The sequence below is a fragment of the Saccoglossus kowalevskii genome, chromosome 19, assembly GCF_978046115.1.
Source record: "Saccoglossus kowalevskii chromosome 19, keSacKowa6.1, whole genome shotgun sequence".
NCBI classification, from domain to species: Eukaryota; Metazoa; Hemichordata; class Enteropneusta; family Harrimaniidae; genus Saccoglossus; species Saccoglossus kowalevskii.
Window position 1 is genome coordinate 20,402,351 of NC_140659.1, and position 72,089 is coordinate 20,474,439.

General features: G+C 31.8%; 3 protein-coding genes, 1 long non-coding RNA gene and 1 other non-coding gene across 5 annotated transcripts; 2 read left to right on the forward strand and 3 right to left on the reverse strand.

Moving 5' to 3' along the window:
* Positions 1–1,284: 1,284 nt before the first annotated feature.
* Positions 1,285–12,693, reverse strand: LOC100373297 (E3 ubiquitin-protein ligase RNF181-like). The gene is made up of 6 exons (XM_002741799.4): positions 12,557–12,693; positions 8,641–8,697; positions 8,196–8,287; positions 5,492–5,607; positions 3,040–3,114; positions 1,285–2,382 (listed from the first exon to the last, which is right to left on the reverse strand). Exons 1-6 carry the CDS (start codon positions 12,637–12,639, stop codon positions 2,323–2,325), a joined length of 483 nt encoding a protein of 160 aa, XP_002741845.1. The 5' UTR covers positions 12,640–12,693; the 3' UTR covers positions 1,285–2,322.
* A 106-nt stretch (positions 12,694–12,799) lies between these two features.
* On the forward strand, positions 12,800–17,704 carry LOC102806981 (biogenesis of lysosome-related organelles complex 1 subunit 2-like). The gene is made up of 5 exons (XM_085493586.1): positions 12,800–12,930; positions 15,059–15,163; positions 15,933–16,052; positions 16,519–16,623; positions 16,813–17,704. Exons 1-5 carry the CDS (start codon positions 12,828–12,830, stop codon positions 16,842–16,844), a joined length of 465 nt encoding a protein of 154 aa, XP_085349712.1. The 5' UTR covers positions 12,800–12,827; the 3' UTR covers positions 16,845–17,704.
* Positions 17,705–20,431: 2,727 nt separating this feature from the next.
* On the reverse strand, positions 20,432–20,729 carry LOC146730619 (signal recognition particle RNA). The gene has a single exon (XR_014927722.1).
* Positions 20,730–21,439: 710 nt separating this feature from the next.
* Positions 21,440–33,082, forward strand: LOC100373749 (nuclear receptor coactivator 4-like). Its single transcript, XM_006825313.3, has 7 exons — positions 21,440–21,544; positions 24,677–24,837; positions 25,436–25,689; positions 26,055–26,307; positions 26,781–27,217; positions 28,132–28,258; positions 29,274–33,082. Exons 2-7 carry the CDS (start codon positions 24,712–24,714, stop codon positions 30,192–30,194), a joined length of 2,118 nt encoding a protein of 705 aa, XP_006825376.1. The 5' UTR covers positions 21,440–21,544; positions 24,677–24,711; the 3' UTR covers positions 30,195–33,082.
* On the reverse strand, positions 25,990–35,734 carry LOC146730620 (uncharacterized). The gene is made up of 3 exons (XR_014927499.1): positions 35,648–35,734; positions 26,553–26,728; positions 25,990–26,281 (listed from the first exon to the last, which is right to left on the reverse strand). It is a non-coding gene; the product is annotated as an uncharacterized LOC146730620 (long non-coding RNA).
* Between the last annotated feature and the right edge of the window lie 36,355 nt (positions 35,735–72,089).

Here is a 72,089-nt window from a genome sequence, read left to right on the forward strand (position 1 = left end):
CCATCAAAATTTTCAGTTGCACCTGAGCAAACTTGAAGTGCCAGTTGTTGTGCAACAATGACCAGGGATGGAAGTGGATGAAAGCTTAAATTTAAAGTACTACAATTTGCTATGTACAAAAATTGCAGCAGATAAACTCAAAGGAAGCCTAAAACTTGGGGTATTTGAAGCATGAAATGGATGTGGGAAATGTTCAGAATTAAATAATTAGAATTAGCCTATTGGATAAGACAGCTTTGCTATTTGAAATGCACAGAATAATACTAAATGTTGTATACGAAGAAAAAAAATTATGACAATCTGTATAAAACTCTTAAAGTCTATGTTGTATCCCAGGTTTGATCTAATTGGTTAAGTTTTTGAGAAGTTGACTAATTTTATGCAAATTAGGTAATTGACATGCGTAGATTTCACCCTGGACATGCAAAGTTTAACAAGTGATACTCTAAATGTCATGAAAATTGGCCAAGTATTAACTTGGGTAATTAATATTTATGGATTTAAACCCGATAATGTCTGGAAATTGTTCACAGTATCTATATATACCAATTTGGATTTGAATTTTATAGGTTCTTGACATGTCGGTGAATCAAACTGGATAACTGCCAAACCCCTCATGGGGTTAAAAACTGGTGTGTGTATTCACACTTGTTGCCATGGAAACAATTACCCCATTGTGTGAAGCCCTACTAAGATTGTCATAATACAATCAAGATCTATCCAAAATTTAGTTCAGATAGCGAGTTTTACACTTTGTCAACTGCCAGTTCTAAAAGGAGCATTAGCTGTTCTACAACAGCATTGTACAGGTCGTGTAGAATTGATACAAGGTTGTCCTTGGGAGTTTATGTATGGAAAGTCCATTAAAATTGGTATCCATAAATATGCAGTGAATTGTATAGCAATCTGTGAGAAGTATTAGTGATCAGAAATTGATTGCGTGATAAAACTTTTATTTGATATCACTGTTTAGACTGGCAGAGAAAGGGCAGTTCAGCATATAATGAACAACAGATTCTTTGTCGACTCCTTGATCGTATGGTTTCCTCAGAAATCTTATTCAATGAAAGGCTCATTAAATATATACAGTGTTCATCACAGCTTATTTGTCTGGCAGTAAAGTAGGAAGTTGCATTTATAAGACTTGAGGAACTGATTAACAATAGCTACAGAATGTTAATACATCTGTATATTGTCATGACATAGGACTTGCGCCCTCTATTGGCTGGGTTCTCTGCTGCCTTTGTTTATGGGGTGATACAACTATAACTGGACACAAAGCTGTACATTTACCAACACAGAATGCAAACATCAAATCCAAAGTTTATTTGGTATAAATAGTTTCACATTGTGAGCTGGGAGGGGGTGGTCATGTGTTTGAATGAACAGCATCTTGAACACTATGCAGGTAAGAACAAAATGGAGGGGAGTACTTGGACATGTACAGTTGTGAGGTCTTTTTAATGGTACAAGGATGTAGAAACTAGGCCCTGGAAAAATAAAATACTGTCTTTGGTCTTCATGTATCCAGTGAAAATTGACAAACTTAAAATATGTTGGTCCATGTAAAAATTTACATACACCGAATTTCTGGCTCTCATGACAGGTCCTGAAAAAGCAGCTTTTAATTGGGGGGGGGAGGGGGATCTGTGGTCCTTAAATGAAAGTTGTCTCTAACATTCTGTGAAAATACCACGCCCATAGACACTACATTTTTTTTTTTTTTTACATTATTGACTGTTCAAATTGAAGACTAATTCTCAGTTTTATTTTCTGCAAAATTATGTTTGAATCTTTTGCCATGTCAAGTAATGTGCATGATATACCTGGTAATAAATGTGAAATTGCTGCATATACAAGTTAGCCATGTCTGGAGTGGCCTGCCAATAGCAGAAAAGATTCAGTTGTGAACAAGTTCTCGGCATCTTTGGATGTAGTCAAGTCACTAAATTGCACATGGGTAGCTTTGTTCAAAAATAACAGTATTCACAAAAATCAATATTCGATGTGAAGCATTTTGCAAATTAAGAGTAGTCAATATGCACGCCAAACTCTGAGGTGGTTTCCTGTATCGCCATTATGTTTCTTCCTTTTAAATTGATAAAACTACTGTTTGCAAATGATATTGACTGCATTCAGGCGAATTTACTACCTCCTAGGTTGGTTGCATCATGCCGAGTTACTCTGTATTGAAAGGGCTTTTTACAGAATTTTGCTGACAATACGACTTTAACACATTCAAGATAGTCTTTCCTATAATTTAAAGTTGTCTTTACAGATATACAAAATTACTGTCAATCTGAATATTATGATTATGAAAGTTCACGTATACATAGAATTATGCAAGGATTCCACTCGTGCTTCTTTTTCTTTTGATTTTTCCTGTAAAAAAAAAATGTAACGTGCATGAGCCATAAAAACAACAGTATTTATTTAATTGCATAGAGAGGGCGTAGTTGTAAAAATAACTTCCATGGAGATGAATGTAATAATTAATTTGTATGATGGAAACTATAATTTTAAAAAGAATTTATAAAATATGCAGGTGACAAATTAATCAAATTGGCCTGCATGTCTGGGAAATTAAAATAAAACCAACATGACTGCCAGTTGCCTCTTTTTGAATAAAACATTTTGTGATTTTAAATTGCTAAATTTCAACAAAATAACCAAAGAGAACATGAAATTCTCTTGATTTTAGCAAAATCTGTGAATGTGTATCTGAGAAATGGGTAGAGAACATTTGTAAGAAAAATATGGCCACCAATTGGCCACCATTAGTGATATAATTATCAAGAATGAATGAAATTGGCCCTGGCATGCCTAAGAAACATTTGAAAACATGTTATTGTTCCTGAGACAAAAGTCTCACATTAACGTTCAAAATAAAGAAAAGTAGCCACACGATGTATGAACAAAATTGGGTACGGCATGTCTAAGAAAAGTTGGGTCAAAGGACAGATGCACATGACCCATTTTGGACAACACTTGATGGGTACTATTATCACATTCCCCCTTTGAATAATTAATAATTCATACTTTTTGCTTGCGATATTCTTCATAGTCGGGGTCATCAGTCAATAGTTCATGTCTACAAACTGGACAAGAGTTTGTCTGGAGTAAAAAAAAAATGTGTTTCAGTCAGATATAGTCTACAGCAAATTCTATGGTTTTATCACTAGAGGGCGCTATTCACCCATCAGCCTACCAAAGATCAGAATTGGACTTGAACAAAATCATATATTAAGTCACAGTCCCTCTATTCCCGGTCTAGAAACTGTCATTGTATTATGTGTGAATTGGTCTCCTTCTCTGGCAAAGGCGCATTGCGGGTGTGGGCAAGGCATTGTCACGTGATTTGACATCGTCAGTGTTATGTATTTTTTTACAACTTAGTTGTTTATTCCAGAATTCGTACTTTTTCATATAATTTTTTAATCAGGATATCTGTACAAGGTCATATTTTAGCCGGCGAGTAGTTCTTTAATTCATCTATTTTACCACCAGCGACACATTTTCGCAACAAATTTTCGTACCTTTACCCAGATATTTGTCGTTTTTGATTTTGGGGTGATTGAAATTAAGTCAATTTTATTTACCATACTTCTCGGCGCGAAACCAATGTTTGTCTTTGATTTTGACATTTTATGATCGAAACATATCATTAAAAATTGGTGGGCTGATTTGTTATTTGTCACACCGCATTTTATTAATGTTAAATTGAGATTTGTTTAGCAATGTCAGCATGTTGACACGCGAAGTTTTTTCCCCTATTAAAACGGGGAAAATGAACATAATTCCCGATATTAATCTTTGAATTGCAGGAACTGGATGTTTATGAGTTGGTAGGCTGATTGTGATGCGTATCTGGGTTCAAAAATCCCAAATTTCATAGTGATAATTTTGTTTACATGTTTGTTTACGTTGTGGTTGCCCGAATTTGAAGTCAAAGTGAAGTCATACAATGAGGTATCGCTTTGCATGACGGTAACTTTTGAAGGTATTGTAATCTGTCTGACTTCCTCGGCCCGCGTGTGAACTGTTTGTTTACCCGCACTGCGGTTCAAGACAAAAGAACGCTAGTCGTTTCCAGTTTTGTTGATAATGAAGTACCCCGGTAGACTCGGAGTAAAAGAAACTTAATTGGATGACTGATCAAATGTTATTGCATGCCTTCACTTTCATGGGCTTCTGCAATCTGATTAAAATTTGACAAAAGTAACTCTGTAACCATATGTTTGCATTTTGCATTTAGCAATAATATAATGATTGCAAACTTAAACCTTAAAGTGGGAGAGTCTTCACCTGCACATGCATCAGATAGCTATTGCGTGAGCGTTTTTAGCATGTGATATCATCACTTGGGACTCAATTTCCGTGCGTGCGCAGACGACTACCTTCCCGCTTTAAGCGACCAAGATATGATATGAAAAATAATAATGGCTAGTGAAACAAAACAATAGTCATAAGCAAAATTTTTGAAACTACAATAGCATTCTTTTTTTTCTCTGATTTTTATTTAAAAAAAAACATTTCCTGTGTCATTAGTGTCACTTTGTAATGGCCATTGCAAGCATACCATATTTGCTATATATATCGCTGTTGAACAGTAAATCACTTGCAATCGAAAATCTGTTGTGGAGTTGCCTCCAGAGGGCACCATCTATTGAAATTCTGTCGAGTGAACCTCTTGGTTTATGGTAAAAGATGACAAATTACGGAGAGTCCTGGGTGAGATGACAAATATGTTGCCATATTGAGAGGCTAAGCCTCTAACGGCTTCCCACCAATAATTTATGTGTCCATTCCTATATTAATGTGCATCATAATTTTATATAGTCGTGAACGAGAACAGAATGGCGACTACTCAACACTTATTTTTAACATAGCATTTTTTGTGATATTGGCCAAGCAGTTGTGTCAATAACGATGTTTTGATAAGAGTTGGTCTTTCTTATGTGATTATATACAATACAAATTCCTAGAGCCTGTGCTGGATTGCACTGAGAAGTAAAATCCATAGATCTGATTGGAGGCACCTCTAAAGCATGCGCTCAATTAACATAATGTTGTTATCGAATAAATAATTTCCGATGATGCAATTTTTAGTATTTTCAAAATAATATTTTGTTTGAAATGCTTTTTTGCCACTGTGATAGTGACATAAATTGACATAGCCAAATGTCAAAATAATTTGTCATTTGTGAAAGGTTGCCAGAAACCAAGGCTTACCAAGACAAATACTTTATTTTATCTGGCATTAATTTTCGCTATTAAAACTTTTTGGGTATTTTGTATGGACTTTATTTTCACTGATTTTTGACGAGTTGAGTGTAAAATATAGAAAAATGAGAATATTTGCTGGATTTTATTTTCACTGAATCATTCCTTCAGCAAAGATAAATTCCTTCAGCAAAAATATTAAAAGTATTTCATAATAGTCCTGATGCATTCAAGAGATAAGATGCAACATGTCTGTGTCTTAACATACCTTTTTTAACCATGGCAATATACATCCTGAATGAAACTGGTGTTGACATGGCAACTGTTTGGCTTTTTCATGAATATCAAACTCTAATAAACAAACTGGACACTTTTTACCCATCTCTGAAAGAAAAAAATTAAAGAAATCTTAGAAAGAACTCACCAAAGATTTAAAATTAGGATTCGGGTATCCTTCTGGAAGAACCTCAAATATTGTTTTGACCAAGTTGAATTTTGTTATACTAGTATTGAATATGCAAATTAGATGAATAAATTAAATGTTAACGAACACAAAACATGCAAGTTTAATTAATATACTGTAAAAGGCAGGGGGGGATTGGCACGAGAGGGCGCCATCCGATCTGAATGGAACGTTTCGACGTCAGTCGCCCGTAGCCCATCGTCAAAGCAACAACGTCTCGTTTACGAACAGATGAAATAATTTCAGCAATTTCTTTACAGATTAATCCTCAACAAAACTTAGAAACATTTCATAGACGAATACTGGCTCCAAAATTATGTCTATTGCAAAACAATTCAACCGACAACCAGTTTGACGCCACAATTGTATTGCTGGAGCCCGAGTTCTACGCGTGATTTTATTGCGTTCAAATATGTTCCATTTCAAACTGCGCATGCTCACACACTGTGGTTTCTCGAAATGCATACTAATTAGGTAACTTGTCACTGATAAAAGTCACCGAAAACATTTTGAGCAATTTTGAGCAATAGTAATAGAGTGAAATATAAACGTGCCTCTGCATTCTTCATGAATTTCGTAACTTGCTAAGATCATGGTAATGAGAAAACCTGTGCTTACTTTCAACATTTAGCTGCAGTCTGATCGAAAACGTGTCTCAAAAAATACTTTAACATTATTTTTCCGATTATTTTTTCAGCTCGTATCGATAGTATCAGTCAATTTAGAACTAACATGTATGCTATCGGAAAGCATTTTGGCACAATTTTACTGAAAAGACGAGTTTTTTATTGCTCATGAATATTAATTTATGCAAAAGAGATGATTATTTCAACCAATCGAATCATGCAACTCCCCCCCCCCCCCTGGTAAAAGGGTTAATTATTCACTGGGTTTTAATTTTGCTTATTTCGCTGACAGGAAAATGCGCTAAATTAAAACCCAGTGAATATGTAAAATTTAGCATAGAACACATTATCTATATTACAAAACTTTCAATTTAAAATCCACTAAATATACCTGAAATGGTAAATCAGCGAAATTTAAACCCAGTGAAAAATTGTCATTTTACAGTAAATTTTAAAATGCTTCCAAACATTAATCTGTCAAGTCAATATAAAAGTATATTGGGCTGCCAGAATAAAAGTTAAGTGGCTGCACATTCCTAACAGTGGCAATTAAATGAGAAAAGATCGTAGAGAACCAAATTGGTGGGAAATTATGCAGCAACAGTGTGTAGTAAAACGGCCAAAACATTGATGAGAGAACCTGATTAGTCACCATGATTGTGTCTTAAATACCTGTGAAGGATGAACAAAGACTACTGAAGAATCACTTTGAGCTTGATTGGGAGTAGTTAGAATGATCCCAAAAAAATGCAAAATTCCCTACATACCAACTGTTGTATACTGAGATTTGATAGGTAGATTATGTGGAGGAATTAAAATAGTACTAAGAGTACCAAGCAAAATTATATTGGGACTGACAGAGTGGATACAGAACTATAGTTTTACAAGACAGCATTAAAATCTTATAAAGTTACAGAGCAATGATGTGGGTTATTGAACAAACAGTGTTTGTTGTCACAGTGTATGTGTGTTGCGTAACTCATTTTGTAATGAAGGAGAGTGACCAGTAGAAATTGCAACTGATTCATGTACAAAACTTGGTAAAATAATGCTTTCAATCACCTGCTTTATTGCTCATTCAATAGTGACCATGCATTCACACAACTCATCAATCTGAAAATCGAATCGAGGGTGATTCTGCTGAAATTTAGCATTTTTAAATAGTAAGGGGAATGTTGTGATCTTCACTTGAGTCGTCATGTGAGACAAACAAACTAGTTCAGAAAAACAGTCCTCTCCCAGTATATGGGTATTGTTAAGAATAAAGAAACTAGTAAACAGGTACTGTTTGGAACTAAGAAAGAGTACTTTCCTAGTAAATGCTGAACAAAAAACTTCTATTGAAGGTTAGTAGACTGTTAAAACAATAGTGACGAATCAAAATGTAGTATTTAATAATACATAGTTTGGTATACTTCGTACCCGATAACTTTTTTCAAAAAGACCCCAGCTATTAACCTTTTTCACCACCACAATTTGTCACTCAAAATCTTCGGCACTTTTTTTCTAAATCTTAAATATTTCTGGGAATAAACCCTAATTTTGGAGCTAACAAACAAAATTTGAGTCACTATTCAGTTTTTACCCAAAAACTTTGGCTAATTTTGTCCCAATCTTCTGAAGGAAAATGCAAACTATAAATGGGACTATTTTGTACATTTGTGATGGAAAGAGGGAATTGGTGGTGAAATTCAAAAGGTCACAATTGCCATTTATCATAGGAATATTTGTTAGGTGGAGCCGTGAATAAAGCAATCTTTTGGACTGTACGATAGTCTTGCGTGATATTAACATCCATCGCCCAATAAGCTAATGTCAGATTCAAGGTTGGTAATTATATTCAGACTCATGACAATATTGATTGACTCTTCAGTTATACTTACGGACTTGTTTAGCAGATATTTCTATAGATGGTAGAGCTTGTACAACGGCTATTGACGCTGGCGGTGCTCTCCTCTCACCAGGTAGAGTAAATCTGTGTAAAGGCAATGTTACATTACAAAAGCTATTTTGTTTGATCCAAAAATTACTGCTACTGTATAGACATTATTTATTCACTGCGTTTTAATTGCGCTGTTTTCGCTGATAAGTAAAATTCGCGAAATTAAAATCCATGTAAAATAACAATAAAACTCATTGCCAAATTTGTGAAATTTAAAAACCTAATGAAAAGGCTCAAACATCAAAATCATCAAAAAATAAATGATTTTACAATGCGATATGTTTGAGGGAACGTGATGTAGATCCGTCTTTGAGAATAAGTTACACAAATCATGAATCACAGTTTAGTGATGGACATTACAATTTACCAATATGTATAGTACTCACCCATCAAAATCTAAATCCAAATCAAAGTCCAGCATGTCACTATTTTCAACCAACATTCTGCAAGAGATGCATTAAATCATTTGAGCCAATTGTTTGTACCACAGTTCCTCACGGGACTATGTTTGTATATACCTATGATTTCAGCATGGTATGTCGTATTAATAATAAAGATAATTTATTGCATCCTTAGAAATACAGTGTTTCCATCAGTTTATAGCAACAAAAGTAAGATATTAAAAAAAACAAAATAACTATTATATTATATTATATTTCAGTGGGTAGAAATGCGTTTTAAGCTGATGTTGGTCAAAATTAGTGAAATTCACACTCTGTGTATAGACCTCAGCACATGGATGAATCTGATACTAACTGGTAGCTGGAGGACATTTTTTAAATGTAAAAACGCTTGGAATTAATTTTCACTATTTTCGCTGAAGGAATGAATCAGTGAAAATAAAATCCAGCGAATATACCTTTTTTCCTATATTTTACATTCAACTCGTCAAAAATCAGTGAAAATAAATTCCATACAAAACACCCAAAAAATCTTTTCAGAGAAAAAAAATTCTATCTCAAATAAAGTATTTTACAGTACTACCACGACTTTAAAAACAATCTTTTTTTAGCTCCAAAAAGATTGTTTTTTAGCTCCATGATTATAAAAACAATAACTGGTCCTAACGGTGAAAAATGCAGGTATTCGGGGTCTATTGTCAGACATGGTGCCTACATTGGTGTTATGATTGCCTTCATTTTTGAATCAGAATGTGGTGTTAATGAAGCCCCACTACAAAGCTGACACAGCAGTTGTGTTGTGAAAGAAGAAGGAAATGTTGCTGTTTATGTATGTTTATTTTTGTCTTTATTTTTTTTATTTATTTATTAACACTTACTCACTCCCCGGAGAGAGTGGCAATGGTTACAGATTAATAGTAAAAGAATACAGTATTAATAAGGAAGTAATAAAAAAAATAAACTAATCTACAAAAACAGAATATTAATGGGAAAATAAATAATAAAAACAACTCCTTCAATTAATCCAAAATTTGTTGTCTAATTTCAAAGCACTTGTTGATATACTGTGCTACCTGGATGACAATACTATCATTATTTAACAGTGCAGTGAACTGTTCTACAGGAGGCAGGTTGTGAAAGGAGTCAATCACATCAGTCGCTGTATTAAACAGAACACAGAGTCTATTCCTGTATTTGGGACATTCCACCATAAAATGAAATTCATTTTCAATGGTATCTTGGTTACACATGTAACAAACCCTGTTATTGAGTGGAGTACAATTGTGTCTGCCAGTCTCAATCTTGAGGGCATGGTCACTCAGACGGAACTTAGCCAGACTAGTTTTCAAATCAATGTTTTTGATATTGATGAGATATGATTCCATACTGATATTGAATTAAATGTTCTGTAAGTTCTGAGTTTGTTTTTTCCCCTCAAACTTTTCACGAATATCACTATGGATTTCTTTCCAATGGGATGTAAATTTATGTTTGAGGTTGGACTTGATGATATTTATGTCTGTTGAAGTTAATTTATCACTTTTATTAATTAAACATTCCTGTTTAATATTCTTCAGCAAGTCTGTAATTTCCAAATACCACTTAGTTTTTAGGCTTTTATTAACTGAAAAAGCTTCTTAATGCGGTTGTAATATTTTATTAATTGATTTTTAATAAATATATCCAAAGGGTATCTTCCTAACTCGCTGTAAATTCCTATAATTGGGGTTCTTTGTGAAACTTGAAGGAGATATCGACAGTATTGAACATTAATGTCCTCAACTGGTGATTTGGATGAGAACTCGTCATGCCACACATCACTACCATAAACAAGTATCGGTCGTATTAGTTTGTCAAAAAGCGATAGTGACAAGGTGATGGACAAATTGTGTATTGTGCCTAATTTAGTTTTGAGAGAAAACAGTGCTTTTTGAGCCTTTCTCTTAAGGTGCTTTAGAGCTTCCTTAAATTTTCCATTTGCACTGATTATTAAGCCAAGATAATTGAATGTTTTGACTGTCACAATGTCACTGCCCCTAGAAAGAAAGTGTCACTGTTTAGACATCTGTTTGATTTGTTAAAAACTAATACTTTTGTTTTTTCTGGGTTTACAGTTAATTGTCATTTATTAACATATTCTGACAAGTTATCCAGACCAGATTGTAGTCCATGCTTTGTTCTAGAGAGAAGGACAAAGTCATCTGCATAAAGTAGGCAGTTGACAGGCGAATTTTCAAGCATTGGAGCATCACAATCAGAATTGAAACTGTTGAGAAGGTCATTCAGAAAAAGGTTAAAAAGAATTGGACTGAGATTACAGCCTTGTTTAACACCAATATTGGAGTTAAATGGTTCTGTTAGTCCTTCTTTACATTTAACTTTATACTTAATTTTACTATACATGTTTTTAATAATTTTATACATGTGGTCAGTAATACCATTATTAAGAAGTTTAGGAAAAAGGCCATTATGCCAAACACTATCAAAGGCCTTTCGAAGATCAATAAAGCAGGCATACAATTTATTGCCCTTTTTATTGTTATGGTAAATATATTTGTTGATAAGTGTTTTTAAGATGAAAATGTTGTCTGTCGTCCTACATTCACATCTAAATCCAAATTGGTTATTTGAAAGAATGTTTTTTTGTTCTAAGAAAGAAGTCAACCTATTATTCAGAATACTATTGAATAATTTTCCCAGACAGCTAGAGATAGCTATTCCCCTGTAATTTGACGGGGAGGACTTAGATCCTGATTTGTGTATGGGTACTAGAAGGCTCGTACTCCAAGACTGAGGGTAGGTATTTGTGTTATAGATCATATTGAAAAGCTTATGTAATGCATCTACAAAATAATGTTGGCCATATTTCAACATTTCGTTACAAATTTCATCCTCGGCAGTGGATTTATTATTTTTAAGTAAGTTAATGGCTTTCCTAATTTCATTTTTAACAATTGGCGAGTCTAACACTGTGTTGTACTTGGCCTTCTCTTTTTTCTTTTTTTATGAATATGGAGCTAATCCCTCTGTTAGACACATAACTAGGATGCATCATAGGAGGACCCTGAGACAACTAATTCATTTTTGTCTGCGGAGAACCACACTGTGCAGAATGTTTGTGGCGTTGTTTCAGTGTTAGGATTTACAATTCAATATAAATCCCACAATGCGGCATTGACGTCATTGCAAAAAACTGACTACGGTTGTGGGTAGTATTTTTAAAGATATTGAAATCTGCAATCAAACACAATGTTTCGAAAAATAAATTTAAAATCTCCTAGTAAATTTTGTTGGCGTGAAACTATATAGATTGAAATATTGAAAAAATATCTCCAAATCCGGAGACATTTACTCTATTTTTCGCAAAGTTTGACAGTTGAGCAAGGTTAACCGAGTCGTGACCTCGATGTGGTTCGTAACCAGTCTTGTGATTGGTTGTTGACAAAATGCTGAACAGGCCACGCCTCCAACTGTGCCATGCGTTTGGGCAAACCGTTAGGAATTCCTAAATGGAGTCAATTTGTGTAGTTTTCTTGATTTATTCTGCAGATATCAGTAAAATATAGGTAAGGCTTTGGCGAAATTTGAAAGAGCAACTAATATTCTTCAACCTGGTATTATTTATAGATTTTATTTTTCATTAAGTTCATCTGTTTTTTCCAGTTTAAAAAATATGAGCTGGCTGGAACCTTCATCCCTTGTCTATTTCTTACACTAGATACCAGCCGATACCCCCCCCCCCCCCGCTCATAGGGAGTTCGTACAGTTGATCATAGTTCCTGGGATCCCTGTGGTGGCCCTTAGCCAGTACTCAAACATCACATCCTATAATCGAACGTGTTTTAATGGAGAATTTTATACAGAATAATAGACTGAGACAGGGATCATAGTTGGAAAATACCTGGCGAACTGGAGAAGATCCAGATTCCTGTGAACACCAGAATCGTCTGGTTCACAATCATGTTCATCATAATACGATGCCATTGTACAATATCACCAGAAATAACTACTTCAGTAAGAGACGTCAGTCAAAGTACACGTCTACTATCGCCGACAAGCTGAAAATACTAATTTAGTAACAGCGTTCAGATCAAAACTGCTGTTGAAATCGTGACAAAGCACCGTATCAAAATATAGGCACTTCCGCTTCCGGGTCAAATCTGGTTTTCAACATGGCGGATGCACCGAGTGATGCTTCTCTTCCTGTAGAAGAAGATGTTGAAAAACAGCCGAGTAAAAAAGTTGAAGATGGTCCTAAGGCACCAATGACCAAAGGTAATTATGTCTTTATTTCCTGATTACACGAATATACTTATTTATCGAGTATATCTGTAGTCGTAACAATAACGAATTTGAAATTATTCATAATCATTGATTAAACGATGTTTTGAGATCATAAAGCTGAATTATACGTCACATAGACTAATACTCAGTATTATTTTGTATTCTTAAAAATTAATATAAGTTAATAACATGTGCTAGTGTGTTGATGTATTCATACAATGACCAAGCAGATAACTTGGAGCCTTAAGTTTTGATGTAAGGGGCGTGGTTGCATATCACATTCACAGGCGCTCGGAACGTTTCTTGGCTAATAAAAAATGACCTAAAGTAGGATCGGCATAGTTAGTCAGTCGCCGGTAAATTCCCCTACTACTCATATAATAACACAAGGTAGGAAAGCGTTGACACCATGACATCGAAACTTCCCGAAAATAACACGATCTTCCAAATTATATATCGATCCGCTTCACACAACTCAAGCATGATATTGGTAGAAACTATCGATCGACTTACATTTCCTTTATTCGAACTAAAACGGGTTAAATCCTGTGAAAATCGAAACACCAGAGCAATATGAATCAACCCGTCTACGCGGATATTTTGAAGCAGAGGCCCGAGCATGCGTAAATGTTTGGAACTGCACATGGGTGGAGCTGCGCATGCACGAGCCTCTGCTTCAAAATATCTGCGTAGACGGGTTGATTCATATTGCTCTTGTGTTTCGATTTTCACAGGATTTAACCCGTTTTAGTTCGAATAAAGGAAATGTAAGTCGATCGATAGTTTCTACCGATATCATGCTTGAGTTGTGTGAAGCGGATCGAAATATAATTTGGAAAATCGTGTTATTTTCTGGAAGTTTCGATGTCATGGTGTCAACGCTTTCCTACCTTGTGTTATTACTAGTACCGGTATATGAGTAGTAGGGGAATGTACCGGCGACTGACTATAACTATGCTGATCCCACTTTAGGTCATTTTTTATTATCCAAGAAACGTTCCGAGCGCCTGTGATCACATTCAAAAGATCTACCTCGTTTACACGACAGCATTTACAGGACTAGCCCTGAGTACAGTCCTGTAGGTTGGCCTTCTTCCGCTGATCATTCGGGGACCGAATGATCAGCGGAAGAAGGCCAACCTACAGGACTGTACTCAGGGCTATTACAGGACAGCTCGAGTCAATGTGTAAATTTGTTCGATTCTGATAAGTTTCAAGGTTGAGCTCTGATAGGACTGGGCCCGACATAAAAAAAGCAAATTAATTGGTGGAAGGAGCAAAGGTTTGCCTCAGATAAAATGCTGTCTAGCTGCAGTTCCGTAGCTCAGTCTTTGGTGCGACCTACAATCAAATTTCGCCCTAACAATTTCATTTGGACGTCTTCTTTTTAATTTTGTTGTTGTATGTCGAACAGAGCCGGCCAGAGTAAGTCACAGAAATTATTCGGTCGGCAACATAGGGCTATGATTCCACAGCTAAATGCTGCCATGTAAACCAAGTAATCGTCTAAAGTGGTGGAGCGATGGCAGAATATAATATGGTAGGGTCATATAGTAAAGAGTTGGTAGAGTTTACAAGGCGCAGTGCTCTATATCTGCCAAACTTGGTGGTCAATGAACAGGCGCAGTATTTTCATCAACCGTCTGTATACCAGTGATATTATCAAGTTTGCAGTGGTAATTAAACTAAACAAAAAGCTGTGATATTTTTAAGCAATATAAATATCAACCATCAACACAATATTTTCTGCCCAAGACGTTTTCACAATGGTATTGTACCTGTGAAAAATCTTGTGTGGTTTCTTTATACAAGGAATCGCAGTCAGTGTTTATTCTTTATTTCATAAGATTTTCTCAGGTTCCAGAGACTTTCAGTAAAATTGGGCAGTTTGTGAAACATTTCTTTAATCTTGTGTATTTTGTATTCAAATGATGATCCAAGGTATTTTTTTGAGATGAAATCACAACATTTGGATTCTCTGTGACATATTTGTTTAGAAGGAAGCCTGGTCATAGTGACTTCTCATGACTTTTAGATAAATTAGCCCCAGTGCAATTCCTAGATCTATTCACCAAATCACAAAAAATATAATAGTATTTGTTGCTGTGATTGATTGCAGTGAATGAAATGAAAAATCCTGTGGAGTACAAGAAACCAGATGTCAACGATTTATGCCGTGACATGTTTCTGAAATTAGAAGATTACCTCAAAGGTGATCTTGCAGGTAAGCACCACCTCTCCTGTATTCTTTATCTTCTACTCAGATTCCTTTACAGAAAATATACCTCATACTTTCTCATTACAAATGGTATTTACTCAAATCATCTGCTTCTCAAAATTGTTCTCAGTTTTTTACCTACATGATTGTTTTTTGTTAAATTAAGCAGAAATTATAGTTTTGCAACAAATTAATTGAATATGCCTATTAGTTCTAGTATAATTTGTTGCTTTCAGTATAGCTTTCACATAACATTATTATTGCCCATGTTAATGCTCACTCCTGTATTTTCATCATCTGATATAGATTTCTCACCGGAATTGTAAAGACCAACTGTGTTTGTTTCAGTCACCGATATCCAAATTTACATTTAAAATGATCCACCTGGCTAAACCATAGACCTTAGACAATCTAAGGTCTATGGCTAAACATTGTTGATTTCTGTGTATTAATGTCAACTATCAACACTGCTAATTGGTTTAAAGTACTACGGATGGTGTCCATGTTTTTTTTTTTAACACAGGTCCCATGCTATGTATACACCACATTTAAACTAACTGACGCTAACTGTGGCACTTTAATGCACATGTTGTCCATCATTTTGTTATGTTCTTTTTCTTCATTTTTTTGTCACTCAGTTCTAGGAATAGTTTCAAAATTTCCAATAAAAAATCCACCTCCAAATCCGACAAAAGTCACCAACTTACACAACAGATACCACTGAAACTTTTCTCTCCAATAATGATGGAAATGTTACTCTTTTTTTTTTTCATAGCAACTGCTGAAGATTATAAATTACTTGAGAAGATGAATCAAGTGACTATTCAAAAATACGGTGACATGAGAACGATTACGTCAAATATAGCAACGTCCATGCAGAACTTGAATGATAAATGTAATTAACGGGTTGAGGGATGAATCATAATTGTATTAGGGGGGGGTGCAAGGAATGAATCATAATTGTATTGGGGGTGCAAGGGATGAATCATAATTGTATTGGGGATGCAAGGGATGAATCATAATTGTATTGGGGGGGTGCAAGCGATGAACCATAATTGTATTGAAGAGACAATAAGGATGAAGTGGGTGTTAAATGTAGCAAATCTATGCAGAACCTCAATGATAAATTGCAAGGGATGAATCATTATTTGGGGGGGGGATAATAAGGCGGTGCAAATGTGATGAATCAGGTGACTATTCTGAAAATACAGTCATATGTTATGCGACATGGCATATATTTATACTAACACAATGCAGATACCTGGAGAATGAAATATTTTAGCTGTCTAGGTGTAGCATAAACGTTCACTGCATGTTGTGTCCAGTACGACTTAAAAAAACAAACATGTTTTTTATTGCAGTTAAAAGTTTACAGCCCTACTTGGACCAGATAGATCAAGTGGAAGAGAGTGTTGCAAATTTAGAGCAAGCTGCTTACAGACTGGATGCATATTCAAAAAGATTAGGCAAGTCTCATAGTTTGTACTCCACTGTCATATTTCATATACCATATATAATTTGGTTGGAGTTCATATATCATCGCAGTGTTTATATCACAGTTCATATACAACTTCAGTTATAAGATCATAGTTCTTATACCACTGCAGTCACTTACTATAATATAATGATTTTTCTTCTTGATTTTTCATTCCCAGAATTGAAATTTAAACAACTTGAGAAGAGGTAACTCCAGAAAGAAGAGTCTTGTTATGTATATTTCTTGCAATCTGTTTATTTAGACATTTACAATATTGTAGGTATTGTTCAGCTTACCAGTATGAATTGAAAGCACAGAACGGTCTTATCATTCTTTGCTTATTCATATACAGTGCACATTATTAATATTTTTTAATTTATTCAGAATTAATTAATTATACACTCGCTTTCAAGAAGGTTTGAGCATTTTTTTGGAAATTTATAAAAAAAATACCACAGAAGACCTTTGTTTGTTACATATAAATCCATAGAAGAAATTTTCATTTTGGAAAATCCCATTATCCTTCCTCATTGTCAATTTACAAAGACAACATCAAAGATTTAAAAAAAAAAATAATTAATTGATTGCAGATATTTTGAACACTATAGTTTGGTGAAAATTATTAAATTGTAAAACTTATTTTGATTACCGTAGTTTAAGGTTACTGATCACAGTAGGATTTAATATTTCTGGTGTACATCTACTGAGACATTACGATCAATTAGATTATCATTTCAAATTTATATTAAGTTCATACCTTCATGATCGTACAGTATTTGACTTTTGTATCCTTGCATCGAAGCATAGAAATTGTATTTTTTTCATTTCACTGACTTTTACAAAATTTAGTCCCTACAAATCACTTCACATAATCACATGTTGAATTGTTTTGATTTTAAAAAGGCTCGTGCAGTATTGAGTACGCAATGTATTTTACACATGAAGTACCGGTATATACGTTTGTGAAAAAAAGGCTTTATTTCCTTCTACATGTGTAGAAAGACTTGTCAAATTTTCTTTCATTAAGGTTATAATAAAGGAATATTCTGTTCCATTGAACACAACCTGAATCAACCATGGTCCTTGCCTACATTTTTTTGCACTTTTTTCTTATATTCTTCAATATTTCTGCAAATGAGCCAACAGACAAAAGTTGGGTCAAGTTTCAGTTTCTACTCATTTTTGTCCCAATTTTCTGAAGTAAAGTGCACTATTTTGTGAATTTGTGATGGAAAGATGGAACTGGTGGTGAAAAGATTAATGGTTTGCACTATGTGTTTATTGGTGGTGCCATGATTTTGAATTACATTTTTGTATTTATTATATCCCTCCCTGTAATATCCCTCGAGTGGAATTCCACCAGTGACCAGCTGTAAGCTCCCTCAAGTGAAACCTGCCATAACTTTTGCCTAGTAAAACCAGCAGTAGTTGAACAAGCAACCAGCAATAACATCCCTCTGGTAGAACCAGTAACCAGCGGTAACATCCCACTAGTGAAACTAGCAACCAGCGGTAACATCCCTCTGGTAAAATCAGTGACCAGCGGTAAAATCCCGACAACAAGCCATAACTTCTTACTAGGGTAGGGACCTAATATGTAAATCAGTTGATTAATATGCGCAGATTGTTTTCAACAACTATGTGCTATAAAGCATTATATCGGGTAGTTTTGATATATGCAAGGGAAATGTTGTAGTCTACATAAACTTGATAACACAGCTGAGCAGATAGAACTTTTGGTTCTTCACATCACATCACCTCCAAAAATAGCCGCAATGAATAGGAAAAAATGGCGTCAGCTAGTCAGGCAATGTGTTAAAGATAACATATTTTACATGTATATATAATATTCAAACATTCAATGCATTTTAAGTCATAAGCCCAGCAGAGGTCTCAACATGTAAATGCGGGAAAGTAAGGGGCGAGTGTATACCCAAGGACCATCTCAGAAAGGATTAACTTTTTTGTTACCACTCTCAAAAAATTATCCAAATTACATCTTTCGTTTACCATGCTAGGGGGAACATAACGTTTGTAGAAAAAAAAAAATTGCAAAATGAGTTTGGTTCTCATTGATTTCCACAACACTTTTACAATGAAGAAACAAACATGTTCACAAAAATATCCACATTTTATTTTAAAAACAATTAATAGTCGAGCAATTTAGCAGATTTAAGAGTAAAAATCAGTAAAAAAAAAAGCGAAACTAATAACCAGTGAATAATTAATGCACTTACAGTACTTTCAATGATACATAATTCACCACATGTGATGCATACAAGCCTTTCAAAATTATGTTACAGTAATTTAATGGAGTCTGTGTCAGGAGGTGTTGGTGTTTTAATGGTATTCTGTTTTCAGTCTGTGATTTATGTTTTAAGTCATTGAACAACTTGTATTCTTCTCATTGGATCCATGCCCAACACAGAGCACTTCATATATATTGTATTATATATCTGAATTATTGTCACTCGCCAGTTGTAGATGGTTGACCAGTTGTTTTTTGGGTTGGCAGTGAAATGAAAAGGAGGCGAAGGTCTAGAAGAAAGTAATTACAAACAAGCATATTTAAATAATTTCATGCTCAGTTTGATCAATGATTAGGCCAAAAAAAAAATGTTTTGTTGCCCTCAGCGACCGACTGAAAAGTGTGAAATATCGGGTCACATGTTTTTTTTCCATATACCTCGACTATTTACAATACCCTTAGTTTTCACAAGTTTAAAAAACAAAATCTGACCAAATTTTTCAATTTTCCGACTTGAGGGCAACATAAGTTGTTGTTTTTTTTGGCGTTAGAGAAAGAAATAATCGATACGTTTTTTTTTTTTTTTACCTTCAATATATTGACTAGTCGTATTACCATAGTGGGTTTTAGTCATTCTGGGTTCCAATGCATGTCTTTAATATGTCTTGAATTGATTTTATGTTTTAAAGAAATTTCTTAAATAAAATAATTTTTTTTTTCATTTCGGTCTTGAAAAGGTCTCTGATGTACACGAGTGGCAAATTCAAACAATGTTTACTTTAACATCTGCCAAAAATAACATGGTGTGTGAATTTGGTAACATGTAATTTTTTAACTAAAGAGTGAAATGTGTTTTGTAACAAATTTTCAGATTGGCTATACTGGTGTCAGCAAATGTCTGTAATTATCAAAAAGCCCTAGCCTTCAAGAGGTTTAAAACTTGTATTCAAAATTTACCCTTGTACGTTAAATTGTGTTTACTTGTCTCCATTGTCTTAAGACATGCTGAAGACTGCTTCCATGGAAAGCCAAAATGAATGAAGAAAAACAGGCATCAACAATAGTATGTATGGTTTTTCTCATTCCTTCAGGAAACCCGTCAGTAAAATGATTTTAAACGGAAAGTGTGAAACCTGGAAACAAAAACACGAAAGGCTTCACATTTGTTTTATTTCTCATCAATTTGAAGTAAAGGTACTGTGAAATACTTTATTTTAGCTGGAATTAATTTTTGCTGAAAAAGGCTTTTTGGGTGTTTTGTTTGGATTTTATTTTCACTGATTTTTAACGAGTTAAAATATTGGGAAAAAAGAATATTCACTTGATTTTATTTTCACTGAATTATTTCTTCAGCGAAAATTAATTCCAAGCAAAAATAAAGTATTTTACAGTACCGGTATGTGGTCATTTAACTTGCAAGTTAGGCTGAATTGCTATAGATAAAATACTTTATGGATTGGGGTAAAAAAAAAAAAATTCCCTATGAAAAACCTTGTGAGCATGTGACTGGGAAACTAATACGAATGGATACACCGAGAAAATAAAAAAAAAAGGATTGTGTTCAACTATTTTGGTAGGGCTGCTAGCCGCTGCCTATTCACGGGCGCGATCCCACTACTGCTCCACACGGGAACTTTTGCCTGCTGTGTTTCCACCCTGGGCCGATACGTCCCTCATTATACAACCTGGTCGTCCTAACCTCCGTCGGGCCGACCATATTGATGCCGAGCTTAGCGTGGACGCCTGATCTCCATAGAGCGACGACTAACAGGACTCCCAACCTCAAACCGTCCAACAATCCCGGCCTCCAAGTAACTGGATTACAGGCGCACGCCACAACGCCCAGCCATTTGCAGCTGCCATTTTTACGTTATTTATGGAATAATTACGTATGCCGGAAGACAGCGCCATCTATGTTGCTACCTGCCGAATTTAGATCGGCACTTTTAATTTTTTTATAGCCTACAATTTTGCAACCGAAAAGTATAATCTTTATAATGCAATTTAATTAACCCCAGACCATTAAAATAACTTTTAGTGATCTGAGAGCAAATTGCTTCTTTGGGACGAAAAATGAACATACGTCACACTTCTGTAGCTACAAAGTATTAAAAGGTCATCAAGGAGATTTGACCTTTGATTTACACACCTGATGTCATTGTTTACTAATGATAAAAATAGATATATATATATATTTTTTTTTAAACGCAAGTCTACCTTTTCTACTTTGCACCCCCCCCCCCCCTGACAGTCTAAATATACTCAGTAAGAAATGTAAGCTTATTTATGTTGAATAAATTAAGTTCACACACACTCAACGAAAATATTTTATTTTTGCCCTTACACTATATCTGTATCTACGTTGATAGATATAAACGAAGCATTCTTATTTTAGATATATATATCTAATAGATATACCCGGAAAGTTCGTTGGCCTTGATTAGGTGACCCTGGCCACACTGAAAGGGTAAATAAATTATCCAATCAGCGGGCGTCTTTTATAGCTAGCAGTAGAAATGGTCAATGCGCGATATGTTAGAAAGCATCCTATTGCGCAGTCTAAAGTGACGTCGGTGTAGTTTGTGCTCTTTTTCTTTGGCATCAGTGTCTGCAGTTTTTCCTTTATTTTGGATGATTTTTTGAAAATTTCCAGCTTTCAAATGTGAGTATGAATCCTTACGTATAAGTCAACCATGAATTCAACCGTCATCTGTGCTTTGAGGCACGGAAACCGTGAACTCTTTCGCTCATTGCTGTGTTGTGTATTTATTTATAATTTCAAACACTGATCAAGCCGCTCGCAGTCTGCCAGTCTAGGTTTGACACTTTTTCACGCCCGTTCAATGTATATTTCCGATAAGTAACATAATTGTATCGAGAACAATCGCAATTGAGACAAAATTGGTTGAGTTTAGATAACATCCGTCTTTTTATTAGAGTTCTTCAAGTACGTGACGTGATGTCCGACATCGATGGCTGGACTGCATGATTTAAAAATGGCGATCATTCAATGATTGTGGTGATAAATATTTCGATGAAGTCGTTTTGAATTCTGACATTATTATTGTCTATGAAAAATTCTTGAAAATGCAACTGTGGTGTTGACATCACGGGTTTTAGTGTGTATGATTTTATTTTTATCTAATTCAAGACATTACCACGTTATGTCCCAGGTGTTATGAAAATATTCACCACTAAACAATTAAGAATTGCATGGCAATTTGCTCGATATTTAATTCAGAAACATAAAATAATTCTAATGAATAGTATTTTTTTTCATTATTTTGACTTAATTTGTCTGTTATTTCCATGTTTTGTATGTAAATGTCTCAGAGTTTGTCACAAAAATGATGTGACATTACAATTATGTCAATTTATGCAAAACTAAAACAGTTCCCTATCAAAGCTTACACTATTGAAAGAGTCTGTGTCATTTACAGTACTCATTCTTTCATATGTAAATTGTGTATGTTTGTATATTTATTTAAAATTTTACCAACTAACAACTTTTTCTAAAGTGGCCTTGGATAGTATTTTCAGTGCAGTTGGCCCCACACCTTCACTAATCCTCAGTAAAAAAAAAGTCTGAGTGTAAACAAGATTGAAAATAACTTACTGGATTCTCTAAGACAAGCCTATGTCACAAACTGGTCAAAATCCCCCAAACATTGCCAGCAACCAATCACAGACTAGCTTAAACAATAGCTTTCCCTGACGATAATACTTAGCAACGTTATTTCCCCCACGCTAACTTGAAAAATCTTTTGTTTTTGTCTCGTTTCCGTTTCCAGTCTGTCTTAGAGAATAGGTACATCTCGCCAGATCATCAAAGGGTGCAGACAAAATCTCAGCACAAAATGATCCTGGCAGATGTGTATTAGGTGTTTTGATTTAGTATTTTTTATATGATTGTACGATCAGCATGTTGCAATACAACAGGCAACACAAGGAACATGAATCTAAATTGTCAGCTACAAAGAGTATACTTCATAAATAATATACTGTAAAATACTTAATTTTCGCTTGGAATTAATTATCGCTATTTACGCTGAAGGAATGATTCAGTGAAAATAAAATCCAGTGAATATACCTTTTTTTCCTATATTTTACATTCAACTCGTCAAAAATCAGTGAAAATAAATTCCATACAAAACACCCGAAAAGTCTTTTAAGCGAAAATTAATTCCAGTTGAAATAAAGTATTTCACAGCAGTTGAGCAACTTACGTGATTCAATGATAAAATATATGGAATATGATAGGCTAAATTTTTATCTCCGTTCAGATTAGACAAAATTGTCTCCATGCAATGCGCTGTCTGTTAAAAAAAAAAAAAAAAAAAAAAAAACTACCAGGATTGTGTTCACCATGAATTTGTCTACAGAATTTTGTCCACAGCATGAAGGACTTCAAGCACAACCAAAACTGTTGCGGCGCCTGATTTCATTTGTTTTTTTACACTTTCGTTTATGAAATGTGAATTAAATTACAAATTAGTAATGTGTTTTTCAGATTGTAGGAAAAAAAGTCGGAGAAAAAAAAGACGCAGAAAAAAAGTTGTGGTAAATAAGTCACAGAATAAAAGACAGGAAATATCACACATGTGTCTTTACAGATATCTAGATTTTGATTACATAAGCTTGATAGATACATGGATGTAAATAAATTGACTGTAAAAGGATTTATTATTCACTGGGTTTTAATTTTGCTTATTCCACTGACTGGAAAATGCTCTAAATTAAAACCCAGTGAATATGTAAAATTTCGCATAGAATACATTATCTAAATGATTAACCGTGAATTTAAAATCCACTGAATATGCCTGAAATGGTAAATCAGCGAAATTTAAACCCAATGAAAATTAGTCATTTTACAGTATCCCAAATTTTTCATATATTTTTGTAACAGTACGAATGTACCACACTTCAGTAGTATCTGAAACTATAGATGCGATTCTCATCAATTCCAAAACAAAACATGCAACATAAACGAATCTAACGCACAGGAAATGTCACAACATGGGGTTTGTCCCACCCAGTAATACTTCTTGCAAAATACTAGTGTGTGACTTTTTTCCATGACTTTTTAATGTGTCTTTTTTTTTTTACTTTTTACAGTGCACTGTTTTGCAATTACCATATCAATGTATGATTTTCTATTCGGTCGTAGAATTGACAGAAATCAGGCTAAAAAAAATCTTGACATCAGTGATGCATCATATTACTAGTGTAAGCTTGAAGGTACACTGTATATGTCTCCAGCAACAAATACATTGCCTGTAAAATACATCATTCCTTTACTTTAAGTATGTGAATTTTGAACATGCACATAACTAATGTGACACATTGTCTTCAATAGCAAATGTAGCTTTCATTAGATGGCATCTTTCATTATTCCAGTTGTAAAACTGGTTTCATTATTCCAGTTGTAAAACTGGTTTCATTATTCCAGTTGTAAAACTGGTTTCATTATTCCAGTTGTAAAACTGGTTTCATTATTCCAGTAGTAAAACTGGTTTCATTATTCCAGTTGTAAAACTGGTTTCATTATTCCAGTTGTAAAACTGGTTTCATTATTCCAGTTGTAAAACTGGTTTCATTATTCCAGTTGTAAAACTGGTTTCATTATTCCAGTTGTAAAACTGGTTTCATTATTCCAGTTGTAAAACTGGTTTCATTATTCCAGTTGTAAAACTGGTGATAAGGACAAGAGAAAAAGATAAAGGAGAGACCATCTACAACAATTCTACACATTCACATTTTTTACAACCAAAATTTTTTTTTTTTTTTTTTGTAGTTTTATTTTACCATCGATTGTTGATTGGATTCAACATGAGCGCTATTGCAAGTAGACATCGTCAACTGTTGGATGACGTGAAGCGTAACATCGCTGTCTTGGAAGACTCAATAAGTCATATTGTAGATACTAAAAGAAATCTCAAGACCAGTGCGTTGGAGGTTTGTGCTTCTTTTTTTCCTTTCCTGTAACATGTAATAGTAGTTGAAAGAATTCTATTCATGTTGTAATTATTGTAGTCGCGGTTACCAAACTTGTCTGCTTGTGATTCCATTTACTCTTAAAAAGTGCTGAATCAAAATTTGACGTTATACATGTATTCATCTCTACAACATTTCACCCAATTTTGATTTTCAAAAATATGACACAAATATCGATGTACACTGTAAAGCAATTGTTAGAGCCTGCTGTACTTTGGGTGATACATATGAGTATCTATGCTGTGGTGTAATAGTTTTGCAAATGACCTTGATTTCTTTACAAAAATTGCTCTGCTAAACTTGAGTAAACAACCTTCGTTATTAAAATTAATCTAAATTTGTTAACCTTCAAGCATGTTTCGTTGAATGTTAAAATAATTACCCCTTTCACAAGCTTATGTCAAAAAATTAAACCTTCAACAACATATAAGCCAATTATTTTGTTGGGCATGATCACTGTCTGAATTTACACTTTCTGATTAAAGTTAATTGGTTAATAAACCTATGCAATATCGCACTGGACAAATACTAATGGAGTAAATGACTGTAATTTCTTCAGGTCAAAGGTCAAATCCATAGCTGCATTAGTCGTCAGCTGGAGGCATTAAGAAATCGAGAGGTGTGGTTATTAAACCAGGTTGAGACAATACAGCATGCCAAGGAAGATGCATTGCGCTTACAGCTAGGAAAGTTGAACCAAACTTTGGGATCATTCAAGAATTGTGCAGCGTATACAAAATTATACTTGGATGGCCTAAGTGATGAAGTGGATCCAAAAGTGATTGAAACTCAACTTATGGAAAACCTGAATAGGTAAGAATGCTACTTGTTGGGTGGAGGTGTAAGTTTGGGAAGGTTGAAGGGGGTTTGTAAAATGCAAGTGTTTACATAGGATGAAGGATGGACTAGATTTTTGGTTGAGTCAAAACATATATAGTTTTATAAGTGAAAACAAAAAGTCAACAAGCACAGTGCTCTCTGATTGGTCTAACTATAAGGTCTTAAAGTTAAGCAGCCAGTCAATCTTTTAAGGAGCTTCGCATTGATTTTTTGTGCCACCCTTCCGCCCTCCCACCCACCCTTCCTTCCTCTCTCTTTACCTCTATATTTAAATCTCCAAACAGTTGTCATTTCTTCATTCACCCTAAAACAATATTGTATATTTCTGTACATCACAGCTTAGCGCATCTGAAGCTGACACCGAAAGAGAATGCCAGTATCTGCTTCCGAGCTAATCGAGGCAAGCTAAGGGAGATGATACACGACTTTGGTCGAGTAGATAGTCGCAGTATTAGCGTCAATCAAGAGCGAGCATTCACCGATCCGACCTTTCCCAGTACAAGTCTTCCATCTCCATTTGAAGATTATGAAGATCTGGATCACCATGTCTTGTATAAAACGCTAGCTGAATTGAAAGAGCAGAAACAGAAGGTAAACTCACTCTGTTACTCGAATGATACTAGCTGTAATGATATTGACTGAAAGTTTATTTTTAAAGATATCCATATAAGGGTAATATTACTGCCAATTATAGTCATCAATTATAACTGTTGGTGACTAACTGTAAATGCGAAGTCCATTGATGCCCTTAGACGTTATGCCTTATTTTATGTTGGTCATGTGATATCAGTTATTTAGAGGTCAGATTGATATATATGACTGTACTATTAACTCACCTTTGGTTCATGATTACCCTGGTAATACGAGCCCCTGATGCATGATGTCACTCCTAGCAACTAGGAAAGTGGTTTTGGATGATAACTTCATGAAGTCAGTGGCCCAAAATAGTCTGCATTATCTGTGTTGTGTTTTTAATGTTTTTCATTTTCCTGTTAAACTGTAAACTTCAGGTCTGTTAAAAAACAAACAAAAAAATAATGATTTTCTTTTTTTGATCAATTTAGGTTACTTTTCCAGAAGTATCTGAAGAACACGACGACTGGTTGATCAAAGTGCCGACAAACACCCCTGCTGAGACCATTCCTAGTATTGTATTCCCGACCTTCAAAGATGCTACTCCGACCACATCATCAGTTGGAATGACGGCCAAGAAGAAAACTGATGAGGTTGAGAAGTGGCTGCATCATGTTCCAACTGGTTACCATGGCACCCCTTCAACAATGGAAGACGATTTTAGCATCATGGATCAGAGTAGGAGCGTCAGTGACATTATCTCAGCCAGCGTCATCGAAGACAAAGACGAAACTTTCTTCGATATGTCTCCGTACTTCAAGTACATATCTAATTCGCCAAATGATGAATGGTTATTGAATTCTGATAGAATTAAAGCAACATACAACTATGGCAAGGACTATCCCTATGCAACTATGAAATACTTCAGGTATGTATAAAAACATTAAGACCCAGAATTACAATATTTTTGTTTTTACTCATTGAATGTGCTTTCTTTTTTAGGTTTTTGTCAGGCATTTAGAATATTAAATAAGTCGTGTCTTTCCCACATCGATTTCAAAATGAATTGTCCAGAAACTTTCTTTGGGTGGCGATTACTGTAAATGTATTTATAATATCGCATGAGAAAAGAACAACATTTTGTACTGAACATAGTGAATATCTGTATTTAACTTGGGGTTATTCTTTAGTGACTTTTGTGAAATGTTGTCACCACAAATCTTCAGAAAATATCAAATCACAAGCATTTTGGGGCATAACCAATTTCCAGTTGATAGTAGAGCACTTTATTTTTACTTGGAATTTGTTTTCGCTGGAGGGATATTGATCAGTAAAAATAAAACCCAGTGAAAATACTTTTTTTCTATATTTTACATTCAACTCCTCAAATTAGTGAAAAAACAAAACGGCCACAATGTCTTTTCATTGTGTGGTTTATAGTATTAAATTTTATGATGGCTGTGTTTTCATTTATATATAGATTTATGAAGCATCATATTATATCTATTATTTTTATTTAATGAATATGACGGCAGGTAACAGATCACCAAGTTGTCTGTCCAGTGATGGATCAATTTTTCAATGAGAATATTACAGTAAACTGCTTAAATTCCATGACAGATGTTTTCTTGAGTCAGTGTGAATCGCAGAATTTTGTAGCAGTGAAGATTTCCCTGCTGTCCTGCAACAAAATGTACATGACCTTGCAAAATGTTAATGCTGTAAAACCATCAAATCATTAAAATTTTACAGAATATTGGTTTGTGCATTGCCTGATGCATCTTGAAATAGAAATATTGTTTGTTTTTTATTTATTAAAACAGTTGTATTCGTTTTTTGCAGAGAGATCTCAAAGGACACCAAAGACTGGTTGATGGAGTATGAAGCCCAGAAGGACGACTCAATAAGATGTGAGAAAATGAACTGTGAAAGTGGCGAACATTGTGCAGCTCTGAATCAAACTAAACAGGTACAAAAAATAATTACATTGTTTACATGATCTCATTAAATATGCAAGCAAGACTAAAAATAGGCCGAGATATGCTATCCTATCTATGCTCACAAAGTGCAACTCTCTGGATACTTTACTTCGCTGACAAAAGACAGACATTTTGCTCCCTACTGTATCTATTTTCCCAGACATTTAATTTCAGTATTTCAATATTTTATGGATATTCACTCGGTTTTAAGTTTGAGAATTTGGCAGGGACGCATTGAGTTGTATTGTTTACTAATTTAGCAGAATTTACTTGTCAGAGAGAAAAAATGAAATTAGAACCCAGTGAATAATTAATGCATTTACAATATACCTTTCTCTACAATGAAGTCGTATATTATGGATGATTTGCTCATTTGCCATTGTTTTAAGTACATGTATAATAATTAATCAATTTGATTAAATTTGATTTGATACCATTGATATGGATACGTATCAATGATCCAATTATGTAATTGTGTCAATTACAGAATAAACTTGTCCCTCTCGAGAAAACAACAGTTTGAAATTATAGTTGCAAGTCATGACAAAAATAGACACCAACGGTCATACATTTCAAAACTGATGAAAACGTAATAAGTGCCCTGATTTTACAACATCATGGAAGAAAACTCCATACCGTTCAATATCATGGTCATTTGAAACATTGCAAAATTAAGATGGATGTACCATGAATTTGTAATTCAGTACTTTTGTAAAAGGTGGTATCCAATAATTGTGTTTGATTATTGGTTCAACAGATGCAGTGTGTACATTGTTTGTTCACCCTTTAAATTGTAAATTGTCAAGAATTTGTTTAACTTTCGATTATTATGTGCATCATTCCTGCTTAAAGGGGAAGTCCAGACAAACAACATAATGCTCCAAGATGAAAAAGCTCCACAAATGCGGAGAATGCAATTTACAGTTTTTTCTTATACAAGTTTTCATCCAATAGATATTCCACATATTTTATTCAGAATTATATTATTTAATTTATTTGTTTTAGGACATTGAGAGTCTAGGGAATATTTCCTGTATCAGCCAAGTAATGGGAAGATACTTCAAAGAAATACCCTCCGATCCCAAGATGTGGCTGGCCGACCAGCTAGAAAACAGTTGTGTAGCTAACGAGAAATGTGACCACCCCTCCCAGTGTGTCAGTGACACTCATTGTTTAGGTACTGAGTTCAACCAATCAGACACTAGCTACAATCCTATTTTAGACTGGTATAAAACTGCATCTAATGAGGTTTCTGATTGGTTGTTGCCAAATAGTAATGCAGCTATGCATGACACTGCAAATTCTCCAATTTTGGAGTATTTTCGGATGATATCAGCTAGCGACATTTCTGATTGGTTGCATGTGCCTAGTGTCTCCTCGACTAATCAGCTTAACCTGATCAAGTCACCTTTTGAAGAGTATTTACAATCTGTTCCGCAGAATATTAGTTTTTGGTTGTCTGAGTGCCACAGAAAAAATTCTAAAAGTGGACCAGCATCTTTTAAATTTGATTGGGACAGCTTTCATTCAGATTGCAATCAGTGGGTGAAGCCTTCCTTAATTCAAGGTGTGACCACCCAAGCTGCTTCAAATAAAAAAGAAAATGATGTATTATGGGAAAAGCTGGGAGCGTTCCATCGTGAAATGAACCAATCTGATTGGTTGCTAGAGCAGGATGATGAGAAAATGGACAAGTGTGTTGAGTTTGTAGATTCTGATTTTTCAGAAACATTTCCCCCAGGTGATTGTGATCTAAACAAATGGCTTTTAATCGACCCCACAATGGAGATAGCAGAGGAATGCGAAACATTGAGCATTTGTGGTAGAACTGTGGAAATTGATATGCCACCACAGTCGCAGAATACGTTTCCTTGTTTTAATCAAGAAATCAAGTCTCACATGTGGCTTTTAAACTATACAAAGTAAAAATATAGTTTTACTAACATTTGCCAAACATTTTGTATTCGTTCTTTCACACAGGCATTCACCCGAGTGTAGAAAAAAAATACCATATGCTTTGCAAAGTTTAAGTTTTGAGACTATCGTAATGTTGCATTGGCTTAATTTCTTCTTTGCTGCAACTTTGCTAATTTTCAATTGTAATTGTAATTTTCAACTAGATCTTTGCAGTACTGCGTAACATACTGCTATTGGGTATATTTTTTACTGCAGTTACTGTCCCTTTAAAGTTTATCAAACGGAGTATTGTACGCTATACTAAATACTAAGCTAATCCATGAGAGCTGTCAATAGTTATATCCAAATTATTTACAGGGACATCACGTTTTTGAAATCTGAACATTACTTGGATTTGTTGTTCTCATATAACATGTATTATGCAGACTTGTCACTGCTGTAAACTGTACAACTCTTTGAGCACCAAAGTGAACTTTTTTTTGAAAATTGTTATCAATATCTGTAGCCATAGAAAATTATTTCTATCTGGTCAAACATTATCCAAAAAAATGTATAGATAAATGCATGAAAAAAACGAGCAAAATTTTGCAACAAAAATTTGGTTGGAAAATTATGGTGCTCAATAAGTTAATTTTTGTCAAATCAATAAAGATGATTTGATAGTTTGAGGGCATTTGTCAGGATGGGATTTCATGAAAGTCACTGTGACTCCCTAGGACCCTAGTGAAAGCCACCGACTCCCTAGGACCCCAGTGAAAGTCACCGACTCCCCTAGAACCATTGTGACTCTATATTATCTAAGTGAAAGTCACTGCCTTAAAAATCCCAAATTAAATGTTCACTACAAGATATGGCTCCTGACTTTCTGCTCATGTGCAAAGAAACAGTTTACAGTAGACATCAATTGAAGTTTGCTGAGTAAACAGAAGTAAAGTCTTTTATTTTATTGAGATACTTGAGAAATCCATGAGGTGCCGTCCCCTGACCCAATATAAACACCATCAAATGTTGAGATTGTGGATGAGTAATGAGAAATAAGCAACAGAATATGAATTAAGTCTAAAGATACTTTGTTTTTTCTTCTTGAAGATCAATTACATTGCAAAGTTTTTTTTAAAGAATAAGAGCATCCAGTGCTCTTAAAAATGAATTGTGTGGCAAGGTCGGGGAAGATTGTCTAACTTTAATGTTTGCAAAAACATCATTTTTTAATCATTTTATGTTTTTAAGCTTGTTCTAGAACTGTTCACATATTTGCGAAGTGTGAAGGCAACTTTAAGTATAGCTTTCCCTCGCTTACCGTATACAAAATAACATCGTTTTTAAGGAATGTTATCTGAATTATGCTATTGTATTTGAAGGATAATTTGTAATTACATGCACACATTCATTCAAATTATGATGTATTTTCTATAGGATTTACTGGTGGGAATAACATTAGGAATCACTAGATCAGCTTGGATATTTGGTACATAGATCAGGGGAACAGTGGATTGTGATGTTAAGGGAGATTGGAGCACTATTTGATTGACAAAAGCAAATATTGTTGCTCTTGGCAGCCATTTGCTGCATGAAAGGTTATTTATTTACAAGTTATGGTTTGGGAATCTTTTTGTGACTGGCATGAACTTTGATGAGAGACACACCTTCCTTCTGCATAGTATGGTTCATGGTAAAACTCTTCATTTTGGCCCACATACAGAAAATGATGTTCAATTTTGACAGGTTTTGTACTGTGCCTTATCAGCATTTTCCACACACTTTGCGTATTGTGGTTAACTGTTTGTTGGTGAAATTACAAAACCCTAATCTCTGTATTCATTTCAGTTGGGCTCAATTGTTCTGAGAGTCAGTCATTACTAGTAATGTATTTCAATTGTTCTGAGAGTCAGTCATTACTAGTAATGTATTTCAATTGTTCTGAGTCAGTCATTACTAGTAATGAATTTCAATTGTTCTGAGAGTCAGTCATTACTAGTAATGTATTTCAATTGTTCTGAGTCAGTCATTACTAGTAATGTATTTCAATTGTTCTGAGAGTCAGTCATTACTAGTAATGTATTTCAATTGTTCTGAGTCAGTCATTACTAGTAATGTATTTCAATTGTTCTGAGTCAGTCATTACTAGTAATGTATTTCAATTGTTCTGAGTCAGTCATTACTAGTAATGTATTTCAATTGTTCTGAGTCAGTCATTACTAGTAATGTATTTCAATTGTTCTGAGTCAGTCATTACTAGTAATGTATTTCAATTGTTCTGAGTCAGTCATTACTAGTAATGTATTTCAATTGTTCTGAGTCGGTCATTACTAGTAATGTATTTCAATTGTTCTGAGAGTCAGTCATTACTAGTAATGTATTTCAATTGTTCTGAGTCAGTCATTACTAGTAATGTATTTCAATTGTTCTGAGAGTCAGTCATTACTAGTAATGTATTTCAATTGTTCTGAGAGTCAGTCATTACTAGTAATGTATTTCAATTGTTCTGAGAGTCAGTCATTACTAGTAATGTATTTCAATTGTTCTGAGAGTCAGTCATCACTAGTAATGTATTTCAATTGTTCTGAGAGTCAGTCATTACTAGTAATGTATTTCAAAACTTAGTGCACTATGAAGCAAAACATTATTTGGACTGTATGACAGTAACACCAGGGAAGTAAATGTGTCGTAATGTTTTGCCATGCTTAATATTAGAACTCATGTAAAAAATTCAGGGTATTAGAAGCTGTTATAGTTATGTTGTTAATCCAAACTCATAGTATTGAAGACTAAGTAGATACATGTTAAAGCTTACATTATAGTTATCATTACAGATATATATATATATATGCAGATATTTGAGTTGAATTCTTTGATGAAATGAAATGAAAATAAATGAACTATTAAATACTAGAAAACTTGTCGTCTTTGAATATATGTTTTAATGCATCAAAAAAAAATATGTACGATATATATTTCAAAAGGGTTTTGCCTCTCAGTGGTTGACACAAGTGAACTGTGTGTCTGAGGTTGCATTGCAGACTTTGTCAATGTTAGACTAGGCAGATGTTGGTAATTAATAGCTGCTGTTAATATACTCAGACAAATGCACTAATATATCAATATATCAAATTACTAAGTACGATACAATGATACAATGTCGCTCACAATCGGGATTTTTAAGTTAGAGACTCTGCACTGTTGAAATATGTAGTCAATATCAACATTAAAAGAAAAGAACTAATAATCCGTTCAACACGAGCGTGGTTACCTTTTGTGGACAATAATACAAAGGTAACCAGGTATTATTATACAAAATCGAATTTACACTAGCGCCCCCTGTGGTGAAAGTTACGATGCTTTCGTTTAAATTGTATTGTATGCAGTTTTGGGTTGATTCAGGATGGTCAGTGATTTAAAAAATATGCAACAGAAGATTTAGGGTTGTTTTTATTGAAATGAATTAATGACAAATTGCTTAATAACATTGTGTGTATATGTATATCATAATTCACAAACCAAAATGTTGAGATATATTTTTGCAAAGGAAAAAAACATGCAATTTTCACTATTTTGTAAACCAATATTCACATCAACTTCAATGTTTAGTGAATTAATGATCGACAGATTTAAGGTAGATGCCTACTCATGATTTCAAAAAACCAAGAATTTCTTAATTTTTTAATATATTGTACTTCCAGGCAATATAAGAATATTGACTTGGTGGTCACTAGGTTAATTTTCGAGAAAATCATGGTTGTATTTTAGTGGATAGCGGCCATTTTGGCAGTATTATAGTGCTTTTACCATAGGTTCTTATGGCAGAGATATTATGCAATATCTCAAAATCTAGCCTGGTGGTGTTAATGATGGAGTAGTTTTTGTTGTTCTGAATTGTTTAAAAAATCTGGGTTTTAAAAAGTTGTTCTAAAAATAGCAATTTTCAAGAAATATTAGGAAGCGTTTCTCAAAAAGCATAACTGTAACACACAAAATAATGCTATTTCATTGTACCATGAGACATTAGCTTCATGATTGTACATAATAAACTAATGAAAATTGTCATGCGATTTATGACCAATTTTGTCAAAAATTATGACTAACACCGATACTAGCACATGTATAAATGTATAATAAAACGAAACACTTTTGTTAAACCGCGGTGGTCGTCGCGCAGCGCGTGTTCGAATTTCATGTAAATAAACAATGTATTTTACACGCGTTGTATACGTCACTATGAGTCCCATATCGAACAGGACGTGGCGTGACTACTGCCGCCCTTTAAAGGAATGGTTACACAATTCGTCTGAACATTTATGACAGGAATGCCGCCCGGGCCGGAAGGTTTCACTAGATCAATAGATTTCAAAACTTTGAAAACGTCGTGCAGATTAAACTATTCCGAGAGAACGAATTTCTCCACCCCTCATTTTTCAGGTTTAATTTGCCATCACATCGCGTATGTGTTGACAATAGCCCCCGCAAAGTCATAATGATTAGATGTTTTTGTTTTTATATAGCACAGTGTGATTTTGGTTCACACACCATCCGCCACCCCCTCCCAGATGAACACATGCAAACAAGGCAATTCTTTGATTGATGTTCATTACGCTTGAGATAATGCCGCACGTGCATTTCTTATAAGCCTCTGTCTGTATGTAACTTGGCCAGCGTACATTGTATTGTTTAGGGCCTTCTTGGAACTCGACTATTCCACATATTTCCGAGTAAGGGAGGGACGGATTTCCAAGTAATACTACGCAGTGTTGTACTAATTTGGGCACAGATAGTCGACAACACTGCTGTCGTAAACACTTCTCGAGAAATCATTAATTCCCTCCTCACAAAAGACAGTACAACCCCTCTAAAAAATCTTCAAAACGCCCGATCAAATTCCTTGCTTCGCCTCCACAACGTGGCAACCCACCCAAACCCAACACTGTCGTTGGCATGAAACGAACTGTGTTGTTACCGTCAACGTATCTTTGATCACAGGCGCAGACCGGTTGCGGTGTCCTTGATATTTTCAGTGACCGAATACCTTATCCCTACTAACTGCACATTGTTTTTAACGTATTTTATCCCCAAAGTTTCATGCGAATTATACTTCGATTCGAGTTGACGAGATAGGCGGTAAATACAGTTTACCTGCAGTGACGATGTCGTACAGTATAATACAAATTAGTATAATACAGCCGTATCCACGCCGAATAATGTAAAATACTTTATTTTTGCTATTTTCGCTGAAGAGTTGATTCAGTGAAAATAAAATCCATCGAATATATATTTTTTCTATATATACACTCAACTAGTCAAAAATCGGTGAAAATGAACTCCATGCAAAACACCAAAAAATTATTTCTAGCTAAAATAAAGTATTTTACAGTAAGCAACAGGTGGCTGGTAATTACAACAATATTAATGAGTATGTGCGGACCATCGAGTCGTGCATTTTAGAAAATATAATTAGATAAACAAAATACCTGTGAGACAATTTTGTTGAAACATAATCTGCGGCAATATGGGAGGAGGAACTGGGGGTGCGAGTCAAAAAAACGTCATGATTGTGGCAATATACAAATGTTACCTGAAAGGACCACAACGGAACTACGAGTTTTATATCGTTGAGAGGATAATTATTTCATTAGGTGGTAAAACTGTCAATGTTGAATAGATGTTTGTTGAAGATTGATTGTGTTTTTGTTTTACTCTTCTACTCAGTGAACAGTTGTGTTTGACCTCCGACCAGTTTATCACCGCCCGTACGTACCATAGCAAAGTTGCACTCGTAAACAGCGTCCTTGTAGTTGCGGTGAACTCTGGTGCTCGGAAGTGGGTCAGTGTTCCTAAAAAGACGGCGGAACCAACTTTTTTTTTTTTTTAATTTTATCGGAGTTTGCACTGACATCTTGCATCATCTTAACAACATTTTACATAAATGGTTTGTACAAATTGCATATTCTGAAGCGGACTCCGCATATTTCCACATTTCTTACTATGACTATGACTATTACGATTGGTGGCCGATCTTGTATATTTCTTTATTAATTAATTAACAGAGGAACACATAATAGAACAAAACAATACTGTTTCCGTCACCTCGAGCGTAGCGCACAAACGAGATGAAAAGATCGCATGGGTCCCATATTGAACACGACGCAGCGTCGCTGTGCGACAAAAACCAGAATATCATTTTTATTTCATAATATATTGACGACCGTAAATTATGTAGGACTATATTACATAAGTCACAGACAACACAGTGTCTATGTATAAACACACGATAACTGGTACGTGTCTATGTTGGTCATTTTAAAGGGGGGTTCGTCACCTGCGCACGCGCAGGAATTTAGTCCCAAGCGACGATAACAATACATTGTACATGCTAAGGAACGACGTCAAAAGATCGATGTCGGATACAAAACTTAATTCCTTTAGTTTGGGGGTGGGGGTGGGGTTTGACCTCAAAAAGTGTCCATCCTTCAAAAAGATTTTATTTTTTAATGAAGTCAAAAGAAATAACAGAAAATGAAAAACAAAACATCCAAGACGAGAAAATGGTAAAGTCTTTTTACATCCACCCGACAACCAACTGCTATGCCATACTACTGTCCGATTATCAATTTGTATTTAATGGTGAATGTAGTCTGACGCCATGATCAATATTTAACAATTAAGTTTCAGTGGGGGGTGGGGGGTGGGAAAAAACTAAAGGAATTAAGTATTTTATCCTACATAGACGCTTGTTTGTAAACAATGACAAGCTATGTCTATCTGACGCATGCGCAGGTGACGACCCCGCTTTAAATTAGTGGATACGTCTAACTAATAAAGATGAACAAATAAAATAAAAGCGCAATAAATTGTTGTTGAGCGAAATGACGCATTAAATAAATATAAATAAAATAAAAGTAAATAAAAATAACTAAATAAAAATAAATAAATAAAAATAAATAAAAATAAGTAAATAAATAGATAGAGCAGATAAATAACTGGGTGACGTACGCGAGCGCCGGTTCGAGTCACGCACGCAGTACGTGTTTACTATTATTAGACGTATTATTTACCTTGCCGTTTATTCGGTGTTATTTGCTTACTTTACTTCCTATGTCGACAGCAACTATGAGTTTAAAATTGTTTCTCAGTACTTATTCACTGTTCTAATGCTGTACCATTACTTTCACCATCCTACTACAGCCAGATCTGAAGGCCTTTGCCGCATTCTGGCCACGCTGTGTGGCGCGGATCGCGTGGACGGGTTTCATGTTCTCTGCACATAATACGTTCGGTTATTAAGCATCCTTTTTGGGGGGATGCCCGGTGGCCGAGGGGAAGACGTGTAGTGGCGTGTTATTTGCTTATTTTATTTGAGAATGTTGTTAAAATGTGTGTGTGAACAGAGTCGACACCGTCGTAAAAGGGGTGGACCAGATTCTAAACGCCGTTGTCACACACAACGCAATGTGCTCTGTGAACACGGTACGACGGCCAAACGCCCTCTATCGCCGACTTATTTATGCTTGTCATTGCACGAGATTACTGATATTTCTATGGAGATAGTCGAATATTCAAAGAATGGTAGATGGAACGTCTAGGGATTCTAAAGTACTAGTATATGCTGTGATTGCAGAAAAAAGCGGCTGAAAAGGGGTTGGACATTACAATGTCAACGGAAGATCAAAACCTCACGTATAAAGTACAGAGAAGTGACAGCACACAGCAACAGAAGCGGTAGAGATCCGAAAACAATGCCATTTTGGGATGAACTGCACGAAGGTGGTGGAAGGCCACCATTCAATTCTCAAACACCGGTGTTTTTACTAAGTGAGAACATGAGCAGACAATTCAGCAGATTATCTAATATTGTTAACACCAGCGTTTTTTAGACGTGTGAGAACGCAGCTATAGAGTACTTTCAGCACAGCAAAGGCATTCTCTTCATCTAATTCTTTATAAATATTTATATATTCATTAATTTAAATTGAAACGAGAGGTTCTATTGGTCGATTGAAAAATATTTGTTAAAAACACAATTCTCGCAGAACAGCATCGTATGGCAGTTCCAATAACAGTTTACTGCCAAATTCTTATCTTTCATCGATGGTAAACTATTATCGCCACCAGAGCTCATTTCCGTTTCGAGACTCAGCTAAACTGAGGCCGTGGTGTACGATGATGTGGTAAATAAGTGCGTACAACGAAGGGCCCAATCACTGTCAAACAGGTGTGGAATACAGTACCATGGATACAGTACCCACGTTACTGTATTCCACACATGTTATACATGGTTTGGTCAGCTCATTATTCGAATCAAACCAATACTTACTACCGTGCACTGTGGTGTTAGTTCAACATCAAATACTGATTTCATCGATGGTAAACTATTATCGCCACCAGAGCTCATTTCCGTTTCGAGACTCAGCTAAACCGAGGCCGTGGTGTACGATGATGTGGTAAATAAGTGCGTACAACGAAGGGCTCAATCACTGTATAACAGGTGTGGAATACAGTACCATGGATACAGTACCCACGTTACTGTATTCCACACCTGTTATACATGGTTTGGTCAGCTCATTATTCGAATCAAACCAATACTTACTACCGTGCACTGTGGTGATAGTACAACATCAAATACTGATTTCATCGATGGTAAACTATTATCGCCACCAGGGCTAATTTCCGTTTCGAGACTCGGCTAAACCAAGGCCGTGGTGATATAGTTGTTTCGTTTCTACATGTATTCGTTTTTCTGAAGAAAAAAAACAGCACCTTTTACATACAGAAAAACCCTCTCTGCCTTTAGACATAAGTGACGCTGTATTCGCACCACCACCCTCACTGGTGGAGAAGGTGTGTGTGTTGAGTAGAGGAGGGGTACTGTCAGCTGGCGCACACGTGATAATAAAATAAATGCGACATTTACGATATGGGCCGCCATCTTGAATGCGGCATAAAACTACATAAGAGATTTTTTTTAGTTTAAGTTGGCGGCCCCCATATAATAAATATCGCATTTATGTTATTATCACGCGTGCGCCAGCTGACTGGGGGGGGGGGTACTTAGATTATACCACCTCTGTGCGCTCTGGGACAACAATGTTGCCTAGATAGGATGAATTAAATAGCCACTTTCAAGTGCGAAAATATAATTTTGGAAGTGCGAAATACGTTTCTGTAAAACATTATACCGTAGAAAGTATGTCTATAAAATTAAAACTACATTTCTTATTTTTAGTATATTTTAAACACACCCACGGATTATTGTGATTACAATGAAAAAAAACACACGATATAATTAATTTGTTTTGGCAACAAATCCCGAAATATTGGAGCACTGAAGCTAGCCTGCTCATACCTAATTTTAATTGTTGTAATTGCCCAAGGTCACTTTATTTCAAGAGTACTCCTAAATGCGATTCCAGGATGAGTCTGTTGGAAAAGAAATCTCATGAACTGTGTAGAACCGAAAGTGCTATTGAGTCATGAGTCAGTGAGGGCGTTTTGCAGATCATAAAAAGTGGGAGATTTGAAAAAAAAGTGGGTAGAATAATCGTCCCGAAAAAAAGAGGGAACAATAATTCAATAATTTTGGCTGGTCACGATGTAAATGTTCCACTATTGAGCAAACATAATGCGAGCAAAGGCTCCGGGTAAAGATAAATTGAAGAACAAATTGTGTGGTCGACGACATTTGTTCGGTTTTGTTTCAATCTGTGTATTGGACAGTAATTGGGATGAAGTATACGATTTGCTAGTTTTGTTATCACGTGGTATTTTCGTCCGAATACGTCTTACAACTTGCTCTCGTTCGTATCGCGTCGTGCAATAATGGTTAAAATCGTCCTCCTCAAAATGTCTATCTATACCACGAACTTTGAACGAGCCACATTCCCTCTATCCCTCTATGATATATAAAAATCGAAAATTTGAATTTGAATTTGAATTTCCTCATGATTTTTGTAGTAGAATGTTGAAATACCAAGCTTCACAAAGTAAACTATGGCGTTGAGATACCCTAACTTCATCAAAATTGACAATTAGTAAACTATGACGTTGAGATACCCTAACTTCATTAAAAATTGGTCTATTAGTTACTGGGTGAGGCGGAAAAAAACATTTGTGGTGTCCGCTGGACGAATGTTGGCGAATTCAAATAAACATACTCAATGAAACACAGACAATCAACACATACATACTTTCACAGCTGCGTACTGTAGAATACTTTATTTTCGCTTGGAATTTATTTTCGCTATTTTCGCTGTAGAGATGATTCCGTGAAAATAAAATCCAGCAAATATATTTGTTTTCTTATATTTCACATTAAACTCATCAAAAATCAGTAAAATAAATTCCATACAAAACTCCCAAAAAGCCTTTCAGCGAAAATTAGTTCTAGCGAAATACAGTATTTCACAGTATATTTATGAGGTTCCTCCCCACAGTGCAATATGTTATTCTTACCATAGAAAATCCCTTTCTAGCTCCATGTTCTTACCAATTAAATCTGTGCACATAGCGAAAGCACCACAGCGTGCTACGTCATAAAACACGTGGCGCGTCACGAGACGCGTTGGCGTAATTGCCACGTTAGACACTCCTTTCGGGGTAGAAACAAAGTCAGTAGTATGCACTGTCCATTGTGCATAAACCCCAGACCCCATAAGTTAGTGGTCTGAGCATAAACGATGTTGGTACAGTGGTATATACACTCTCTATCGATATATACTCTGTTCAATGGTGTATTTATTTTACTCGAATACACACTGTTAGTCGGCGTATATACTGTTTTACCCCTTTATTGTAGTATACAAACTTAATTAATGGATACAACTTTATTTTGAGTGTAAACTATTCATAAATTCCTCAATAATACACTGATCATTGGGTATAAATCCCCTGGGGTATACACTATTATAATCCGAGTATAATCCATATAAACTATTTAGTGGGATATACTCTTTTCATTGTTTAATTTATTTCAATAATGTAAGGTATTAACGCGCTATAAGTATGAATTGTCTTTGGAAACTTAAATATAAACTATTTGTTATTATATAAATCTTTTTTCTTTTTTTAAAAGGCAGAGACGAAAAATTCACTTAATCGGGTTATTAATAAAAGAGAATAACCAACACGTTTTCTAAGAAAAAAAAAGATAAATCAAAAGAAATGAAAAGCAGACAAAATGATAGCTTTTAATATCACGTGATATTGTTCGTGTACGTCATACAATATGATGTCTCGTTCGTAGCTAATAAAATCGTCCCAGAACGCATGTCTATTACACGCCTGTCTATCACACCACTCCACGTCAAATAAATGTTTGATTTGAAACACCACGAAATTCTTAAAAAATGAATTTGCCTCATTTACATGAAAGCACGAGACTACGACAATGTGTGCCCTGAAGGAGATTATTCTCGGGGGACGGAGAAAGCTACGTCACATGACGTTCTATGTTGCTAAGAGGTGCACCACTGTAGAATAAAGGACATAAGGCTGCGGCCGTTATAACGTTTTGTAAATATACATCTTTATAAATCAAAATTGATGTTAGAATTAATATTGACCAATACGGAAATGGTATAGTGACACCAAGGTTAGTTCTAGTTAATAATTATGAGACATTATTCAATAAGCAAGCGTCTGTTGAAACACACCCGATGAAACATGGGAATGATATATTCTATATAATTCTGAATTTTGTTTTATATTTTTCAAACACAAAACTAGACATCTCTTCGGAATTATATTCTTGCTATGACAGCATTATATTTCAACCAATTAGGATCGTACACTAGCTGTTGTGTGCCACATCATCGATCACGTGACAAGTCACGAGACACGTTGACATGATTGTTACAGAAACTCTCTTCAAAGATAAAACACCGAGTCGTTAGCAAGAAAAATACTAACTGACGAAAATGATTTCAGGCCACCTTTTCCTTTATGTAAGGTTTTCCACCTTTTCACCGAATTAATAAATCTTCCGAGGTCTTACATATTCACTATTTCTCCTGAAATTCATGGCGCACAGATTATTTTTAATACTTTTCTTGGGTTTTGATATATGGTCCATGGCTTTGAGCTACAGCTTAAGTTTCTGGACGGCGCTGATGTAAATTTGGCTTTCCTTCTATCAAATTTGTGCGAGATTGAAAATAGGATTATTTAATATTGTCTCCACTGTACAGATAAAGAAGCAGTTAATAAATCGATGCCAAATGAATAGCTTATACCCAATGAGTCTGTTTCATACAAGTCAACATTTTTACCAATGAATGGTTCGCACTCAATGAATAGTTTATCCTAATGAATAATGTACACCAATGAATGGTATACGAATGAATAGTGTACACCAATGAATAATTTATAGGGGGGCAAGGGTTATTTTCGTTCAACGTAATTGCAATATTATTTTGTTCGTACAACGTAAATTGAAAAAATAAATTCCGTGATTCTGTAATCACAGGCTAGACGTACAACGTAATCAATCAAATATTTTTTTCGAACACTGTAAACATTTGTCATTTTTCTCGGTACTTACAAGAATTTACATCCAAATAAAAAAGTCGTAAAGAATAATCCAGGGAAATTACTTTTTCGAAACTGTAAAACGACTAGATGACACAATTCACTGCAAAATTCAATTTTCACTGTAAATTGTAAAATGCCCCTTTTATTTCCCGTAAAACAGTACCAGCTACCCCTTGCCCCTTTATACCAATTGATTGTTCATACCAATGAATAGTGTACACCAATGAATAGTTTAAATCAATGAATATTTTAAACAATGAATAGTGTACACCAATGAATAGTTTATACAATGAGTAGTTTACACCAATGAATGGGTTATACCAAAAAATGTTTATACCAATGAATAGTTCACAATCAATGAATAATTTACAACAATGAGTAGTTCACCTTCAATGAATATTTTATACCAATGAATAGTTTACATCAATGAGTAGTTCACCTTCATTAAATACTTTACACCAATGAGTTGTTTACACCAATGAATAGTTTATACCAATGAATAGTATACATTAATGAGTGGTTTATACCAATGAGTAGTTTACACCAATGAGTAGTTCACCTTCAATGAATAGTATACACCAATGTATAGTTTGTACCAATAAATAGTTTATACCAATGAATAGTATACATTAATGAGTAGTTTATACCAATGAGTTGTTTACACCAATGAGTAGTTCACCTTCAATGAATAGTATACACCAATGTATAGTTTGTACCAATAAATAGTTTATACCAATGAATAGTATACATTAATGAGTAGTTTATACCAATGCGTTGTTTACACCAATGAGTAGTTCGCATTCAATGAATAGTATACACCAATGTGTAGTTTGTACCAATAAATAGTTTATACCAATGAATAGTGTACACCAATGAATAGTTCATACCAATGAATAGTTTAAACCGATGAATAGTTTATACCAATGAATAGTTTATATCAATGAATAGTTTACACCAATGTATAGTTTGTACCAATAACGATTTTATACCAATGAATAGTTTATACCAATGAATAGTTTATACCGATGAATAGTTTATATCAATGAATTGTTTACACCAATGAATAGTTCATACCAATGAATAGTTTTTTACCGATGAATAGTTTAAACCAATGAATAGTTTATACCAAAGAGTAGTTTATACCAATGAATAGTTTATACCGATGAATAGTTTATATCACTGAATAGTTTACACCAATGAATAGTTCATACCAATGAATAGTTTTTACCGATGAATAGTTTAAAACAATGAATAGTTTATACCAATGAGTAGTTTATACTAATGAATAATTTGTACCAATAAATAGTTTAAACCAATGAATAGTTTACACCAATGAGTAGTTTACACCAATGAATAGTTTACACCAATGAATAGTTTATATCAATGACTAGTTCACAGTCAATGACTAGTTTACACCTTTGGGTGGTTTGCACCAATGAGTAGTTCACCTTCAATGAATATTTTATACAAATGAATAGTTTACACCAATGAGTAGTTCACCTTCATTGAATACTTTACACCAATGAGTAGTTTACACCAATGAATAGTTTATACCAATGAATAGTATACATTAATGAGTAGTTTATACCAATGAGTTGTTTACACCAATGAGTAGTTCCCCTTCAATGAATAGTTTACACCAATGTATAGTTTGTACCAATAAATAGTTTATACCAATGAATAGTGTACATTAATGAGTAGTTTATACCAATGAGTTGTTTACACCAATGAGTAGTTCACCTTCAATGAATAGTATACACCAATGTATAGTTTGTACCAATAAATAGTTTATACCAATGAATAGTATACATTAATGAGTAGTTTATACCAATGAGTTGTTTACACCAATGAGTAGTTCACCTTCAATGAATAGTTTACACCAATGTATAGTTTGTACCAATAAATAGTTTATACCAATGAATAGTATACATTAATGAGTAGTTTATACCAATGAGTTGTTTACACCAATGAGTAGTTCGCATTCAATGAATAGTATACACCAATGTATAGTTTGTACAAATAAATAGTTTATACCAATGAATAGTGTACACCAATGAATAGTTCATACCAATGAATAGTTTTTACCGATGAATAGTTTATACCCTTGGGTTGTTTACACTAATGAATAGTTTATACCAATGAATAGTATACATTAATGAGTAGTTTATACCAGTGAGTTGCTTACACCAATGAGTAGTTCACCTTCAATGAATAGTATACACCAATGTATAGTTTGTACCAATAAATAGTTTATACCAATGAATAGTATACATTAATGAGTAGTTTATACCAATGAGTTGTTTACACCAATGAGTAGTTCACCTTCAATGAATAGTATACACCAATGTATAGTTTGTACCAATAAATAGTTTATACCAATGAATAGTATACATTAATGAGTAGTTTATACCAATGCGTTGTTTACACCAATGAGTAGTTCACCTTCAACGAATAGTATACACCAATGTATAGTTTGTACCAATTAATAGTTTATACCAATGAATAGTATACATTAATGAGTAGTTTATACCAATGAGTTGTTTACACCAATGAGTAGTTCACCTTCAATGAATAGTATACACCAATGTATAGTTTATACCAATAAATAGTTTATACCAATGAATAGTATACATTAAGGAGTAGTTTATACCAATGAGTTGTTTACACCAATGAGTAGTTCACCTTCAATGAATAGTTTACACCAATGTGTAGTTTGTACCAATAAATAGTTTATTCCAATGAATAGTATACATTAATGAGTAGTTTATACCAGTGAGTTGTTTACACCAATGAGTAGTTCACCTTCAATGAATAGTTTACACCAATGTATAGTTTGTACCAATAAATAGTTTATACCAATGAATAGTATACATTAATGAGTAGTTTATACCAATGAGTTGTTTACACCAATGAGTAGTTTGCATTCAATGAATAGTATACACCAATGTGTAGTTTGTACCAATAAATAGTTTATACCAATGAATAGTGTACACCAATGAATAGTTCATACCAATGAATAGTTTAAACCGGTGAATAGTTTATACCAATGAATAGTTTATATCAATGAATAGTTTACACCAATGTATAGTTTGTACCAATAACGATTTTATACCAATGAATAGTTTATACTAATGAATAGTTTATACCGATGAATAGTTTATATCAATGAATAGTTTACACCAATAAATAGTTCATACTAATGAATAGTTTTTTTACCGATGAATAGTTTAAACCAATGAATAGTTTATACCAAAGAGTAGTTTATACCAATGAATAGTTTATACCGATGAATAGTTTATATCAATGAATAGTTTACACCAATGAATAGTTCATACCAATGAATAGTTTTTACCGATGAATAGTTTAAACCAATGAATAGTTTATACCAATGAGTAGTTTATACTAATGAATAATTTGTACCAATAAATAGTTTAAACCAATGAATAGTTTATACCAATGAGTAGTTTACACCAATGAATAGTTTACACCAATGAATAGATTATATCAATGAATAGTTCACAGTCAATGACTAGTTTACACCTTTGGGTGGTTTGCACCAATGAGTAGTTCACCTTCAATGAGTATTTTATACAAATGAATAGTTTACACCAATGAGTAGTTCACCTTCGTTGAATAGTTTACACCAATGAATAGTTATGACAATGCGTAGTTCGCATTCATTGAATAGTTTACACCAATGTATAGTTTATACCAATAAATAGTTTATGCCAATGAATAGTTTATTCCAATGAATAGTTTATATCAATGAATAGTTTGCGCCAATGAGTAGTGTACACCAATGAGTAGTTCATACAAATGAATAGTCTGTACCAAAGAATAGTTTATACCAATGAATAATTTATACCAATGAGTAGTTCACCTTCAATGAATAGTAACGTAATTGCAATATTTTTTTTGTTCGTACAACGTAAATTGGAAAAATAAATTCCGTGATTCTGTAATCACAGGCTAGACGTACAACGTAATCAATCAAATATTTTTTTCGAACACTGTAAACATTTGTCATTTTTCTCGGTACTTACAAGAATTTACATCCAAATAAAAAAGTCGTAAAGAATAATCCAGGGAAATTACATTTTCGAAACTGTAAAACGACTAGATGACACAATTCACTGCAAAATTAAATTTTCACTGTAAACTGTAAAAACGTTTTTACCGATGAATAGTTTATACCAATGAATAGTTTGTACCAATGAATAGTTTATACCAATGAATAATATATACCAATGAGAAGTTCACCTTCTATGAATAGTTTGCACCAATGAATAGTTTACACCAATGAATAGTTTATACCCAATAAATAGTTTATACCCAATAAATAGTTTGTATTCAACGATTAGTTTATACCCAATAAATAGTTTATACCTAATGAATAGTTTATACCCAATGAATAGTTTATACCCAATGAATAGTTTATACCCAATGGATAGTCTATACCAATGAATAGTTTATACCCAAGAAATATTTTATACCTAATAGTTTATACCCAATAAATAGTTTATACCCAATATATAGTTTATGCCCAATGAATAGTTTCTACTCAATGAATAGTTTACTGGTATATCCAGTGTATAGTTTATACCCAATGAATAGTTTATACCCAATGAATAGTTTATACCCAAGAAATAGTTTATACCCAATGAATAGTTTATAGCCAAGAAATAGTTTATACCCAATGAATAGTTTATACCAAGAAATAGTTTATACCCAATGAATAGTTTATACCAAGAAATAGTTTATATCCAATGAATAGTTTATACTCAATGAATAGTTTATACACAATAGTTTATACCCAATTAATAGTTTATACCCAATAAATAGTTTATACCCAATGAATAGTTTACTAGTATATCCAGTGAAAAGTTTATACCCCATGAATAGTTTATACCCAATGAATAGTTTATACCAATGAATAGTTTAAACCCAAGAAATACTTTATACCTAATAGTTTATACCCAATGAATAGTTTATACCCAATAAATATTTTATACCCAATAAATAGTTTATACCCAATATATAGTTTATGCCCAATGAATAGTTTCTACTCAATGAATAGTTTACTAGTATATCCAATGAATAGTTTATACCCAAGAAATAGTTTACTAGTATATCCAGTGAAAAGTTTATACCCCATGAATAGTTTATACCCAATGAATAGTTTATACCAATGAATAGTTTATACCCAATAAATATTTTATACCCAATAAATAGTTTATACCCAAAATATAGTTTATGCCCAATGAATAGTTTATACCCAATGAATAGTTTATAGCCAAGAAATAGTTTATACCCAATGAATAGTTTATACCAAGAAATAGTTTATACCCAATGAATAGTTTATACCAAGAAATAGTTTATATCCAATGAATAGTTTATACTCAATGAATAGTTTATACACAATAGTTTATACCCAATTAATAGTTTATACCCAATAAATAGTTTATACCCAATGAATAGTTTATACCCAAGAAATAGTAGTTTATACCCAATGAATAGTTTATACCAATGAACAGTTTACCAGTTTATCCAGTAAATAGTTTATACCCAATGAATAGTTTACCAGTATATCCAGTGAATAGTTTATACCCAATAAATAGTTTACTAGTATGTACAATGAATAGTTTATACCCAAGAAATAGTTCACTAGTATATCCAGTGAATATTTTATACCTAATGTATAGTTTACTAGTATATCCAATGAATAGTTTATACCCAAGAAATAGTTTACTAGTATATCCAGTGAATAGTTTATACCCCATGAATAGTTTATACCCAATGAATAGTTTATACCCAAGAAATAGTTTATACCCAATGAATAGTTTATACCAAGAAATAGTTTATACACAATGAATAGTTTATACCCAATGAATAGTTTATACCCAATAAATAGTTTATACCCAATGAATAGTTTATACCAAGAAATAGTTTATACCCAAATGAATAGTTTATACCCAATGAATAGTTTATACCCAATGAATAGTTTATACCCAATGAATAGTTTATACCAAGAAATAGTTTATACCCAAATGAATAGCTTATACCCAATGAATAGTTTATACCCAAGAAATAGTTTATACCCAATGAATAGTTTATACCAAGAAATAGTTTATATCCAATGAATAGTTTATACCCAATAAATAGTTTATACCCAATGAATAGTTTATACCCAATGAATAGTTTATACCCAATGAATAGTTTATACCCAAGAAATAGTTTATACCCAATGAATAGTTTATACCAAGAAATAGTTTATATCCAATGAATAGTTTATACTCAATGAATAGTTTATACACAATAGTTTATACACAATTAATAGTTTATACCCAATAAATAGTTTATACCCAATGAATAGTTTACTAGTATATCCAGTGAAAAGTTTATACCCCATGAATAGTTTATACCCAATGAATAGTTTATACCAATGAATAGTTTATACCCAAGATATACTTTATACCTAATAGTTTATACCCAATGAATAGTTTATACCCAATAAATATTTTATACCCAATAAATAGTTTATACCCAATATATAGTTTATGCCCAATGAATAGTTTCTACTCAATGAATAGTTTACTAGTATATCCAATGAATAGTTTATACCCAAGAAATAGTTTACTAGTATATCCAGTGAAAAGTTTATACCCCATGAATAGTTTATACCCAATGAATAGTTTATACCAATGAATAGTTTATACCCAATAAATAGTTTATACCCAATAAATATTTTATACCCAATAAATAGTTTATACCCAAAATATAGTTTATGCCCAATGAATAGTTTATACCCAATGAATAGTTTATAGCCAAGAAATAGTTTATACCCAATGAATAGTTTATACCAAGAAATAGTTTATACCCAATGAATAGTTTATACCAAGAAATAGTTTATATCCAATGAATAGTTTATACTCAATGAATAGTTTATACACAATAGTTTATACCCAATTAATAGTTTATACCCAATAAATAGTTTATACCCAATGAATAGTTTATACCCAAGAAATAGTTTATACCCAATGAATAGTTTATACCAATGAACAGTTTACCAGTTTATCCAGTAAATAGTTTATACCCAATGAATAGTTTACCAGTATATCCAGTGAATAGTTTATACCCAATAAATAGTTTACTAGTATGTACAATGAATAGTTTATACCCAAGAAATAGTTCACTAGTATATCCAGTGAATATTTTATACCTAATGTATAGTTTACTAGTATATCCAATGAATAGTTTATACCCAAGAAATAGTTTACTAGTATATCCAGTGAATAGTTTATACCCCATGAATAGTTTATACCCAATGAATAGTTTATACCCAAGAAATAGTTTATACCCAATGAATAGTTTATACCAAGAAATAGTTTATACACAATGAATAGTTTATACCCAATGAATAGTTTATACCCAATAAATAGTTTATACCCAATGAATAGTTTATACCAAGAAATAGTTTATACCCAAATGAATAGTTTATACCCAATGAATAGTTTATACCCAATGAATAGTTTATACCCAATGAATAGTTTATACCAAGAAATAGTTTATACCCAAATGAATAGCTTATACCCAATGAATAGTTTATACCCAAGAAATAGTTTATACCCAATGAATAGTTTATACCAAGAAATAGTTTATATCCAATGAATAGTTTATACCCAATAAATAGTTTATACCCAATGAATAGTTTATACCCAATGAATAGTTTATACCAATGAATAGTTTATACCCAATAAATAGTTTATACCCAATAAATATTTTATACCCAATAAATAGTTTATACCCAAAATATAGTTTATGCCCAATGAATAGTTTATACCCAATGAATAGTTTATAGCCAAGAAATAGTTTATACCCAATGAATAGTTTATACCAAGAAATAGTTTATACCCAATGAATAGTTTATACCAAGAAATAGTTTATATCCAATGAATAGTTTATACTCAATGAATAGTTTATACACAATAGTTTATACCCAATTAATAGTTTATACCCAATAAATAGTTTATACCCAATGAATAGTTTATACCCAAGAAATAGTTTATACCCAATGAATAGTTTATACCAATGAACAGTTTACCAGTTTATCCAGTAAATAGTTTATACCCAATGAATAGTTTACCAGTATATCCAGTGAATAGTTTATACCCAATAAATAGTTTACTAGTATGTACAATGAATAGTTTATACCCAAGAAATAGTTCACTAGTATATCCAGTGAATATTTTATACCTAATGTATAGTTTACTAGTATATCCAATGAATAGTTTATACCCAAGAAATAGTTTACTAGTATATCCAGTGAATAGTTTATACCCCATGAATAGTTTATACCCAATGAATAGTTTATACCCAAGAAATAGTTTATACCCAATGAATAGTTTATACCAAGAAATAGTTTATACACAATGAATAGTTTATACCCAATGAATAGTTTATACCCAATAAATAGTTTATACCCAATGAATAGTTTATACCAAGAAATAGTTTATACCCAAATGAATAGTTTATACCCAATGAATAGTTTATACCCAATGAATAGTTTATACCCAATGAATAGTTTATACCAAGAAATAGTTTATACCCAAATGAATAGCTTATACCCAATGAATAGTTTATACCCAAGAAATAGTTTATACCCAATGAATAGTTTATACCAAGAAATAGTTTATATCCAATGAATAGTTTATACCCAATAAATAGTTTATACCCAATGAATAGTTTATACCCAATGAATAGTTTATACCCAATGAATAGTTTATACCCAATAAATAGTTTATACCAATGAGTAGTTTACACTAATGAATAGTTTACACCAATGAATAGTTTATATCAATGAATAGTTCACAGTCAATGACTAGTTTACACCTTTGGATAGTTTACACCAATGAGCGGTTCACATTCAATGAATATTTTATGCAAATGAATAGTTTACACCAATGAGTGGTTCACCTTCATTGAATAGTTTACACCAATGAATAGTTTATACCAGTAAATAGTTTATGCCAATGAATAGTTTACACCAATGAATAGTTTATATCAATGAATAGTTTGTGCCAATGAGTGGTATACACCAATGAATAGTTCATACAAATGAATAGTTTTTACCGATGAATAGTTTATATCAAAGAATAGTCTGTACCAAAGAATAGTTTATACCAATGAATAATTTATACCAATGAGTAGTTCACCTTCATTGAATAGTAACGTAATTGCTATATTTTTTTGTTCGTACAACGTACATTGAAAAAATAAATTCCGTAATTCTGTAATCACAGGCTAGACGTACAACGTAATCAATCAAATATTTTTTTCGAACACTGTAAACATTTGTCATTTATCTCGGTACTTACAAGAATTTACATCCAAATAAAAAAGTCGTAAAGAATAATCCAGGGAAATTACATTTTCGAAACTGTAAAACGACTAGATGACACAATTCACTGCAAAATTATATTTTCACTGTAAACTGTAAAAACGTTTTTACCGATGAATAGTTTATACCAATGAATAGTTTATACACAATAGTTTGTACCCAATGAATAGTTTATACCCAATAAATAGTTTATACCAATGAATAATATATACCAATGAGAAGTTCACCTTCTATGAATAGTTTGCACCAATGAATAGTTTACACCAATGAATAGTTTATATCGAATAAATAGTTTATACCCAATAAATAGTTTGTATTCAACGATTAGTTTATACCCAATAAATAGTTTATATCTAATGAATAGTTTATACCCAATGAATAGTTTATACCCAATGAATAGTTTATACCCAATGGATAGTTTATACCAATGAATAGTTTATACCCAAGAAATACTTTATAAGTATTAGTTTATACCTAATAAATAGTTTATACCCAATATATAGTTTATGCCCAATGAATAGTATGAATAGTTTGTACTCAATGAATAGTTTACTGGTATATCCAGTGTATAGTTTATACCCAATGAATAGTTTATACCCAAGAAATAGTTTATACCCAATGAATAGTTTATACCAAGAAATAGTTTATACCCAATGAATAGTTTATACCAAGAAATAGTTTATACCCAATAAATAGTTTATACCCAATGAATAGTTTATACCAAGAAATAGTTTATACCCAATGAATAGTTTATACCCAAGAAATAGTTTATACCCAATGAATAGTTTATACCAAGAAATAGTTTATACCCAATAAATAGTTTATACCCAATGAATAGTTTATACCAAGAAATAGTTTATACCCAATGAATAGTTTATACCAAGAAATAGTTTACATCCAATGAATAGTTTATTCCAATGAATAGTTTATATCAATGAATAGTTTGCGCCAATGAGTAGTGTACACCAATGAGTAGTTCATACAAATGAATAGTCTGTACCAAAGAATAGTTTATACCAATGAATAATTTATACCAATGAGTAGTTCACCTTCATTGAATAGTAACGTAATTGCAATATTTTTTTTGTTCGTACAACGTAAATTGGAAAAATAAATTCCGTGATTCTGTAATCACAGGCTAGACGTACAACGTAATCAATCAAATATTTTTTCGAACACTGTAAACATTTGTCATTTTTCTCGGTACTTACAAGAATTTACATCCAAATAAAAAAGTCGTAAAGAATAATCCAGGGAAATTACATTTTCGAAACTGTAAAACGACTAGATGACACAATTCACTGCAAAATTAAATTTTTACTGTAAACTGTAAAAACGTTTTTACCGATGAATAGTTTATACCAATGAATAGTTTGTACCAATGAATAGTTTATACCAATGAATAATATATACCAATGAGAAGTTCACCTTCTATGAATAGTTTGCACCAATGAATAGTTTACACCAATGAATAGTTTATACCCAATAAATAGTTTATACCCAATAAATAGTTTGTATTCAACGATTAGTTTATACCCAAATAAATAGTTTATACCTAATGAATAGTTTATACCCAATGAATAGTTTATACCCAATGAATAGTTTATACCCAATGGATAGTCTATACCAATGAATAGTTTATACCCAAGAAATATTTTATACCTAATAGTTTATACCCAATAAATAGTTTATACCCAATATATAGTTTATGCCCAATGAATAGTTTCTACTCAATGAATAGTTTACTGGTATATCCAGTGTATAGTTTATACCCAATGAATAGTTTATACCCAATGAATAGTTTATACCCAAGAAATAGTTTATACCCAATGAATAGTTTATAGCCAAGAAATAGTTTATACCCAATGAATAGTTTATACCAAGAAATAGTTTATACCCAATGAATAGTTTATACCAAGAAATAGTTTATATCCAATGAATAGTTTATACTCAATGAATAGTTTATACACAATAGTTTATACCCAATTAATAGTTTATACCCAATAAATAGTTTATACCCAATGAATAGTTTATACCAATGAATAGTTTATACCCAAGAAATACTTTATACCTAATAGTTTATACCCAATGAATAGTTTATACCCAATAAATATTTTATACCCAATAAATAGTTTATACCCAATATATAGTTTATGCCCAATGAATAGTTTCTACTCAATGAATAGTTTACTAGTATATCCAATGAATAGTTTATACCCAAGAAATAGTTTACTAGTATATCCAGTGAAAAGTTTATACCCCATGAATAGTTTATACCCAATGAATAGTTTATACCAATGAATAGTTTATACCCAATAAATATTTTATACCCAATAAATAGTTTATACCCAAAATATAGTTTATGCCCAAGGAATAGTTTATACCCAATGAATAGTTTATAGCCAAGAAATAGTTTATACCCAATGAATAGTTTATACCAAGAAATAGTTTATACCCAATGAATAGTTTATACCAAGAAATAGTTTATATCCAATGAATAGTTTATACTCAATGAATAGTTTATACACAATAGTTTATACCCAATTAATAGTTTATACCCAATAAATAGTTTATACCCAATGAATAGTTTATATCCAAGAAATAGTTTATACCCAATGAATAGTTTATACCAATGAACAGTTTACCAGTTTATCCAGTAAATAGTTTATACCCAATGAATAGTTTACCAGTATATCCAGTGAATAGTTTATACCCAATAAATAGTTTACTAGTATGTACAATGAATAGTTTATACCCAAGAAATAGTTCACTAGTATATCCAGTGAATATTTTATACCTAATGTATAGTTTACTAGTATATCCAATGAATAGTTTATACCCAAGAAATAGTTTACTAGTATATCCAGTGAATAGTTTATACCCCATGAATAGTTTATACCCAATGAATAGTTTATACCCAAGAAATAGTTTATACCCAATGAATAGTTTATACCAAGAAATAGTTTATACACAATGAATAGTTTATACCCAATGAATAGTTTATACCCAATAAATAGTTTATACCCAATGAATAGTTTATACCAAGAAATAGTTTATACCCAAATGAATAGTTTATACCTAATGAATAGTTTATACCCAATGAATAGTTTATACCCAATGAATAGTTTATACCAAGAAATAGTTTATACCCAAATGAATAGTTTATACCCAATGAATAGTTTATACCCAAGAAATAGTTTATACCCAATGAATAGTTTATACCAAGAAATAGTTTATATCCAATGAATAGTTTATACCCAATAAATAGTTTATACCCAATGAATAGTTTATACCCAATGAATAGTTTATACCCAATGAATAGTTTATACCCAATAAATAGTTTATACCAATGAGTAGTTTACACCAATGAATAGTTTACACCAATAAATAGTTTATATCAATGAATAGTTCACAGTCAATGACTAGTTTACACCTTTGGATAGTTTACACCAATGAGCGGTTCACATTCAATGAATATTTTATGCAAATGGATAGTTTACACCAATGAGTGGTTCACCTTCATTGAATAGTTTACACCAATGAATAGTTATGACAATGCGTAGTTCGCATTCATTGAATAGTTTACACCAATGTATAGTTTATACCAGTAAATAGTTTATGCCAATGAATAGTTTATACCAATGAATAGTTTATATCAATGAATAGTTTGTGCCAATGAGTAGTATACACCAATGAATAGTTCATACAAATGAATAGTTTTCACCGATGAATAGTTTATATCAAAGAATAGTCTGTACCAAAGAATAGTTTATACCAATGAATAATTTATACCAATGAGTAGTTCACCTTCATTGAATAGTAACGTAATTGCTATATTTTTTTGTTCGTACAACGTACATTGAAAAAATAAATTCCGTAATTCTGTAATCACAGGCTAGACGTACAACGTAATCAATAAAATATTTTTTTCGAACACTGTAAACATTTGTCATTTTTCTCGGTACTTACAAGAATTTACATCCAAATAAAAAAGTCGTAAAGAATAATCCAGGGAAATTACATTTTCGAAACTGTAAAACGACTAGATGACACAATTCACTGCAAAATTATATTTTCACTGTAAACTGTAAAAACGTTTTTACCGATGAATAGTTTATACCAATGAATAGTTTATACACAATAGTTTGTACCCAATGAATAGTTTATACCCAATAAATAGTTTATACCAATGAATAATATATACCAATGAGAAGTTCACCTTCTATGAATAGTTTGCACCAATGAATAGTTTACACCAATGAATAGTTTATATCCAATAAATAGTTTATACCCAATAAATAGTTTGTATTCAACGATTAGTTTATACCCAATAAATAGTTTATATCTAATGAATAGTTTATACCCAATGAATAGTTTATACCCAATGAATAGTTTATACCCAATGGATAGTTTATACCAATGAATAGTTTATACCCAACAAATACTTTATAAATATTAGTTTATACCTAATAAATAGTTTATACCAATATATAGTTTATGCCCAATGAATAGTATGAATAGTTTGTACTCAATGAATAGTTTACTGGTATATCCAGTGTATAGTTTATACCCAATGAATAGTTTATACCCAATGAATAGTTTATACCCAAGAAATAGTTTATACCCAATGAATAGTTTATACCAAGAAATAGTTTATACCCAATGAATAGTTTATACCAAGAAATAGTTTATACCCAATGAATAGTTTATACCAAGAAATAGTTTACATCCAATGAATAGTTTATACCAAGAAATAGTTTATACCCAATGAATAGTTTATACCCAATGAATAGTTTATACCCAATGAATAGTTTATACCAAGAAATAGTTTATATCCAATGAATAGTTTATACCCAATGAATAGTTTATACACAATAGTTTATACCCAATGAATAGTTTATACCCAATAAATAGTTTATACCCAATGAATAGTTTATACCCAAGAAATAGTTTATACCCAATGAATAGTTTATACCAATGAATAGTTTACCAGTTATCCAGTGAATAGTTTATACCCAATAAATAGTTTACTAGTATATACAATGAATAGTTTATACCCAAGAAATAGTTCACTAGTATATCCAGTGAATATTTTATACCTAATGTATAGTTTACTAGTATATCCAATGAATAGTTTATACCCAAGAAATAGTTTACTAGTATATCCAGTGAATAGTTTATACCCCATGAATAGTTTATACCCAATGAATAGTTTATACCCGATGAATAGTTTATACCAATGAATAGTTTATACCCAAGAAATTCTTTATACCTAATAGTTTATACCCAATGAATAGTTTATACCCAATAAATATTTTATACCCAATAAATAGTTTATGCCCAATGAATAGTTTCTACTCAATGAATAGTTTACTGGTATATCCAGTGTATAGTTTATACCCAATGAATAGTTTATACCCAATGAATAGTTTATACCCAAGAAATATTTTATACCCAATGAATAGTTTATACCATGAAATAGTTTATACCCAATGAATAGTTTATACCAAGAAATAGTTTATACCCAATGAATAGTTTATACCAAGAAATAGTTTACATCCAATGAATAGTTTATACTCAATGAATAGTTTATACACAATAGTTTATACCCAATGAATAGTTTATACCCAATAAATAGTTTATACCCAATGAATAGTTTATACCAAGAAATAGTTTATACCCAAATGAATAGTTTATACCCAATGAATAGTTTATACCCAATGAATAGTTTATACCCAATGAATAATTTTTTCCAAGAAATAGTTTATACCCAAATGAATAGTATATACCCAATGAATAGTTTATACCAAGAAATAGTTTATACCCAATGAATAGTTTATACCCAAGAAATAGTTTATACCCAAATGAATAGTTTATACCCAATGAATAGTTTATACCAAGAAATAGTTTATACCCAATGAATAGTTTATACCCAAGAAATAGTTTATACCCAATGAATAGTTTATACCCAAGAAATAGTTTATACCCAATGAATAGTTTATACCAAGAAATAGTTTATACCCAATGAATAGTTTATACCCAAGAAATAGTTTATACCCAATGAATAGTTTATACCAAGAAATTGTTTATATCCAATGAATAGTTTATACCCAATAAATAGTTTATACCCAAAGAATAGTTTATACACAATGAATAGCTTACACCCAATGAATAGTTTATACCCAACAAATAGTTTATACCAATGAGTAGTTTACACCAATGAATAGTTTACACCAATGAATAGTTTATATCAATGAATAGTTCACAGTCAATGACTAGTTTACACCTTTGGATAGTTCACACCAATGAGTAGTTCACATTCAATGAATATTTTATGCAAATGAATAGTTTACACCAATGAGTAGTTCACCTTCATTGAATAGTTTACACCAATGAATAGTTATGACAATGCGTAGTTCGCATTCATTGAATAGTTTACACCAATGTATAGTTTATACCAATAAATAGTTTATGCCAATGAATAGTTTATACCAATGAATAGTTTATATCAATGAATGGTTTGCGCCAATGAGTAGTATACACCAATGAATAGTTCATACAAATGAATAGTTTTTACCGATGAATAGTTTATATCAAAGAATAGTCTGTACCAAAGAATAGTTTATACCAATGAATAATTTATACCAATGAGTAGTTCACCTTCATTGAATAGTAATGTAATTGCAATATTTTTTTTTGTTCGTACAACGTAAATTGGAAAAATAAATTCCGTGATTCTGTAATCACAGGCTAGACGTACAACGTAATCAATCAAATATTTTTTTTCGAACACTGTAAACATTTGTCATTTTTCTCGGTACTTACAAGAATTTACATCCAAATAAAAAAGTCGTAAAGAATAATCCAGGGAAATTACATTTTCGAAACTGTAAAACGACTAGATGACACAATTCACTGCAAAATTAAATTTTCACTGTAAAATGTAAAAACGTTTTTACCGATGAATAGTTTATACCAATGAATAGTTTGTACCAATGAATAGTTTATACCAATGAATAATATATACCAATGAGAAGTTCACCTTCTATGAATAGTTTGCACCAATGAATAGTTTACACCAATGAATAGTTTATACCCAAGAAATAGTTTATACCCAATGAATAGTTTATACCAAGAAATAGTTTATACTCAATGAATAGTTTATACCAAGAAATAGTTTATACCCAATGAATAGTTTATACCAAGAAATAGTTTATATCCAATGAATAGTTTATACCAAGAAATAGTTCATACCCAATGAATAGTTTATACCAAGAAATAGATTATACCCAATGAATAGTTTATACCCAATGAATAGTTTATACCCAATGAATAGTTTATACCCAATAAATAGTTTATATCCAATGAATAGTTTATACCCAAGAAATAGTTTATACCCAATGAATAATTTATACCAATGAATAGTTTACCAGTTTATCCAGTAAATAGTTTATACCCAATGAATAGTTTACCAGTATATCCAGTGAATAGTTTATACCCAATAAATAGTTTACTAGTATATACAATGAATAGTTTATACCCAAGAAATAGTTCACTAGTATATCCAGTGAATATTTTATACCTAATGTATAGTTTACTAGTATATCCAATGAATAGTTTATACCCAAGAAATAGTTTACTAGTATATCCAGTGAATAGTTTATACCCCATGAATAGTTTATACCCAATGAATAGTTTATACCCGATGAATAGTTTATACCAATGAATAGTTTATACCCAAGAAATACTTTATACCTAATAGTTTATACCCAATGAATAGTTTATACCCAATAAATATTTTATACCCAATAAATAGTTTATACCCTAGATATAGTTTATGCCCAATGAATAGTTTCTACTCAATGAATAGTTTACTGGTACATCCAGTGTATAGTTTATACCCAATGAATAGTTTATAGCCAATGAATAGTTTATACCCAATGAATAGTTTATATCCAATGAATAGTTTATACCCAATAAATATTTTATACCCAATAAATAGTTTATACCCAATATATAGTTTATGCCCAATGAATAGTTTCTACTCAATGAATAGTTTACTGGTATATCCCGTGTATAGTTTATACCCAATGAATAGTTTATACCCAATGAATAGTTTATACCCAAGAAATAGTTTCTACTCAATGAAGAGTTTACTGGTACATCCAGTGTATAGTTTATACCCAATATATAGTTTATACCCAATGAATAGTTTATATCCAATGAATAGTTTATACCCAATAAATATTTTATACCCAATAAATAGTTTATACCCAATATATAGTTTATGCCCAATGAATAGTTTCTACTCAATGAATAGTTTACTGGTATATCCAGTGTATAGTTTATACCCAATGAATAGTTTATACCCAAGAAATAGTTTATACCCAATGAATAGTTTATACCAAGAAATAGTTTATACCCAATGAATAGTTTATACCAAGAAATAGTTTATACCCAATGAATAGTTTATACCCAATGAATAGTTTATACCCAATGAATAGTTTATACCAAGAAATAGTTTATATCCAATGAATAGTTTATACCCAATGAATAGTTTATACACAATGAATAGTTTATACCCAATAAATAGTTTATACCCAATGAATAGTTTATACCAATGAATAGTTTACCAGTTTATCCAGTAAATAGTTTATACCCAATGAATAGTTTACCAGTATATCCAGTGAATAGTTTATACCCAATAAATAGTTTACTAGTATGTACAATGAATAGTTTATACCCAAGAAATAGTTCCCTAGTATATCCAGTGAAGTTGTTATACCTAATGTATAGTTTACTAGTATATCCAATGAATAGTTTATACCCAAGAAATAGTTTACTAGTATATCCAGTGAATAGTTTATACCCCATGAATAGTTTATACCCAATGAATAGTTCATACCCAAGAAATAGTTTATACCCAATGAATAGTTTATACCAAGAAATAGTTTATACCCAATGAATAGTTTATACCCAATGAATAGATTATACCCAATAAATATTTTATACCCAATGAATAGTTTATACCAAGAAATAGTTTATATCCAATGAATAGTTTATACCCAATGAATAGTTTATACCCAAGAAATAGTTTATACCCAAATGAATAGTTTATACCCAATGAATAGTTTATACCCAAGAAATAGTTTATACCCAATGAATAGTTTATACCAAGAAATAGTTTATATCCAATGAATAGTTTATACCCAATAAATAGTTTATACCCAATGAATAGTTTATACCCAATGAATAGTTTATACCCAAGACATAGTTTATACCCAAGACATAGTTTACCAGTTTATCCAGTAAATAGTTTATACCCAATAAATAGTTTATACACAATAGTTTATACCCAATGAATAGTTTATACCCAAGAAATAGTTTATACCCAATGAATAGTTTATACCCAAGAAATAGTTTACCAGTTTATCCAGTAAATAGTTTATACCCAATAAATAGTTTATACCCAATGAATAGTTTATACCCAATAAATATTTTATACCCAATAAATAGTTTATACCCAAGAAATAGTTTACACCCAATGAATAGTTTATACCAAAAAATAGTTTATACCCAATGAATAGTTTATACCAAGAAATAGTTTATATCCAATGAATAGTTTATACCCAATGAATAGTTTATACACAATAGTTTATACCCAATGAATAGTTTATACCCAAGAAATAGTTTATACCCAATGAATAGTTTATACCAAGAAATAGTTTATATCCAATGAATAGTTTATACCCAATAAATAGTTTATACCCAATGAATAGTTTATACCAAGAAATAGTTTATACCCAAATGAATAGTTTATACCCAATGAATAGTTTATACCCAATGAATAGTTTATACCCAATGAATAGTTTATACCCAAATGAATAGTTTATTCCCAATGAATAGTTTATACCGAAGAAATAGTTTATACCCAATGAATAGTTTATACCAAGAAATAGTTTATATCCAATGAATAGTTTATACCCAATAAATAGTTTATACCCAATGAATAGTTTATACCCAATGAATAGTTTATACTCAATGAATAGTTTACCAGTTTATCCAGTAAATAGTTTATACCCAATAAATAGTTTATACACAATAGTTTATACCCAATGAATAGTTTATACCCTATAAATAGTTTATACCCAATGAATAGTTTATACCCCAGAAATAGTTCACCAGTTTATCCAGTAAATAGTTTATACCCAATAAATAGTTTATACACAATAAATAGTTTATACCCAATAAATAGTTTATACCCAATGAATAGTTTATACCCAAGAAATAGTTTATACCCAATGAATGGTTTATACCAAGAAATAGTTTATACCCAATGAATAGTTTATACCAAGAAATAGTTTATATCCAATGAATAGTTTATACACAATAGTTTATACCCAATGAATAGTTTATACCCAATGAATAGTTCATACCCAAATGAATAGTTTATACCCAATGAATAGTTTATACCCAAGAAATAGTTTATAACCAATGAATAGTTTATACCAAGAAATAGTTTATATCCAATGAATAGTTTATACCCAATGAATAGTTTATACCCAATGAATAGTTTATACCCAAGAAATAGTTTACCAGTTTATCCAGTAAATAGTTTATACCCAATAAATAGTTTATACCCAATGAATAGTTTATACCCAATACATAGTTTATACCCAATGAATAGTTTATACCCAAGAAATAGTTTACCAGTTTATCCAGTAAATAGTTTATACCCAATGAATAGTTTACCAGTATATCCAGTGAATAGTTTATACCCAATAAATAGTTTACTAGTATGTACAATGAATAGTTTATACCCAAGAAATAGTTCACTAGTATATCCAGTGAATATTTTATACCTAATGTATAGTTTACTAGTATATCCAATGAATAGTTTATACCCAAGAAATAGTTTACTAGTATATCCAGTGAATAGTTTATACCCCATGAATAGTTTATACCCAATGAATAGTTTATACCCAAGAAATAGTTTATACCCAATGAATAGTTTATACCAAGAAATAGTTTATACACAATGAATAGTTTATACCCAATGAATAGTTTATACCCAATAAATAGTTTATACCCAATGAATAGTTTATACCAAGAAATAGTTTATACCCAAATGAATAGTTTATACCTAATGAATAGTTTATACCCAATGAATAGTTTATACCCAATGAATAGTTTATACCAAGAAATAGTTTATACCCAAATGAATAGTTTATACCCAATGAATAGTTTATACCCAAGAAATAGTTTATACCCAATGAATAGTTTATACCAAGAAATAGTTTATATCCAATGAATAGTTTATACCCAATAAATAGTTTATACCCAATGAATAGTTTATACCCAATGAATAGTTTATACCCAATGAATAGTTTATACCCAATAAATAGTTTATACCAATGAGTAGTTTACACCAATGAATAGTTTACACCAATAAATAGTTTATATCAATGAATAGTTCACAGTCAATGACTAGTTTACACCTTTGGATAGTTTACACCAATGAGCGGTTCACATTCAATGAATATTTTATGCAAATGGATAGTTTACACCAATGAGTGGTTCACCTTCATTGAATAGTTTACACCAATGAATAGTTATGACAATGCGTAGTTCGCATTCATTGAATAGTTTACACCAATGTATAGTTTATACCAGTAAATAGTTTATGCCAATGAATAGTTTATACCAATGAATAGTTTATATCAATGAATAGTTTGTGCCAATGAGTAGTATACACCAATGAATAGTTCATACAAATGAATAGTTTTCACCGATGAATAGTTTATATCAAAGAATAGTCTGTACCAAAGAATAGTTTATACCAATGAATAATTTATACCAATGAGTAGTTCACCTTCATTGAATAGTAACGTAATTGCTATATTTTTTTGTTCGTACAACGTACATTGAAAAAATAAATTCCGTAATTCTGTAATCACAGGCTAGACGTACAACGTAATCAATAAAATATTTTTTTCGAACACTGTAAACATTTGTCATTTTTCTCGGTACTTACAAGAATTTACATCCAAATAAAAAAGTCGTAAAGAATAATCCAGGGAAATTACATTTTCGAAACTGTAAAACGACTAGATGACACAATTCACTGCAAAATTATATTTTCACTGTAAACTGTAAAAACGTTTTTACCGATGAATAGTTTATACCAATGAATAGTTTATACACAATAGTTTGTACCCAATGAATAGTTTATACCCAATAAATAGTTTATACCAATGAATAATATATACCAATGAGAAGTTCACCTTCTATGAATAGTTTGCACCAATGAATAGTTTACACCAATGAATAGTTTATATCCAATAAATAGTTTATACCCAATAAATAGTTTGTATTCAACGATTAGTTTATACCCAATAAATAGTTTATATCTAATGAATAGTTTATACCCAATGAATAGTTTATACCCAATGAATAGTTTATACCCAATGGATAGTTTATACCAATGAATAGTTTATACCCAACAAATACTTTATAAATATTAGTTTATACCTAATAAATAGTTTATACCCAATATATAGTTTATGCCCAATGAATAGTATGAATAGTTTGTACTCAATGAATAGTTTACTGGTATATCCAGTGTATAGTTTATACCCAATGAATAGTTTATACCCAATGAATAGTTTATACCCAAGAAATAGTTTATACCCAATGAATAGTTTATACCAAGAAATAGTTTATACCCAATGAATAGTTTATACCAAGAAATAGTTTATACCCAATGAATAGTTTATACCAAGAAATAGTTTACATCCAATGAATAGTTTATACCAAGAAATAGTTTATACCCAATGAATAGTTTATACCCAATGAATAGTTTATACCCAATGAATAGTTTATACCAAGAAATAGTTTATATCCAATGAATAGTTTATACCCAATGAATAGTTTATACACAATAGTTTATACCCAATGAATAGTTTATACCCAATAAATAGTTTATACCCAATGAATAGTTTATACCCAAGAAATAGTTTATACCCAATGAATAGTTTATACCAATGAATAGTTTACCAGTTATCCAGTGAATAGTTTATACCCAATAAATAGTTTACTAGTATATACAATGAATAGTTTATACCCAAGAAATAGTTCACTAGTATATCCAGTGAATATTTTATACCTAATGTATAGTTTACTAGTATATCCAATGAATAGTTTATACCCAAGAAATAGTTTACTAGTATATCCAGTGAATAGTTTATACCCCATGAATAGTTTATACCCAATGAATAGTTTATACCCGATGAATAGTTTATACCAATGAATAGTTTATACCCAAGAAATACTTTATACCTAATAGTTTATACCCAATGAATAGTTTATACCCAATAAATATTTTATACCCAATAAATAGTTTATGCCCAATGAATAGTTTCTACTCAATGAATAGTTTACTGGTATATCCAGTGTATAGTTTATACCCAATGAATAGTTTATACCCAATGAATAGTTTATACCCAAGAAATATTTTATACCCAATGAATAGTTTATACCATGAAATAGTTTATACCCAATGAATAGTTTATACCAAGAAATAGTTTATACCCAATGAATAGTTTATACCAAGAAATAGTTTACATCCAATGAATAGTTTATACTCAATGAATAGTTTATACACAATAGTTTATACCCAATGAATAGTTTATACCCAATAAATAGTTTATACCCAATGAATAGTTTATACCAAGAAATAGTTTATACCCAAATGAATAGTTTATACCCAATGAATAGTTTATACCCAATGAATAGTTTATACCCAATGAATAATTTTTTCCAAGAAATAGTTTATACCCAAATGAATAGTATATACCCAATGAATAGTTTATACCAAGAAATAGTTTATACCCAATGAATAGTTTATACCCAAGAAATAGTTTATACCCAAATGAATAGTTTATACCCAATGAATAGTTTATACCAAGAAATAGTTTATACCCAATGAATAGTTTATACCCAAGAAATAGTTTATACCCAATGAATAGTTTATACCCAAGAAATAGTTTATACCCAATGAATAGTTTATACCAAGAAATAGTTTATACCCAATGAATAGTTTATACCCAAGAAATAGTTTATACCCAATGAATAGTTTATACCAAGAAATTGTTTATATCCAATGAATAGTTTATACCCAATAAATAGTTTATACCCAAAGAATAGTTTATACACAATGAATAGCTTACACCCAATGAATAGTTTATACCCAACAAATAGTTTATACCAATGAGTAGTTTACACCAATGAATAGTTTACACCAATGAATAGTTTATATCAATGAATAGTTCACAGTCAATGACTAGTTTACACCTTTGGATAGTTCACACCAATGAGTAGTTCACATTCAATGAATATTTTATGCAAATGAATAGTTTACACCAATGAGTAGTTCACCTTCATTGAATAGTTTACACCAATGAATAGTTATGACAATGCGTAGTTCGCATTCATTGAATAGTTTACACCAATGTATAGTTTATACCAATAAATAGTTTATGCCAATGAATAGTTTATACCAATGAATAGTTTATATCAATGAATGGTTTGCGCCAATGAGTAGTATACACCAATGAATAGTTCATACAAATGAATAGTTTTTACCGATGAATAGTTTATATCAAAGAATAGTCTGTACCAAAGAATAGTTTATACCAATGAATAATTTATACCAATGAGTAGTTCACCTTCATTGAATAGTAATGTAATTGCAATATTTTTTTTTGTTCGTACAACGTAAATTGGAAAAATAAATTCCGTGATTCTGTAATCACAGGCTAGACGTACAACGTAATCAATCAAATATTTTTTTTCGAACACTGTAAACATTTGTCATTTTTCTCGGTACTTACAAGAATTTACATCCAAATAAAAAAGTCGTAAAGAATAATCCAGGGAAATTACATTTTCGAAACTGTAAAACGACTAGATGACACAATTCACTGCAAAATTAAATTTTCACTGTAAAATGTAAAAACGTTTTTACCGATGAATAGTTTATACCAATGAATAGTTTGTACCAATGAATAGTTTATACCAATGAATAATATATACCAATGAGAAGTTCACCTTCTATGAATAGTTTGCACCAATGAATAGTTTACACCAATGAATAGTTTATACCCAAGAAATAGTTTATACCCAATGAATAGTTTATACCAAGAAATAGTTTATACTCAATGAATAGTTTATACCAAGAAATAGTTTATACCCAATGAATAGTTTATACCAAGAAATAGTTTATATCCAATGAATAGTTTATACCAAGAAATAGTTCATACCCAATGAATAGTTTATTCCAAGAAATAGATTATACCCAATGAATAGTTTATACCCAATGAATAGTTTATACCCAATGAATAGTTTATACCCAATAAATAGTTTATATCCAATGAATAGTTTATACCCAAGAAATAGTTTATACCCAATGAATAATTTATACCAATGAATAGTTTACCAGTTTATCCAGTAAATAGTTTATACCCAATGAATAGTTTACCAGTATATCCAGTGAATAGTTTATACCCAATAAATAGTTTACTAGTATATACAATGAATAGTTTATACCCAAGAAATAGTTCACTAGTATATCCAGTGAATATTTTATACCTAATGTATAGTTTACTAGTATATCCAATGAATAGTTTATACCCAAGAAATAGTTTACTAGTATATCCAGTGAATAGTTTATACCCCATGAATAGTTTATACCCAATGAATAGTTTATACCCGATGAATAGTTTATACCAATGAATAGTTTATACCCAAGAAATACTTTATACCTAATAGTTTATACCCAATGAATAGTTTATACCCAATAAATATTTTATACCCAATAAATAGTTTATACCCTAGATATAGTTTATGCCCAATGAATAGTTTCTACTCAATGAATAGTTTACTGGTACATCCAGTGTATAGTTTATACCCAATGAATAGTTTATAGCCAATGAATAGTTTATACCCAATGAATAGTTTATATCCAATGAATAGTTTATACCCAATAAATATTTTATACCCAATAAATAGTTTATACCCAATATATAGTTTATGCCCAATGAATAGTTTCTACTCAATGAATAGTTTACTGGTATATCCCGTGTATAGTTTATACCCAATGAATAGTTTATACACAATGAATAGTTTATACCCAAGAAATAGTTTCTACTCAATGAATAGTTTACTGGTACATCCAGTGTATAGTTTATACCCAATATATAGTTTATACCCAATGAATAGTTTATATCCAATGAATAGTTTATACCCAATAAATATTTTATACCCAATAAATAGTTTATACCCAATATATAGTTTATGCCCAATGAATAGTTTCTACTCAATGAATAGTTTACTGGTATATCCAGTGTATAGTTTATACCCAATGAATAGTTTATACCCAAGAAATAGTTTATACCCAATGAATAGTTTATACCAAGAAATAGTTTATACCCAATGAATAGTTTATACCAAGAAATAGTTTATACCCAATGAATAGTTTATACCCAATGAATAGTTTATACCCAATGAATAGTTTATACCAAGAAATAGTTTATATCCAATGAATAGTTTATACCCAATGAATAGTTTATACACAATGAATAGTTTATACACAATAAATAGTTTATACCCAATGAATAGTTTATACCAATGAATAGTTTACCAGTTTATCCAGTAAATAGTTTATACCCAATGAATAGTTTACCAGTATATCCAGTGAATAGTTTATACCCAATAAATAGTTTACTAGTATGTACAATGAATAGTTTATACCCAAGAAATAGTTCCCTAGTATATCCAGTGAAGTTGTTATACCTAATGTATAGTTTACTAGTATATCCAATGAATAGTTTATACCCAAGAAATAGTTTACTAGTATATCCAGTGAATAGTTTATACCCCATGAATAGTTTATACCCAATGAATAGTTCATACCCAAGAAATAGTTTATACCCAATGAATAGTTTATACCAAGAAATAGTTTATACCCAATGAATAGTTTATACCCAATGAATAGATTATACCCAATAAATATTTTATACCCAATGAATAGTTTATACCAAGAAATAGTTTATATCCAATGAATAGTTTATACCCAATGAATAGTTTATACCCAAGAAATAGTTTATACCCAAATGAATAGTTTATACCCAATGAATAGTTTATACCCAAGAAATAGTTTATACCCAATGAATAGTTTATACCAAGAAATAGTTTATATCCAATGAATAGTTTATACCCAATAAATAGTTTATACCCAATGAATAGTTTATACCCAATGAATAGTTTATACCCAAGACATAGTTTATACCCAAGACATAGTTTACCAGTTTATCCAGTAAATAGTTTATACCCAATAAATAGTTTATACACAATAGTTTATACCCAATGAATAGTTTATACCCAAGAAATAGTTTATACCCAATGAATAGTTTATACCCAAGAAATAGTTTACCAGTTTATCCAGTAAATAGTTTATACCCAATAAATAGTTTATACCCAATGAATAGTTTATACCCAATAAATATTTTATACCCAATAAATAGTTTATACCCAAGAAATAGTTTACACCCAATGAATAGTTTATACCAAAAAATAGTTTATACCCAATGAATAGTTTATACCAAGAAATAGTTTATATCCAATGAATAGTTTATACCCAATGAATAGTTTATACACAATAGTTTATACCCAATGAATAGTTTATACCCAAGAAATAGTTTATACCCAATGAATAGTTTATACCAAGAAATAGTTTATATCCAATGAATAGTTTATACCCAATAAATAGTTTATACCCAATGAATAGTTTATACCAAGAAATAGTTTATACCCAAATGAATAGTTTATACCCAATGAATAGTTTATACCCAATGAATAGTTTATACCCAATGAATAGTTTATACCCAAATGAATAGTTTATTCCCAATGAATAGTTTATACCGAAGAAATAGTTTATACCCAATGAATAGTTTATACCAAGAAATAGTTTATATCCAATGAATAGTTTATACCCAATAAATAGTTTATACCCAATGAATAGTTTATACCCAATGAATAGTTTATACTCAATGAATAGTTTACCAGTTTATCCAGTAAATAGTTTATACCCAATAAATAGTTTATACACAATAGTTTATACCCAATGAATAGTTTATACCCAATAAATAGTTTATACCCAATGAATAGTTTATACCCCAGAAATAGTTCACCAGTTTATCCAGTAAATAGTTTATACCCAATAAATAGTTTATACACAATAAATAGTTTATACCCAATAAATAGTTTATACCCAATGAATAGTTTATACCCAAGAAATAGTTTATACCCAATGAATGGTTTATACCAAGAAATAGTTTATACCCAATGAATAGTTTATACCAAGAAATAGTTTATATCCAATGAATAGTTTATACACAATAGTTTATACCCAATGAATAGTTTATACCCAATGAATAGTTCATACCCAAATGAATAGTTTATACCCAATGAATAGTTTATACCCAAGAAATAGTTTATAACCAATGAATAGTTTATACCAAGAAATAGTTTATATCCAATGAATAGTTTATACCCAATGAATAGTTTATACCCAATGAATAGTTTATACCCAATGAATAGTTTATACCCAAGAAATAGTTTACCAGTTTATCCAGTAAATAGTTTATACCCAATAAATAGTTTATACCCAATGAATAGTTTATACCCAATACATAGTTTATACCCAATGAATAGTTTATACCCAAGAAATAGTTTACCAGTTTATCCAGTAAATAGTTTATACCCAATGAATAGTTTACCAGTATATCCAGTGAATAGTTTATACCCAATAAATAGTTTACTAGTATATATAATGAATAGTTTATACCCAAGAAATAGTTCACTAGTATATCCAGTGAATATTTTATACCCAATGTATAGTTTACTAGTATATCCAGTGAATAGTTTCTACCCAATGAATAGTTTACTAGTATATCAAGTGAATAGTTTATACCCAATGTATAGTTTACTAGTATATCAAGTGAAAAGTTTACTAGTATATCCAGTGAATAGTTTATACCAATGTATAGTTTACTAGTATATCCAGTGAATAGTTTATACCAATGTATAGTTTACTAGTATATCAAGTGAATAGTTTATACCCAATGAATAGTTTACTAGTATATCCAGTGAATAGTTTATACCCAAGAAATAGTTTACTAGAACATCAAGTGAATAGTTTATACCAATGTATAGTTTACTAGTATATCAAGTGAATAGTTTGTACCAAAGTATAGTTTACTAGTATATCCAGTGTATAGTTTACTAGTATATCCAGTGAATAGTTTATACCCAATGTGTAGTTTACTAGTATATCAAGTGAATAGTTTATACCAATGTATAGTTTACTAGTATATCAAGTGAATTGTTTATACCAATGTATAGTTTACTAGTACATCAAGTGAATAGTTTACTAGTATATCAAGTGAATAGTTTGTACCAAAGTATAGTTTACTAGTATATCCAGTGTATAATTTACTAGTATATCCAGTGAATATTTTATACCCAATGTGTAGTTTACTAGTATATCAAGTGAATAGTTTATACCAATGTATAGTTTATACCCAAGAAATAGTTTATACCCAATGAATAATTTATACCAATGAATAGTTTACCAGTTTATCCAGTAAATAGTTTATACCCAATGAATAGTTTACCAGTATATCCAGTGAATAGTTTATACCCAATAAATAGTTTACTAGTATATACAATGAATAGTTTATACCCAAGAAATAGTTCACTAGTATATCCAGTGAATATTTTATACCTAATGTATAGTTTACTAGTATATCCAATGAATAGTTTATACCCAAGAAATAGTTTACTAGTATATCCAGTGAATAGTTTATACCCCATGAATAGTTTATACCCAATGAATAGTTTATACCCAATGAATAGTTTATACCAATGAATAG

Excerpts from the sequence above, each read along its gene's own strand:
- LOC100373297 (XM_002741799.4), bottom strand. The coding sequence starts at position 12,639 with ATGGCATCGTATTATGATGAACATGATTGTGAACCAGACGATTCTGGT. Across the intron at positions 5,608-8,195 it reads AATATCTGCTAAACAAGTCC|AGATGGGTAAAAAGTGTCCA; the intron begins GTAAGTATAACT and ends TTTTTCTTTCAG. Across the intron at positions 2,383-3,039 it reads AAGAATATCGCAAGCAAAAA|GAAAAATCAAAAGAAAAAGA; the intron begins GTATGAATTATT and ends TTTTTTTTACAG.
- LOC102806981 (XM_085493586.1), top strand. The coding sequence starts at position 12,828 with ATGGCGGATGCACCGAGTGATGCTTCTCTTCCTGTAGAAGAAGATGTT. Across the intron at positions 12,931-15,058 it reads TAAGGCACCAATGACCAAAG|TGAATGAAATGAAAAATCCT; the intron begins GTAATTATGTCT and ends GATTGATTGCAG. Across the intron at positions 15,164-15,932 it reads CCTCAAAGGTGATCTTGCAG|CAACTGCTGAAGATTATAAA; the intron begins GTAAGCACCACC and ends TTTTTTTCATAG.
- LOC100373749 (XM_006825313.3), top strand. The coding sequence starts at position 24,712 with ATGAGCGCTATTGCAAGTAGACATCGTCAACTGTTGGATGACGTGAAG. Across the intron at positions 24,838-25,435 it reads TCAAGACCAGTGCGTTGGAG|GTCAAAGGTCAAATCCATAG; the intron begins GTTTGTGCTTCT and ends TAATTTCTTCAG. Across the intron at positions 25,690-26,054 it reads CTTATGGAAAACCTGAATAG|CTTAGCGCATCTGAAGCTGA; the intron begins GTAAGAATGCTA and ends TGTACATCACAG.